Raw genomic sequence first — 63,063 nt, forward strand, 5'->3', positions numbered from 1 at the left:
TACACGACCACCCTCCAAATCAATCGATCGTACGGCGCAGAACCTTTCCTCCTTTGCAACACTCTTTCTTGACACGTATCAAAATCTGGTGTCAACACATGCCCCCCAATTTCGGAGTAGAAATGTCCTTTTTATTTTGAAATTAATCTTTTGTCATGATTATGCTGCCGAACGGTCCTCTCATTTACTACCATCTCGCTTCCCGTGCGGGTGGCGAACGAAAATCTCTTCTTTGCACTTAACCTTTCACCTTCTCGTCCACACAACGGGAATCTGCCGATTCACCTTCCGTCTTTTTACCCATACGCTCCTCAATTAAATCCAAGGGTAAAAATCGTACTGGCGCACGCGACCGATTCATCTCCCCCTCTTCGGGCTATAAATTACCCCATCGGCATTGTAGTCTCTTCATCGGCCATAGCCTTCTTCCTTGCCTTCTTCCTCCTTCAGCCCCTCCAAAAACCCCAGCCTCTCTTTCTTCCTCCGAGCAAATGGCCAGCAACAAGCGCGCCGCCGAGGGCTCTTCCGGTGCTCCTCCGCCGCTCCGTCCCCGTCTTGGGTAAGATACCTCCTTTTTTCTACCAATGCTACACTTCAAATCTGCATCTGACCACTTCTTCTCTGCAGAGACGATGCTGAGCTCCTCGCCAACTTCCAAGACCTGGATGAGGGCACCCAGGGGGCTCATCCGCGACCTCCTCCACCAACGCAATGAGGCCCGCCGCGATCTTGACCGGGCGCAGACGGATCAGGTCGTCATCCGCGGCCAGCTCTCCAACGCCGACACCAAGGTCGCAAGTAAGTCTTTCTGATCATGTCTTCTTTTACGATCATCTCCGAGTTCTTGCTCTAATCTCTTCATCTTCCAGACTTGGAGTCGCAGGTCCAGACCCTCCTAGAGGTCTCCGAGTCGCCATAGACTCGGTGAACGCGAAGGGGAGCACCGTCGCCGCACGCCTCCGAAACGTCCCAGCCCGCGTCAAGGAGGTCGCTCGCTACGGAGCTCACGAGGGCGCCACCAGAGCCATCGCCGTCGTCTCCACCATGTCTGGGGCGGACTACCGGCAGTGGGAGCCGGTCTTTCCCCGAGTAGGGCGCGCGGAGAGATGCCTTCGAGGAGCTCGTCGATGATCTCTACTTCCCTGCTGACGCCATCGTTAGTGACGTTAGTTTGGATGGGGTCGTCGGGAACCTCTTCGGAGCAGAGTCAGACTAAGTTGTAATATGTAACAACCTATCTGGCTCTTTTTTGTAAATATAATAAATGGACGGGCCTCCTCCCTTTTCGTTTCCTGTGTTCGCTTTGTCTTGATTTTCTTTCAATCTTCATGTTGCGATCTACAACCGTCATACTGAATGAATCACACATCTCCACGATCCAAAATTGAAAGACCATCCTCAAATAATTCCGATATCGTAACATAAAATCCAAACCAAACTTGAATCATGCATTTGGATTGTATTTTTGATCTAAAGACGATATATGTCATATCGGCCATGAAAACGCTTGAACGCCTAAGTCACGATCAAGTCCCTTCTTATTTTTGCACTGAAGGCGATATTTTCTCTGTATCGGCTATGTTTGAAACCAACCGATCTTCTAGTACAATCGGCTATGCATCTACCCACACACTTGGGTAATATTTCTTCAGGTACTTGCCATTAAGCACGCTGAAAAATTCTTCTCCTTCTAATGTTTCCAGAATGTACGCGTTTCCAGGAACACATCAGCTGACCTTGTATGGCCCTTCCCATGTTGGAGACCATTTGCCGAATTTAGGATCTTTTGTTCCTATCGGCAAGACTAGTTTCCATACAAGGTCCTCTTGGTCAAAAGATTTGGCTTTGACTTTTTTTTATCATACCATCGGCCCACTCTGGTTTTATTGGCTTTGATGTTTATGAGAGCGTTCAGCCGATATCCAGCTAAATCTTCCAACTCATCTTTCATCAACGCGGAATAATCTTTAGCTGTCAACTGATCCTGAAATGTAACCCGTCTAGAACTAAGCCGAGTTTCTCAAGGAAGCACAGCTTCATGCCCGTAGACTAGCTGATATGGAGACACTTTGATAGCTCTATGGCAAGACATTTTGTAAGCCCATAAAGCTTCATTAAGAGTTGTATGCCACTTCTTTGGTTGCTCTTCGATCTTTCTCTTAATCAACTTAATGATCCCTTTATTGGAAGGTTCTGCCTGACCATTGGCTTGGGCATAATATGGAGAAGAATTTAACAACTTAACTCCCATACTCGCAGCAAATTCTCCAAACTCCTCTGAAATAAACATACTGTCTTGATCGGTTGTAATAGTCTGTGGGGGTTCCAAACCGATAAACAATATGTTCCTTTACGAACTCAATCATCTCTTTGGATGTAACGATTTTCAGAGGAATTGCTTCGACCCATTTTATGAAATAATCTGTTGCCACTAGTATGAATTTGTGATTCTTGTTGGATGGTGGATAAATTTATCCAATTAAATCAATCCCCCATCCCCTGAATGGCCACGGTTTAATAATGAGATTCATAGCCGATGCCGGTGCTCTTTACACATTACCAAATTTCTGACACTCTTAACAACCTTTATAATAAGTGAAGCAATCTTCTAACATGGTTGGCCAAAAGTATCCGTTCCTCCTAATCATCCACTTCATTTTATAATCCGATTGATGCGAACCACAAACACCTTCATGTATTTCTCCCATTAAGACCTTAGCCTCTTCTTTGTCAAGGCATCTGAGCAAAACTCCATCAATCGTCCGGTAATACAACTCCCCCTCAAGCAACATATATTTAGTCGCTTGAAACCTGATTCTTCGGTTTACTTTTTTGGGGGGATCTTCCAAATAATCTACAATCTCTTTCCTCCAATCATCAGCAGGTAATTCCAAAGCCATCACACCCTCCATCGGCCGATAACCAGAAACGTGTTGTGCCAGCCGATTGGCATTACCATTATAAAACTTGGGTACATGTTCTATGGTCATTTTTTAAATTCTTTCAGCAATCGGCAATATTTTTCATGATAAAACCGCAGAATATCATCCTTGCATTCATATATGGCGATCAACTAATTGACCACCAACATGGAATCTCCAAATATTTCTACAACATCGGCTCCAATTTCTTGCAACAGCCGAATTCCTTTAAGCAAAGCCTGGTATTTAGCCTGATTGTTGGTAGCAGTAGCTTCTATTGGAAAAGACAACTCAAATATTGCCCCCCGAGGCGACACCAAGACAATGCCAATACCAGATCCAACTCTACATGATGAACCATCAAAGAACAATGTCCATGGAACTAGATCGACAACTCCCACTTCTGGTCCACAATGTTGAACGACAAAATCGGCCATGACTTGTCCTTTAACTACTTTAGTTGATTCGTATCTCAAATCAAACTCTGATAAGGCCAGAATCTATTTTCCGATTCTCCCATTCAAAATCGGCAACGAGAGCATATACTTAATAACATCATCTTTGCTCGCCACAACACACTCAGCCGATAACAGATAATGCCTAAGCTTGGTACAAGAAAAGTATAAGCAAAGACACAACTTTTCAACAGGAGAACACCTAGTTTTAGCATCCAAGAGTCTTCTACTGACGAAATATATCACACGTTCTTTTCCCTCGAACTCTTGAATAAGGGTCGATCCGATAGCACGCTCGTCAGCCGATAAATATAATTTGAACGACTTGTGCTTTTGTGGCGGAACCAACACAGGAGGCGATGTTAGATATTGCTTGATTTCATCCAACGCCTTTTGCTGTGCTTCTCCCCACACAAATTTCTAATCGGCCTTCAACTTCAACAAAGAACTGAACGGCTGTATTTTTCCGGATAGATTAGCAATAAATCTCCGAATAAAATTAATCTTGTCAATCAATGATTGAAGTTCAACTTTTGTTTCTGGAGCCACTACATAGTTAATGGCTATAATAGTCTTCTGACTAATTTCAATTCCTCTTTCATGAACCATAAACCCAAAGAACTGACCAGCCGACACACCAAATGCACACTTGTTAGGATTCATCTTCAATCCATGTTTTCTTATACATTCCAAAGCTTTGCGCAAGTCGGCTAAATGTTCTTGATACCCCTTGGATTTCACCACAACATCATCTATGTAAATCTCCACAATTTTACCGATGATCTCATGGAAAATATAGTTCATAGCCCTCTGGTATGTTGCTCCAGCGTTCTTCAACCCAAAGGTCATGACAATCCACTCGAACAAATGGACATGTCCTGGACACCTGAATGCAGTTTTATGAACATCTTCCTCAGCCATGAATATCTGATTATATCTGGCATTCCCATCCATGAAACTGATCACCTTGTGTCCTGCAGCAGCAACCACCAACATACCGGCAACTGGCATCGGGTAACCATCCATCGGCGTAGTTTTGCTGAGATCCCTGAAGTCAATGCATACACGCAGCTTCCCATTCTTCTTGTACACAGGAACCACATTGGATATCCATTCAGCATATCTGCATTGCCTAATGAACTTTGCCTCTATTAACTTTGTGATCTCGGCCTTTATATCTAGTAGGATCTTAGGATTGCATCGTCTTGAACCTTGCTGATGTGGCCGATATCCAGATTTAATAAGTAACCAATGCTCAACGATAGACCAATTCAAACCTGGCATCTCATAATATTCCCAAGCCAAACAATCCTTATATTCTTTTAACAGCTTCACTAGTTCTTGTTTATACTAAGAATCCAACTTAGAACTAATAAACGTCGGCCTTGGTCTATCTCCATCTCCAATGTCTACTTCATCCAAAGCATCGGCTGACGTGAACCCATGCCCCAACTTTCCTTCATCCACTAGGAACTCATCCATTAAGAACGGTTTGGAAAACCGACTGCTTGGATCGGTAGAAGCATGGTAGCTATGTTAACAAGTGCAGCCGATGATCCTGATTGCTGCCTATCATCGGCCTTTGGCTTGACACGCCAAACTTCTGTCCTAACTCTTCTCCTGGGGGCCTCTTTTCTTTCTTCTTCCAACTCTTCTGTCTGACGCAACCTTTGAACTCGTCTTTTCTGCGATCTGGTCAAACCTGCTGGACACCACCGAGGCCGATCAACATTGTCATGAACATGCTCTCTTTCTAGATCCCTACGATGTGGGTATTCATCTGAAACTTGAGCTTCAGCAGTCCGTTCAACCCATTCATCGGCAAAAATCCTTCCCCCTGTAGGATCACGCAACATGGTCCTGCCCCCGAGCCGATCATGCACTGAAACCCTGCCCCCCAGCCGATCATGTGCAGAGATGTGTCTATCATCACATCTCTCTCTGATGATCGGCCCTCGAGGCCTCTAGTCGAAACGTGGCTTCTTGTGCAATCGGTCTTTACGGTAGAAACCATTGCACTCTTGACAGTTGTCCACAGTCAGTAGAGTCAAGCCTTCCTCCCAACAGTACACAAAAAAAGGACATCTCCAATGCCCTTCATGTCGTCATGTAGATTCTTCTCTGTACTCTCTCCTTTCTTGGTCACGTTGAAACTTGTTCAGCAACATCTGAGACGTGACCTTCTTCTTTGGTGCCGCTGATTCTTCTTTCTGTTGTAGCCCTTTTTCTTTTGGCTTCATCGGTCGTTATCTGTGCTTTGGGATCAACAGCCCTAAATTCCTTGGTCGATTGTGACATGAGCACCTTCGTCTGTAGTGCATTTGTCTTCTTTCCAACATCTACCATGTTTGCAGGAAACGGATGCCCATCAATCTTCATCGGCTTTTTGGGTGTCTCAAATTTGAGCCTACTCTGTTGTATAGCCGATTGTATTTGCTGACGGAACACCTTGCACTTATTTGTGTCATGAGATCTTGCATTGTGCCATTTGCAGTACTTAATATTCTTCAACTCTCGATCTGTCGGGATCTTATGATATGGCTTCAGCTTAATCTGTCCCTCTGACAGCAACAGATCGAAGATCTTGTCATTTTTGGTAATATCAAACCCATACTTCTCGGGTTCTTTGTTACCAAAAGAACATGAGATCGGCTTTTTATTGTGCTGGACCCATTCAGCTGATCCTACCATCTGGCCATCATCTGAATCAGAGGTATCTGAACAGTCAACGAAATTGACTTTCTTCTGGAAGCTGCCTCTCTTCTGCTCATACGGCTTGACCTCCCCTGTCATCCTATTAGCCATCTGACTGATGTTGTAGAACTCTTGGGAAGCATACTTCTCCTTGATATGAGGCAAGAGTTCTTGGAAGGCAACCTCTGCGAGCTGCTGATCAGATAGAACCAGACTAAAGCACCGATTCTTAACATCCCTGAACCTCTGAATGAAGGCAGCGACTGATTCATCATTCCTTTGTTTTAAGTTGGTCAAATCAGTCAGCTTCAACTCTTCTATACCAGAGTAGAAGAACTGGTGGAACTGTTTCTCCAGATCGGCCCAGAATATGATGAAGTTGGCCGGTAATATCGTGAACCATGTAAAGTCCGATCCAGAGAGAGACATGGAGAACAAACACACCTTCAATGCGTCATTCTAAGCTGCTTCTCCACACTGCATGATGAATCTATTGATGTATTCCACTGTGGAGACTTCCCCCTATCCAGAAAACTTGGTGAAATCTGGAAGCTTGTACTTGTGGGACAACGACAGTTGATCATAAGTAGCTGGATATGGAGTTCTGTACATCAGATTCTGCTGCTTTGGCTTCAAACCAAACCGATCTCTCATTACCTCAGTAATCTTGGATGCCCAGTCAATCTGCTGGCCATCAGTTGATGCTGGCTGCAGTGCTGGTGGAGCTATCGGTAGAGTTGTCGATGCTGATGGTGCACTGGACGTAGTCATAGGCTGAGCAGCCGATGCGGTCTGTGCGACTTGCTGAGTGGCTTGATTGGATGGTGATTGATAGAGCACCATCTCATTACCATGACTATTCTGTGCTGATCTCTGACTAGGTTGCTGCTGTGCCACAGGAGGTATGGTTGGCACATTCACGTGACGCACAAAACCAGTCGCAAGATCATGGAACACCCAGGTGACCCCATTAGCATGAGAAACTCTATTTGCCAGGACCTCTGTAGGAGACTTGAGCTGTATCATCATCGCCAGATTCTATTGTTGAGGTGTCAGCCATGGGGCCGACACGTTGTTTGGACTTGCTGGCAAAGGCACTGATGTAGGCGTAACCGACGGCTGTGAGGCCGGTGTGGCATCTTGAGGCTGGGTCGGCTTTGGAGCCGACGCTTTGACTTGCTGATTCATCGGCTGAGAAGCCGATGTACTTGGCTGCCCTATTGGAGATGGAATCATGCATTCTGGAGGCATATCAAATCCAATTGTAAGATCCCAGCCAACTGGATATCCTGGCATGAAGCTTCCCTACGCATGTGTAGCCATTAGCATGGAACTAGTGTACACAGGAGGAAACTGAGTTGACGCTACAGTACTAATCGGCTGTGCATCTATGATATTCCCATCTGCCTGAGCTTGAGGGTCAATCTGTGATGTCTCAGTAGCCGATTCAGTAGGAGAAAAAATTATTTGACTGGCCTGTTGATAGGCTGGTCCCACGAAACCAAGCATCCCCCTATCTTGCAGCGTCTTGAACACAACATTGTGAACCGGAATTAGCCATGATCGGAGCATTGTGGCAGAACCACCTGAATTATCCCGGCTCAAGTGCGCTGGACATCACCATAAAGGCAATACCGACACAAACGCACTTCAAACGGAACAATTCTTGGTCTGTCGGGTAACGTCCCGATACAACCACCAGTTCTCGGATCGAACAAGCATACCCCGCACGAAGGCGAGTCCAGAGATATTACAACCACATATTTTACAACACAAGCACAGTAGTTATTATAAACCAGTTCAAAGCATTATTACAGAACCAGACTTAGTAAAACAGTTATACAAGCTATAACTTTCAGTTCAGAGTTACCAAGCTACAACACGTCACAAAAGTATACCAAGCTAGCCCAAGCAAGGTATCACTCGTCGGGGTCATTGCCGGCCGAAGACGGATCCCATTCTACGGACCAGGCAGGAGGCAAAGAGCAGGGCCAAGACAAACTAGCGATCTGGTCCTCAAAACGCATACCTGAAAAAGGGTTTCAACAGCAAGCCTGAGTATTCTAATACTCAGCAAGACTTAACCGTCAACGGGTATACGTAGCCCACCTAACTAGACTATGCAGGGTTCTGTGAGGCTCTGGTTTTCCTTTTGCTGAAAAGCAATAAAGAGTAGGTCCTTACTTTCAAATTTTAGCTTCCAAGATTCTAGTTGATTAACCATTCTATGTAAGCAACTACTATTCAACCATGGTAGAACTTTAAGCAAACATCAAAATTGATCATAATAATGTTGCTCTTATTACTCTGTGTGGCAAAGAGATCAAGCAGTCCCAAACCATGAGAAGCAGACAATTCGAATCGAATTTGTTAACCTGGCCAGGCAGACCGAACACACATGTTTGGAACACCGTCGGGTCGTTCCCAAACAATCGTTTACCTTTCTTTCCGACCTGTGGATAGTGCCACTCTCCCCGACTATAGGGCACCAACCTCGTCCCTGTAGCCGCGGTGTTGCGCAACATAAACATAAATAAAAACCTATCTCTAAGAGAGAGTGGAAGGTATATCCACTCACCGGTCCGATCGGCTACTAGGCTTACCGCGTACCATATTTACGGCATGTGGCTAGTACGTTCAAAAACTTAACCAGCACTACCACACACCGCGACCTTAGCAAGTTCATCAACACAGACGGGGTCTCACACAAGGTCATGATATCGAACATGTCCCCGTCCGTCGTCCTTATATTGATAGCAGAAAGTAAGCAAGCAATTCCTATAGAGCTCGCGAGTGACTGGCAATCACTCGACTTTTACCGATCCTATAAGCTTAGCAATTGTTTGAACTCAGGTCTAGTGTTCAGTACATAGGTTCCTAGGATCATGCATCTAGGGTTTCAATTCAAATCCTAAGAACTGTAAATGCACAAGTAAAACAATAAATGATAATAATTTGAAATATAGGTTATGTGCGGGGCTTGCCTTCTCGGTAGTCGCTAGCTAGGTTAGCCTTGGGCTCTTCCGAACTTTGGTCCGGGTCTTCAGTCAGTACAGCGGTGTGCACTTGGGCTTCGTGATCACCTCCTTCGGACTCCGGGATCAGCTCGTACGTCCCGTCCGCTAGAACAGTCGTATCTATATGTGATGCAAGAACAGTATTATCACAACCACATACATTTCACGATAATTTGTAGTCTACAAATAGCAACACAACTTAGTATATGGGCAATCATTTATAGAGTAGATAACTAACATTTCTAACTACACAAGGCATCATGATCAACAGCACAAAAGAAGCTCAATAACTTCATGAACAAGTTGTAGTTGATTCCAATAGCTTGCAATTCATGGTTTGCTAATAAATACCTAACTCAGCACACATTCAGTAGTAAATTCATCAAAAATTACATCAAACAGAAGGTAAATAGAGTAAACTATCCTACAAATTTCATACCAAATCATACAGCCATATATTCAGAACAATTCATTTATTCAGACAACTCCTAGAACAAGTTTGAATTCTTCAGAACAAACTACAATATTTATGAAGCTCAAAATTTTTCATAACATACTTCATATTCTTATGAACACCTCATAAATTAGACAAAAATAAACTACATATGATAAAACTAAGTAGTACAGGTAGTTATTTACTGATTCTGGATTCTAAATTTTACAGACATGGATATTTGACCAAAGTAGAGTTACACAAAAATTCTCGGAATTTTCTAAGCAAGGAAACTATTTATCACAATTAAAGTTCACTTAATAAGCATTAAATCATAGCTATAGCTACAAATGAGAACTGACCACGAAATTTTTATAGTAACTCTAGCATCACATGATTACTATACCATAAAAATTTCACAGCATAACATTGCTTCAAACATCAGTTATGGAAAAGATAAAAACAACTAGTATTTAAGCACTAGTAACACAAATCTATTTTTACAGCAAAAACTCTCAACTAACACCCAACATATTATGATTCTAAAGCATAGAGCTACTCTCAAGTATTCCAAAACACCTAGGCATGCATTTTTCTGATTTTTCTACGAATTTCTATGGAATTTCAAAGTTTGCAACTAAAATAACAAAAAGGTCCCTAGTGTCACCATTCACTTGAGTCTAGGTCTATGCAGATATCCCCCTAGGGTTCTTTGAATTCTAGCAGAGAGGTCCCTGGTCGTGGTCAGAGAGGGGAGCGGGGGTTGACTGGCCAAATCCGGCGACGGCGATCACCGGCGGCGAGGGTGGAGGGGCGTGGAAGCGAGAGGAAGTCAAGGCGCACCTCTGGGTGGCTTGGGAGGTCGAGGGGAGGGTCGGAGCTAGTGCGTCGACGGCGAGCAGCGTCTGTTGGAGCTCGGGACATGGCGGCGCGGTGGCTCCGGTGGAGATTGGGTGAGAAAGAGGCGTCTGCGAGCTGCGCGAGGTCGAGGAGAAGCTAATGGAGGGGTCTTTTGGGGCGGAGCGGGTCTGGAATGGCGGGTTCACGGCGGGCCTGAGCTCGCCGTCGTGCAGACGGACAGCGGCGGCATTCTGGGGTCTGGGGGCGGGGAAATGGCGAAAGGGCGAAGGGAATAGGTCGAGGGGGTTCTTGTAGTGCCGATGCGCGAGAGAGGAGAGAGCGGCGGGCTCTATCCCATGCTGTCCACAGCGGCGACGAGGTGGCGTCCGGCGGGTGGGTCTGGATGCGTGGCAAGGCAGGGGAGGCACAGCGCGAACGCAAAGGGCGGTGGGGAAGGGTCGGCGCGACGCGTGGGCGGCCAGCGCAAGCAGGAGGTGGCCTCCCGGCCGGCCCCGAGCGGCGGCAGCGCTGAACAGCGGCGGCATGAAGGAGAGGAGCAGGCAGGAGGAAGGAGGTGGACTGATTTGCAATTTCAGAAAATTCCAGGGATCAGTCTGTAAAACAAAGATAACTTTTAATCTCGGGCTCAAATGAAAAAGTGTCCAACATGAAAGTTGTTCAATTTTTCAAGATCTACAACTTTGATATTGTGCAAAAATTGATTTGACAAAATATTGAAGAGTTATTTTGAAAACATAAGAAGGATTTTGAATTCAAAGGACTTTTGTCTTTGCCAAGGCAATTTCACATCAAATCTAGGCTGAAATGTAAATTTTGCTACCAAGTAATGATTACACTACATTTTTCAAATAAACCCTCCATAAAAGCTATAATCACACATCCTATTCAAATAAAACTATAAAGTTGACCATGGAACAATTCTTAATTACACAAAGGTCCTTACAATTTTAAAATAGGCCCTTGCTCAAACAATTTCACACATGAAGCACAGGAAATAAATGTAGTTTTATTGTGCAGACACCTAGCGTGTCACAAGCATGATTCACGAAAACTTGTCCGATCGCTTGATTCATCAGATGTATCACCCTGTCCTCCATCTGTGACTCATCATAGGGTGGAAGAGTAGGAAAATCATACTTTTTGATTACCTCTCCACTCCTATTGGTGCTGTAGGATAAAAGACACCGCTGCTCATAAGCGTCAGTGGCCGCCTTGAGTTCTGCTTTTTGCTCTTCCTTCAGTTTATTCAAGTCAATCGGGATCTGGTTCTGCGGAGAAACCTTTTCTTTCTCTTCAGTTGACATATTGATGTTTCTTGTCCCACCAGACGTGCCAAAAGATGTGTTGACACGAAACGATCACACACCAAGCCCGAGAGCCCCGTACGCCAAGCTCGGACTGCACTTGATTCAAACCAAGGCGTCCAGTCAATTTGACATGTAAATTGATAAGGAAACGGCAAACCGTCAAATTCAAGAGTGTATCGGCTGGATTTCCGAATCACTCTTATTTAACGTATCGGTAAGTCTCTGCCGATACAAAAAAACGACAACAGATCGGGTATAAAAAACTTGTATTAAAAGCGATCTACAGGGAATCGGCAATAACCTACCGGTACCAGTAAGCAACTAGACGGCTAGATCTTGAGCCGACACGTGCCAAGTAACAGTGTACAAACCCACGAATGTGTGGATCTGGACAAAGCTAAGTTTGCAACCGATCTAATCCGTTTTACAAGGTTTATCGTAATAAACAAGGAGTTTACAGCCGATTAAATAGATCAATAAGCCGGATAGTTTGTGAATAGATCTAAATGAGAAAACCATATGTCCGAGATCAAAGCTTAGATAAATTCGATAAACTTTGAATAGATCTGAATGAAGCCACAACGATGCGCCCGGAAGCTAAAACTCATATTTACTCGGTAAAACGAAGACTTACCAGCAAACCAAGTCGCTCGAATGTGAGGCGTCCTTGATCAACTTGAAAAAACTCGCGGAAAAGAAAAAAGATGGCGAAGTCGCTAACGAGAAAGTAAATTACAAATAGTAAAATTTGTTTGTTTGGATGTGTATCAATCTTTACAATAGCTGGGGGCTCATATTTATACTCCATACTGACACAATCTTAACCGATCACGGCAAAGCACGATTCTATTCTATAAAATAAAACTAACTCTAAAATAAGATAGCTCTTGCCAAATCGAAGCCAAAATATCTAGTCTCCTTCTTTGGTCAACAAGATTTTCAACGATGATACACGACCACCCCTCCAAATCCATCGATCGTACGGCGCAGAATCTTTCCTTCTTTGCAACACTCTTTCTTAACACGTGCCAAAATTTGGTGTCAACAGTAAGATCATTTTATCATTTTAAATTTCTAAAGTGAATTATTTTTTTTTGACAGGAAGGAGTATACAACAAGAATGCTGCCCACCTGCGAGCGTTATCCAATACCGCTCCGCTCCTTCCGCTGCTCCACAGCGTTTCGGCTTCACGAATTGAGCAACTCCTGATTTGTGTAGCTGCATGCATGCACGCTTATGCAGGGCAACCAATCATTATTCGGTTAGCCTTATCAAATCAGCATATCTATATTTATACTATAAAGGATGAAAGAATTAAATACAATTTTTATCCATTCTCAACCACCCATCCCTCTTATAAAGTATCTCTTTTAGGTCTACATGGAAGATTTTAGTGCTTCACCAAACTTCAAAACACCATAAAAAAAATATTTCTACCTGAAACAAAATATTTTTGTTACCGCGCCTATCTGTTTACCCGCCCGCGCGTACCCACGCGAAAATCACGGCTCCTCGTTTTTCTTTCTCGCTTGACTCCCCTCCCCGTCACTTTCCTCCAGGTCGGGGCTAGGGTTTGGCCGCCGGCACCCCTTGGCGGCGGCAGCGAAGGCTGCCCCCTCCGGCCTCCTACTCCTCCCAGGCGCACGCGTGTCCGGCGGCGGCAGGCTGAGCCCCTTGCTGGCGGCGGCCGGCTGAGCTCCTGGCCGGCGGCCGGCTGAGCCCCTGGCCGGCGGCTCCCTCGTCGCTAGCGTAGGCCCAGGACTGGTGGCGCCTATACCCCGGCATTCTACGCTGGATCCAGGCCGTCCGCCGGCCGGCCCGCGTCTCCCCTGCCCGGATCTGCCGTCCCGGCCGCCGGAGCTCTTTAACGGCCACGCCGGCGCCCTGCCCCTCGAGGACACGAGCCGACATGGGACCGGAGTGGCTCGAGCACGCGCGCATGGCGCGGCTGCGCGCGGGCGGGCCATGGTGCGGCGCGGCGGGGCTGAGCTGCGCACGCGGGTGGAGACCGAGGCGCGTCGTGCGGGAGGAGGAGCGGACGTGGCGCAGGTGCCCCGCGACGCTGACTCCAACGAGCACCGGCCAGGCACACCGCGACGCCGCATCGCCCTCTCCCACGACCAGACACTGCACCTAAGCGGCCTGCGCACCCCTGCCTCGTGACCTCCACCGTCGCTGCCGCCCGAGTGGCCCATCCTCCTCCATCCCAACCCCGGTGCCCATGCCACCCACGTGCCTGGGGTCTACCCGGACGAGCTCATCGAGTCTACCTCATCCGATCAGTGCCGCGGCGATCCTCCCCCTTTGCTCTATCTGTGGTTGATCTGGTCAGGCGAGCAGCGCCGGCGGCAGTGGCAAGGATGTGGATAACACTACTACAGAACAGGCCTTTGTTCCAGGCCATTTGCCCCGGCAGCCTTTGGGCCCGGGACAATAGGTGGCTTTTGTCCCGGGTCCAACGGCTAACCGGGCCAGTGTGGGGACAGGGGCCTTTTGTCCCAGTTGGAGGCATCAACCGGGACAAAACTCCTTGGCCCCCTTATCCCCGTCCCTCCCCCCCCCCCCCCCCCCCCGCCCGAGCCATTCAGCTCACTTGTTCTTGCTGTTCTTGGCTCGGGAGAGAGGAGTTCTTGCTCATTTCTTCACCACATTTGTGAGGCTCTTTTATTCCCCGTCCATCCATCGACGCTAAAGGTTTGGGGCTTGTTTTTCTCTTCTTCCTTGGCTTGTATAGCTCATTTCATGCTTTAGAAATAGAGAAAATGTGTAGCTAGCTCATTTCTTGGACATTTAGATTGCATATGTTGGTGTGATTTTCTTTTAGATTTAGATGAGTACGTGGATAGTAGAAATTTTTAGAATGAGTGTAGACACTTCATGTGATGTACTTGTATATATGACCATATTGTGGATAGTTGATTTTTGTATTCATGAATGAATTAATGAAATGAGCATATTAGAATTTTTTTGTATTATGAATGGATTATTTTGACACTCTAGTGATGTATTTATTCAGGCTCACATTGAAACCATCTAGAAGCTAAAAATATCTTTATTTCGAAACAAGTATACGTCGTTAATCTCCATCCAACGGTGATGGCACTACCTTTCGGGGATACACGATGTGCTATAAGGACATCGCGAATCTCCATCCAACGATTATTTAGAAGTTATAGAGATTTCTTTCAATTAATTAGAGATTTCTTTCAATTAATGATACATTTCATATTTTTTATATGATTTCATTATTATTTGCAAGAGTTATTAATCTGATCATTGTAATTGTAATAGTAAATAATATTTGCATTGTAATGGTAAGAATTTATAATTTTATGGAAAATAAAGGTATTTTCAGTAAAATATGGCTTCAGCAGCTGGAGGGAGTGGCGCCGGTGGGGGTGATCGTTGTCCTTCTGGAGAGAAGGGCACAACTCGAGTAGGTCGTCGGTCCAAAAAACCTAGTGCTTTTCATAGGGCAGCGCTCCGTTATTTGGAAAAAGAATATAGAGAATGCATGGCAAGGGGCGAGTAACCTCCATTTGATCTTGAGGATTTATTGCGGCGTTACGGTTCGTCACCACCAAACTCGGAGGTTTCAGCTCCGCCATCTTCTTCTGCGCCAGTAAGAAATCCGTTAGAGCATTCTGCGTTCCAACGTAAGGACGGTTGAAAACCTATGTGTTGTTGTCCGAATTTTTAAGTTTCATGTATAGTACTCCTTTGTTAAGTTCTGTAATGGATTAAGTACTCCTTTTAATTAATCAAGATGTATGATGGATATTGCAGATCTTTTAATTATTCATGTTATGTTACATTTAGTTTAATTTAGGTTTGATATATTTTATTTATTCGATACGTGTAAAGAATTCAAATCGATTTATTTAAAATGCAGATGGACCGGCAATGGATGTACGATGCTGACCGACGTTCGAAAAAATTCATTGATGGCATGCATTATTTTTTGTCTGTGGCTGAGGCAAACAAGTAGAATGGTTTTATGTGCTGCCCGTGTGTTCATTGCAACAATAATAAGGATTACTCATCTTCAAGAATCCTACACAGCCACATTTTCGCAAATGGTTTCATGGAGAAGTATGTTTGTTGGATGAAGCACGGAGAGCAGGGGTTACCATGGAAGACAATGAAGAAGAAGATTTTGATGACCACTTTCCAGGGAATGCAGGAATCGGTGCATTCGATGACGATATTCCCATGGAAGAGCCCGAAGTAGATGTAGCAGAAAATGATCCCAACGACGATCTGGGGCAGGCATTGCACAATGTGCAGGCAGACTATGAGAGTGAAACGGAGAGGTTGAAGTTCCAGAAGTTGTTAGAGGACCACCGTAAGTTGTTGTACCCAGATTGTCAAAATGGATTGAAGAAACTTGGCACCACCTTGGAGTTGCTGCAATGAAAGGCGACAAATGGTGTATCCGACAAGGGATTTGGTGAATTACTCAAACTTGTTAAAAAAATACTTCCTAAGGACAACGAATTGCCTACCACAACGTATGAAGCCAAACAACTTGTTTGCCCCTTAGGATTGGAAGTACAAAAGATACATGCATGCCCCAATGACTGCATCCTCTACCGAGGCGAGTACGAGAATTTGGATGCATGTCCCGTATGCAGTGCATTGCGTTACAAGATTAGAAAAGATGATCCTGGAGATGTCGAGGGGGAGCCTCCCCGGAAGAGAGTTCCTACGAAGGTCATGTGGTATTCGCCTATAATACCACGTTTGAAGCGTCTGTTTAGAAATAAAGATAATGCTAAGTTGATGCGATGGCACAAAGAGGAACGCAAGAAAGACTCGATGTTGAGACACTCCGCTGATGTGTCGCAGTGGAGAAAAATAGATAGAACGTACCCTGAATTTGATTTGGATGCGAGAAACATAAGGTTCGGTTTGAGTACGGATGGCATGAATCCTTTTGGTGAGATGAGCAGTGGTCATAGCACTTGGCATATGACTCTTTGTATGTACAATCTTCCACCATGGCTCTGCATGAAACGAAAGTTCATCATGATGCCAGTGCTTATCCCGGGTCCAAAGCAGCCCGGAAATGACATTGATGTGTACCTAAGACCATTGGTCGAAGAACTCTTATTGCTCTGGGGCGATGAAGGTGTACGGATGTGGGATGAATACAAACAGGAAAACTTCAACCTACGAGCATTGCTGTTCGTAACGATCAATGACTGGCCAGCTCTTAGTAACCATTCAGGACATTTGAACAAGGGATACAAAGCATGCACACACTGTTTAGATGATACCGATAATATATGGTTGGCTCACTGTAAGGAGGTTGTATACATGGGTCATCGTCGGTTTCTTCCCATCAGGCATGCGGTACGAAAGAAGGGCAAGCATTTCAAAGGCCAAGCGGACCACCGAACAAAACCGATGCACCGTAGTGGTAAAGACGTCTTCAACATGGTACAAGATCTAGAAGTTATTTTTGGAATGGGATCTGGTAGCCAACCTGTTCCGAACGAAAACGGAATGGCGCCCATGTGGAAGAAGAAATCTATATTTTGGGAGCTACCATATTGGGAAGTCTTAGATGTTCGTCATGCAATTGATGTGATGCACCTCACGAAGAATTTTTGCGTCAACCTGATAGCATTCTTGGGAGTGTACGGAAAGACAAAAGATACAGTAGAAGCACGTCAAGAATTGCAACGTATGGAAGAACGAGATGTCCTACATCCACAACATCGAGATAATGGACGACAATACTTAAGTCCTGCCAGCTATACTCTTAGCAAGGAAGAGAAAGAAACCATGTTTCACTGCTTGAGCAGTATAAAGGTTCCATCTGGATACTCATCCAATATAAAAGGAATCTTAAATTTGGCAGAGAAGAAATTTACAAATCTCAAGTCCCATGACTGCCATGTGCTTATGACCGAACTTCTTCCGGTTGTGCTGCGGGGATTCTGCCTGATAACGTCCGGTTAACCATCGTGAAGCTATGTGCCTTCCTCAACGCAGTTTCTTAGAAGATAATTGACCCGAAGAATTTGATAAAGCTGCAAAACGATGTGGTGCAATGCCTTGTTGGCTTTGAGCTGATATTTCCACCATCTTTCTTCAACATCATGACACATCTTCTAGTACACCTTGTGAAAGAGATTGATATCCTCGGACCAGTATTTCTACACAACATGTTCCCATTCGAAAGGTTCATGGGGGTACTAAAGAAATGTGTTCGTAATCGAGCTCGTCCAGAAGGAAGCATCGCCAGTGCCTACGGAACTGAGGAGGTCATTGACTTTTGTGTTGAATTTATTGATGACCTTAAACCGATTGGAGTCCCTGAATCGCGATATGAGGGGAGACTAACTTGAATCATTTTATATTATTGTATAAAAACGTAATCACAATTCGAATATTTTTATTATATATGTACTGTACAATTATACTTTATGTATTATATATATCTTTTTTTATATATTTCAATTAATTACCAGACTCAATTATAATTTTCATTTAATAATGGATTACTCAACTAATTTTATTTATTTCATGAAATTACATTCACATTAACACACTATACTCTCTCACTAAAACACACACTATCTCTCAAACTCACACACTACTCATTAATATCATGAAATTGCTTAATTTTATGTAAAATTCAATTTTTAAACGTTAATATCGTGATAGAATCCACTTTCTGTCGAAAAGCAACAGTTTAAAAAAATTTGTTCACCTAATATTTTTTTGCATGGTCAAAATAACAAATATGATTTCAAAAAGTTAGATATTTCGTTGACCCAATCACTTGAATGAAAATTAATTATTTTTGTTGCGTGTATCAAGTTTATATAGAGATAAGAAATTTTATTCCATAATTTTTGGAATCAAAATTTATTAACTGAATTAACAAATAAAAACCTATTTTAAAAGAGAAGTAAAAAAGAAACAAAAACAAACATAAGATTTGGCGGGAATGAGAGAAAACGAGCCCCTTTTGTCCCGGGTGGTAGATCCACCCGGGACTAAAGGTGGGCCGCGGGCTGGGAATTTTCCCGGCCCGCCCAAAAACACATTTTTATACTGTCAGTTCTTGATCTGCGCCCTTTGCCGCTGCCGTCCCCTGCTCCCACCGCCTCCTGCTCGCCGCCGTCGTCGTCCTCGAGCGCCGCCTACCTCCGCCGCAAGAAGACACGCCGCCCGAGCTCCGCTGCCCCACCGCGCGGCGTCGTCCCCGAGCGCCGTCGTCCCCATTTGAGCTCCTCCCCGCGAGCGCCGTCGTCCGCCATCGCCGGCCCCCGCCCGCGAGCCCCGTGCCCTCCCCGAGCGTGCCATCGTCCTCCTCCTCCCCATCCCGACGCCGCGCGCCGCCACGTCGTCCTCCTCCTCCCAGACCTCCGCCTCTGGCCGGGCTGCTTGTCCCGCGCCTCGGCCGTCGCCTGTGCGCCTCCGGGTCGCCCCGCCGTCGCATGTGCGCACTCTCGCTGTACGTGCGCCGCGCGACGCCCTGGCCTTGTTGGCAGCCCGGCCGTGCGCTGCCGGCCGGCGCCCCGCTCCCTAACCCTAATGTCTATTTTTAAGTGAAATTTGAAAATATGGATTACATGAGTTCTAATTTGTTTACAAATTATGTTGCAACATATTGATTATTTGTGAATTTATTTAATTGTGATGACAATTAGAGTGAAATCATAATTGTTTAAAATATAGATTATTTGTTAACTTGTTAATTACTTTTGAAATTATATTATTTAGAGTGACATCATATTTTGTTGTGTAAATTTGAAAACATATTGGTGTATGAATGTGAATGTGAGTTCATATTATTTAGAATGAAATCAAAATTTGTATATTTAATTTTTAAATGTATGAATGTGTATGTATGTTTGTATATGTGCGTAAAGTGTATTTAAATTTATGTAGGCACGGACGTCCGATCGATCATTACCAAGCACTAAACCATCCGCCCCCCTTCTCGACCTCGTTCATCGACCTTCAACCCTCGCCGACATCTAAATGTAACATATATTTGATAGAACATTACTTAGTGAAATTAATGATAGAATTTCATGTATTTCCTGGACTGTGAAATTTTGTGTCCATATATTTGAATTACTTATTGAAATGTCTCTAATATTTCATGTATACTTTTTGAACATTGTTACTCATTGAATATTGTGACTTATACATTTCATATATATTACTTAGGGATTACAAAATATTTCATGTATATTTCTTGAATTACTTTGAGAATATTTCTCGACCTCGTCCATCTATAGGCAATTAGTGATTTTTCTTATATGTTTTAGTCAAGATGGACCCGCGAATTCCGATCAAATGCTCGCAAATATGTGGATTATTTAGAGAATTTTTTAAGGGTTTTATTTGTATTCATATTTTAGTTACGATGGACCCGCGACACACAGACGCGGAAGACGAATAGTTCCTGTTGAATATGATTGCCGAAGGTCATGGAGATGTCCCTGAACAAGCTGATGATGGCAGCAATACTTACATATATTTGAATATGTCCGGTGATGGAATTGAGCCACCATCTATTCAGGATGACGATGCTGGTGAACAAAGTGCTAATGTACATATCACAACTATACTTATTTGTAGTGAAAATCATATTTTCATCTGAATCTATATGAATACTATGAATGTTTTTTTATAGCCGTCTGGATCATCGTCGCGGCAGAAAAAGACGAAGCGAGGCCCGACAAAAAAACTGGAAGGGCGGTTCATTATAACGGAAGTTGGTCCAGATGGCGAACCGATCGCTCCAGAAGCTGCCGCCAAAAAATTCATAAGACAATCCAGATGTATTGTCAGGGACCACATCCCGATCAGCTTCAGGCTCTGGAAAGCTTCCAATCCAAGCGAGGAACAGGATGCGGTACCCGAAAGAGAAAAAGAATGGTGCTGGCAGGAGCTTAAGAAAAACTTCATGGTTCCAGCTGAATCCGAAGAGATATGCAAGCGCTGGACCCTGAGTAAGATGGCCGAACAGCTGCAATCATTCAAGAAAATTTTGACGAAGAAATATATCAAGACTGGGACCACACCCGTATTTACCAGCGAGCTCGAAAAGCTCAGGGGTCACTGGGATGCATTTGTGGAATACAATTCTTCAGAGCTTGGGCTTCAGAAGGTGCAGAAGGCCAAAGACAATGCCTCGAAGAAAGTGTACCATCACACTCTAGGCCAAGGAGGCTACAAGCTTGCAATACCCAAATGGGAGAAGATGGAGCAGGATCTGCTTGACACAGGCATCCAACATGCGACCATGAACTGGCCTGAAAGGTCAAGGACCTGGTTTTATGATCACGGGGGAAGCTTGGACCCATTGACTGGGGACTGCATCTATGGGCCAAAGATCCAGCTAGCAGCCCAGAGACTACAGGAGGCCATACAAGCAGCGGCCGAGGGAATATTCCAGCCGGATAGAGAGAGGGACGAGCTGACTTACGCCCTTGGGAATCCAGAGCATCCGGGCCGCACAAGAGGCAAAGGCGTGGTTCCGTGGAAGTATGGGTTCATGGATTACATTGAATCATATAGAAGCCAGCAAAGAAGAAAGAATGATGAGCGGGAACACTTGCGAAGGCTAGAGGAACGGCTCATGTCACACGATCAAAGACTGGAGGAAGAGGTTCAACGCCAAGTGGCCATAGCAATGAGCCAGCAACAGCAAGCGCAAACGGTGCTTCCAGAGCCTAATGTCGCAGCCGATCATATGCCTCAGCGGAAAAGCAGCTGTGCTTCCACAGACGTCGCTGTCGAGCCAATGGGGATCCAGGCCGCAGTTGAAGCGATGGCCCCACAGCGATTTACAGTGGATGAGATCACCCAGCGGACACCTTGTGACCTGCAGACTGCCATTAAGAACTTAATGTTCACTATTGCGTACGGTACCGCCATGCTAACCCAACCAGGCGACGTGTACCACGGGCAGCAAATTCTGGCAGGATATACAAGAGTTGGCGTGGAGCAGGTGTGCCAGGGTTGGGAGACACTCGAGCTTGATATTCCTGGAGGCGATGGGAAGAGGACACTAGCTGAAGCCATTCATGGCCACATCCTATGGGATAAGTGCTACATTGTCCTAAATTAGGATAATCGAACACCAAGACCGGCATCTCAGCATGCCTCTCCAAGTCCATCATCTCCGCAAAACCCCCCAAGGGCAGCACTGTCTCAGCAAGGTTCACCGACACATTCTCCATCACCATCATCTCATGCGCCGATGAACACTCAAGCGTCACCGTCGCCTCCATGGTCACTCCCTCCGCCGCCGGCAAAGAAGCGAAAACAGCCGCCGGCAAAGAAGGTAGCTGCACCGGCTAAGGAGCCTCCAAAGAAGAAGGAAAAGAAGAAGAAAACCAAGGAGGCTCCTATTAAACCCTGGGACATGAGCCTTGAAGAATGCGATCGGATAACTCAAGAAAGAGTTAAAGAGCACTTCAAGCCGAAGCCGGAGCCAGAGCCCGAGAAAGTGATAAATCCGGTAGATTTGAAATTTTTTAAGGGAATGTGCGAAGCAAATAAGAGAAAATTCATTCCGAGAGATCACCCTTCAGACTACGAACGCACAATTATCAAAACTACTGGGAAAAAGAAGAGACAATCAAAGTCGTCGTCGTCCGACGTTCCACAGCTCAGAGTCCAAAAGAAACAATCAATAGAGCCTCTCAGAGTGGGACAGACGACGCAACAACAAGACTTTGTTACATTTTTGAAAGAATCAAACCTGACGGCGGCTCAGATTGCAGGGGGAGAAGATATTCCAAAGGCCGATGTGGTCATCAAATGGATGTATGAGCTGGGCAAATCTCTTGTACCCCCCGAAGTAGTGTCCGTGCTTCCAACACAAATGTATAAGCTGCACCAGCACTACATGCGTGTGATGGCCGATTGCATCTTCATGCAGGGCGCAAAGATTAAAGATCACGATTTCTTACGGGGGGAGGACATTATATGGATAAACTGAGAAGAAATTTACCAACTATTCCATCAGGAGGACCTCGACATCTCTATGGTCGCCTTGTGGGTTCTGCAAGTATTTTACTCTCCTTACGTATTATTTTGCATGATCTCAACATGCTGATCCCTTGATTTATTCGGCATCACGTAGAATGGAGATACAAACTTGCAGGAGAAAGGGATACTCTCACCTTGGCTTCATCGACCCAATTACTTGTAATTGGAGGATTCTACGCGACACTTCCGATGAGCTATTCCAAAACTTGTTCAAGTACATAAGCGTTCATCACAACAAGCAAATGATATTGTTTCCTTACAACTTTGCGTGAGTGATTCCTTCCGTCTAACTCTTTCTATTCTGTAATCGAATTGTTTAAACCTTAACTACCAAGAACTGCCTCCGTATAATCTTGTAGTGAACACTGGGTCCTAATTGTCATAATTCCCGAGAAGAGCCTACTCGTGGTTATGGACTCATTGAGGAGAAATGCAGAACAATACGAAAATCTTCTTAACATGATGAAAAAGTAATTCTACCACTACTCCGTCGATGACCGATAATTTGAATCACTTTATTACTTGAGTATAATTGTTCTAATCATGCACAGGATTTGGAAACAATTCGCTAAAAATCATTCAGGCAAATTTGACAAGGAATTGAAGATCAAGACATATTTTGCGGTACGCACTTGGATGATTCGTTGCACGATTCATTAGTTTTATTATATATTCATGTAAATACCTAATAATTTCTTCTCTCTTAAAGTGTATAAGGCAGAAACAAGGCACTAATTTATGTGCATACTATGTATGCGAGAACATCCATGGTCTGGTAGGTCCTCCAAGGGCCTGGACAGATTGGGAGTAGGGAGTAAGTAAAAAACTTGTTAATATTTGAACTCGTATTTTAATTAGTCAAAATTAATTAACCCCTTTTTTCCATAGGTCGAGGAGATGCGCGATAAACTCATACCGGAGGAAAAGATTATGGCGATTCAAGAACAATTGTCCGGATTTATTGTTAATCAAGTCCTCGATCCAAAAGGCGAATTCTACTATGATGGACTATCTAATATTTACAATCGCAGCAAATATGATAATATACGCGTATATATGTAATTAAGGACGAATATACCTATGTAAATATATATGTGTGTATGTATTAAATTTCTATTTATGAGTATGTATATATTATATATATATAAGCACTCCAATAATATATATATATATAATATTGGTCCTAGACATTTTCATATGTAAAGAAATTCACATGTATATATATATAAGTGAATTAATTTATATATGAAAACTATCTAGGACAAATATTATATAAGTAAATATATATATATATATATTAGTGGAGATCATACACACTGAATTCCAATACATAAGTTTAATTAAAATGCAAAGGTATAATTGAAATAGAAAAAAAATTGAGAAAAGGAAAACAGAAAAAAGAAAGGGACCTTTTGTTCTGGTTGGTAACACCAACCGGGACAAAAGGGTGTGCCAGCCACGTGGCGCTGTCAGCACCTTTTGTTCCGATTACCAGACCCGGGACAAAAGGACCCACTTTTATCCCGGTCTGGCATTCTCGGTTGGGAAACCGGGACAATAAGAGTTTCCCAACCGAGACAAATTAACATTTCTGTAGTAGTGGAAGGTCGGGGAGCGCCTCCAGGACGTGGGGATCTGGAACGGCCCTCGCTCTATCTGTGGTTGATCTGGTCAGCCGAGCAGCGCCGGCGGCAGGGGCAAGGCTGTGGAGAAGGTCGGGGAGCGCCTCCAGGACGTGGGGATCTGGAACGGCCCCACCAGCAGCGCTACAGGTTGTGTAATCTGCTGCCCGTCTTGCGTTGTTAGTTCCTGGAGATGTGAGCCTCTCGAAGGTTGAATAATTGATCTCTAATCTACGTGTGCTGCTTTGTTGTTCCAGGGGATGCTTCTGCATTAGTCGGAAGAGGTGAGATGCCTGCCTGGTGGTAAGTTCAAGAAAAAGGTTTTGCCTGCTAAATCTATTGTTAAACGATAGTTTGAGGTTCAGAAATTTGAGTTCTGTTTTGCGAGAGTGTACCTCACGGAAGTGTCCAAATACCCTTCTATTCAGTGCTGAATATACTGTTGCTTTAGCTCATGTACATTTTTTTCAGTGCTATTATACTACTGTTTTGCTGGTTTTAAGCCACCTGAGGTATCCGTTGCCAATGTCTTCAAGAAAAAAGGTTGGTTCTCCCACGAGGTTTCCATATTTTTCAGTTGGTTAGGATTGAACCACTGCCGTCTGCATTTAAGCCATCGCAACGTACAATTCTAAATTAGCATGTGTCGGTGTCCTGACCAGGCGGTCCGGACCCAACCAGTGATGATGCTTGCGTGTTCCTCGTCCCAGATGTTGATGAAAGAGGCAATACAGTAACGCACGGGTTTATCCTGGTTCCGGCTGCGGGGCCGTACGTCCAGCAAAGGGGTGTGCGAGAGCACTGTACTATCTTGCACCGGGGGTGCCTGTAGTAGAGAGTACAAGCGAGTCGAGAGAGAGAGGGAAGCTCCCAGGTCTCTGCTAGAGGAGTAGTTGATTGAGGTGAGTGCCAATATCGGGCTCGGAGGAGCGTATGTGCTCTGCAAGTGGTGCGAAGCGTTGTGTCCTACCGAATGGGCCGACCCCTTAAGGGAAAGCCCGCCTCCTCTTTTTATAGACACAAGGAGGGACGGTGTACATGCACAAGGGATCGTGGAAGTCGTCGTCTTCTCCCCGAATCACGGGGGTGCAGTGGTCGAGCACTGTGGGAAGTACACTGTGGGGTATGGTGCCGGGCGTGGCAGTCGTCCTGAGCATTGTCCTTGGTCTTGCGAAGATCGCGCCGGCGTCCTGGCGGCTCCAGCGGGCGGCATGGCGGCGTTCCGAAGGTCCTACAGGCCAGGGTCTTGTCCTGGTCAAGGCCGGAGCCGCTTCCGAGGGTCGTGCTCATGCCGTTCGAGGGCTCCGCGGAAGGGTAAGTACGAAGGAGGTATGGGGAGTTGGCAGTATAGTAGCTGGAGCAGTGACGAACACGTCTTGCACGGCGTCGCAGGTTCCCACAGTGTCGCCACAGCGCCGGGGAGCAGTGACCGGAGTTGGCGGACGGGGCTCCGGGTGCTGTTGCTGTGCGGAGAGATGGTCTGACGCCATCTGACCTGGATGCTACAGAGGAGTGGTTGAAATTCAATGCCTCCGTACGGCGGGTGGTGGGCGGAAGCACTGTTTGTCCTTTTCTATCGAGGGGTGGCCCTGCCCAGTGGCAGAAGAGCACGTCTCAACCACTCGCATTTAATACGGGTGGGTGAGGGAGCTTCCAGCGGAAAGCTTGTGCCCGTGCTCGCGTCCGCGTGACACGTGGCGATTCCGGACCCCTCCCGAGCAGCTAGCTGACCCGAGAGCTCACGGGGGTCCGGATAGGCACGTGGAGGTCTCGGACCCATTTGCGGTAATTCGGATGGCATGTGGAGATCCCAGACCCATCTGCGGGGGTCCGGGTGGCATGTGGAGGTCCCGGACCCATCTGCGGGGGTCCGGGTCCGTGGCCATAGGTGCTGAGCATTTCCACTTCTGGGACTCGTGGTGACACCGGACCCGTCCTCGAGCGGGAAGCGGGCCCGGGACCATTGGTACGGTGAGATGGAGTCGGACCCCAGGGGTCTGGATGCTCAGCTCCTTAGGGCGTAGACTATCCGCTTTCTCGAGGGCAGTCTCGCTTCCCTCGAGCGAGGCGGAAACGATCCGCCTTCTCGAGGGCAGGCTCGCTACCGTCGAGCGAGGCGGAGGCGCAGGGCGCGGTCGAGGGCTTCAGCGAGGAGCCCTCGAGCGAGGCGGAGATCACCCCGCGGGTTCGAGGGGGGTGCGGACGGGCCGCACTGAGTACGAGGGCCGCATGTTGGGCTTCTTTGAGTCCCTTTCTTTCTTCCAGCTTGGAAGGAGGCTGTAGGGCTTCTGGGCCCGGTTGCCCAGCATGTGTTTGTGTTTTTATGGTGATTTTAGTCCCCTGATTAGGGTGCCCCTAATCATGGTACCCGACAGTAGCCCCCGAGCCTTTGGTCGAGTCAGGGGATTCGGCCAAAGGGTATTTCGCCAAATTTACCCCTTGATGTGATCGATCGGTGCTGCGCTCCCGCCAGACGCATCCAGATGCTGGCCTGGTGGATGCGACAACTCGTCGGTCGGGGCAGTGCACCTGGAAAAAGCGCTCCGAGGCTATTGCAGGCCAGAGCCATGATGGCGCCTGCTGCTCTGCAGCTGGTGCTATTGCCGCCCTGTCCCGCGTTCAGGGTCTCAGCCCTGCTTTCCCTGGTCAACTTATGACGCACCGTTCGAGGGCAGTCGACCAGCGCCAATGCTGGGCTGCTCAGCATCCAGGGGCTCGGCTTTGTGTTGTTTGGTCACGTCTCGGCGGTATCCGAGGGCATCTTTTGCTCGTGGGGTGCCGCACCATCACGGGCGGTCCAAGCCTTCCCCTTGCGACAGGCTTAAAGCTGGGCGCCCGATGCGGCTATAAATAGGGATCGTGGGACTCCCTTTTCTCTCCAACTTCCCTGCTCTTACTTCTAGCATCGCCTAAGTCTAGTAATGTTTCCCTTCTCCTTTCACGATCGTCCCCCGGACGGGGTGGCTTGGCTTATTTAGGCTTTGATGCTAGAAGAATGCTTGTGAGCGGCGAGGGAAAGCTGGAGAGGGCATGCTCACCATCCCTCGGCTTCAGTGGGATTAGCAGAAGAACATTGGGCCCGAGGGGTCCTGCCTCTGCGATGTCCCTCAGCCTGAAGGGGTGTTGAGACGCCTGACCATGGCGTCGGCGCCAGGTTTGGTGGTTGTTCTTCGCATCGTCCCTCTTGGCGACAACGTCGCTCTCGGGGAGATTGGGCAGAGGGTGCTGTCCGCCAGCTTGACCCCCCACAAGGTCTTCGGTGGAGGAGACGCTAGAAGAAAGCTTGCGAGGAGGGCATCCCGCCGGACCCGTGCGGTCTGGGGGCTGCTCCTCGCAATCCCGAGCAGCCTGGTCGCGATGTCGGCCAAGGACTCGGTGCTCTTCATCGGCGCTCGTTCCTCCCCAAGACAGGGAAAATTGCCACGCAGGTGGCAACGTGTTTGTACTTTTCGACGGCTTCGAGACGGTAACCCTTTGTAATATTTGTTTGCAAAGAGCAATGAAGTCTCCTTCTCCTTCACGGAGAGGACGATCGAAGGTGTATGGGTGGGCATCACCCCTGCAGGGGATTTTGGTCCTCGAATGTGTGATGTTTCCTCCGTGGGGCCGCGTCAGCGCACCCACGGGTGTATCCCCCGAGGCCTTGGAGGAGTGTTTGCACTCGTCCAAGGGCTATAAATGTCGCCCTACTTGGTTGCTTTACTGAGGTGGCCGTCCAGCATCTTTTTCAGCCGGCATCGGCACTCCTTTCAGCCGGCCTCGGTGTTTTTCGTGCTGGTACAGCAACCCAGAGCCCTGCTGAACCATCTGGCAGGCGCGCGTTAAGAGTGGGGGTTTTGGTTGAATATGTGGAACATCGTAATCGACGGTTACCGACCCATTCGAGGGTGCGGCCTGAGCCGCGGTGTGCGAGGAGCCCCCGAGCCCCGGCCTTCGTGAAGGCGTTCAGGGGACCCTCGACTTTTATTACGACCCTCGTCGCCCTTCCGCATGGAGGAGGGGTGAAGCGCACCATGCTACCCATGCCCGGGCCGCGAACTATGGCTGCTTCGGTGAGCTGTTATCGGGTGGTTCAAGTGGACGTCTGTGCCCCATTCGATAAGGGTCGGCTCATGGTCCGTGGACACATCACATAAAGCACTCGCAAAGGTTCACTAGGCGGGGCTCGGACCCGTTCGATAGGGTCTGAGGGCTTGATGCTCTCCCTCGATGGGATCCCCCTGCTAGGCACCCTCGAGTGGCCTTGAACACTGCGTAGGATGTCTCAAACTCCGCGTTGGAGGGTAGCTTGTACGGCACATCCATGCAGTCCTCGACTCCGGTGATCTGGGGCGCCTGTCGAACCCTCGACGGGCCAGGCTTCGAACCCTTGATCAGTAAGGACTCGGAATAAGATTCCTTCGAGGGTGAAGAGCCCCTGAAAGGAATATTCCGTCACGGTTCGCATACGGCGCGGAGCCGCAGGTCGTGCGCGCGGGTCTTCTGCTGGTAGTGGGCAACGTGGCCCGGTACATGCAGTGCGGTGCGGGTGCGCCTTTTCAGGCGGCTGCCTCGGGTAGACGAAGAGGCGTGGGCGGCGGCTGACGGATGGAACAGTGCTACAGTTGTGCTGCGCCCGTCAGTTACCGCGCCGTAATTATTGCCAAGTGCGCACGTGGGGGACTCCGCGGTCGTGGGGCCCAACCGTCAGCGACAGCAAAATCTACCGCATTGAATGCGGTAGATTCGGGCCACGGCGGCGAATCTGCCCATCTTGGTGGATAAAAACGGGGAAGAGGGGATTGTTTGGGCTCAACTGGCTACTTTGCCTTTGTCTCCCCTGCCTTCTCCGCCTCCCCTGCATCCTGAGCCCAGAGCCGAGAGCGAGAGGAGGAAGAAGGAGAGAGCGAGAGCGCACCTTAGCCACCGTAAAGCTTGCCTTCCCGCACCCCCAGTGGTTCGAAGCGATGTCGGATGTCCAGGAACCGTTATCGTGGGGGAAGTCCACCGCCACCGAGGCGGTTTTGGAGCAGCTGGTCGCCGACAGGCTGCTGCCGGTGAACACCAACTCGAAGCGGATCCACCAACGACGCCCACCGCCTGGCGTGGCCGACGCCGCCGCTGAGGAGTTTGCCGCTGTCCGGGCCGCGAAGCTGGAAGCCGACATCCCCCCCCATAGCCGAATTCGATGCCGCTGAAGACCCGCAAGGGGGGATGATAACCTGTAGGAAGTTTGGGCCTCGGAGCCCATGTAATAAGTTAGTACTCATTGTAATAGTACTTCTGGATTAAGTAATTCGTACTTATGAATCGACAGTGTAGCCCATCAAGGCCTTGTGCGTTTGAGACCTCATTTTCTCTACTCTATTTCCGTGTTCTCATATGCGACTTTGGTAAACTTCTGCGAGGAATTTCGCGTTCATAAGCGACTTAGGCGTGAGGTGGTGAGGGGGGGTGCCGTATCCCGGAGGCGTAGGCGGCCCCACGACTCGGCCGGCCCCATACCGTAGTTGCTTATGCCTCGCGTCCATTTTTTCCAAGTATACGAGAAACTTAGATACGGAAATTTTTCGAAAAAACATTGGCGATTTTTTGGGGATGTTCGGGGGTTGCCCCGTAGTAGCCCCAGAGGGAGGCGTGGCTTTACCGAGGGTAAAGCCAGGCATACCTCAGTGTTCGTGCGCATCCGAACCCCCGAGGGTTCGGAAGGTTCCCAAAAAATAAACAAGTAAAGCGTACTCCTTTATTGTTTCAGGAAATCGTAAATGCGAGTACAAATGATGTACAAATAGCTTGGAACTCTAAGGATAGAAGCGACGTAGCTGATGTATGTTCCAAGCATTGGTGAGGAATTCGCCGTTTTCATTCGCCAGCTTTTACGTGCCGATGAAGCACTCCTGAGTGGGATCGTAATCCCCCTCGCAGGAGTCCTTGGAGCAGGTGAGGCAGTAAGCCGCCCCGAGCTGGAACGAGCGGAAAGCGTCAGGGTCGACCCCAGAGTAGTCCTCGGCCTCCTCGGCCGTGAAGTTGTCCATGAAGAAGCTGATGTCGTCGGCGATCGAGCTCGCCGTCTCGGGGTAGGAGTCGTCAGGAGATTATGCGACGAGGTTGCGGATCGACAGGAGGTGATGACCCAGCAGATCCTCGTACTCGGCAAGCCGGTGCTGGACGAAGAGGCGTAGATGGCAGCGTTGCGCATCCCGAAGGGAAAGGGCGATGGCTGTAGCGTCGAGATGGCAGACTAGAGGGGGGTGAATAGTCCTTTCTAAAACTAATTGCGCCGGCTAACCGAAACTTATGCGGAATTGAAACTATTCGCTTAGCCAAGACTTCACCCCTCTAACTATGACTCTAAGGCACCTCCAAAAAGATCCTACACAAAGAAAATGGAGTGCGAAGCTAGTAAGAGCTCTCCTAACAATTCTAATGCCAAGTCATACAAGCCTAAGCACTAGTACTTCACAAACCGGGGGAGCTCCTACACAATTCTAATGAGCAAAAGCACAAAGCCAAACCTAAGCTCACTAGATGCTCAAGGACAAGGATACACAATCCAAATCCAAGAGCTCAACTTGCTTAGCTACACAATCTAAGCAAGAGCAACTAATTAAGCTACACAAGCTAACTAGTTACACTAGGAACTCTACTTCTAGCTACACAAGCAAAAAGATGATAACCAAGCTACACAAGCTAACTAATCACTAGAGAGTAACTACACAAGCACAAGATATACATGAATGTAAATGCAATGCTTGTGATTTGGAGAATGCAAACCACCGAGAAGAGTAGACAAAATTGACACGGTGATTTTTATCCTGAGGTTCACTTGGTTGCCACCAAGCTAATCCCCGTTGAGACAAGCTCCAAGGTTGCCGCCGATCCTCTTGCTAGTGGTGACTCTCAAGTCACACTCTCCCACGTGGAGTGCTCACACCGAGCTCTAGCACATGATCCGGTCGAACCACTTGTTGCTCTTCATGTCTCGCTCAACTAGAGTTGCTCTTCGCGGCTCCCGCGGGGTGAGCACAATACCCCTCACAATCTCTTCTCCGGAGCACCGCACAATCTTCTTGCGGGCTTCAACGGAGCCTCTTGCCACCAAGCCGTCTAGGAGGTGGCAACCTCCAAGAGTAACAAGCACACCGGCTTGCAACACGATCACCTAGTGCCACTTGATGCAATCTCTCAAAGCAATTGCACTAGAATCGCTCTCTCACTCGATCGGATGATTACTATCAAGTTAGAGTGAGTAGAGGGCTCTCAAGCACTCTCACACATGGACACCAAGTCCCCAAGGTGCTCAGCCCCCACAAATGGCCGGCCACACCCTCTATTTATAGAGGGAGGCCTCAAACTAGCCGTTACCTCACAACCCCGTCGAAACAGAGCACTCGCGGACTGTCCGCTTTACAAAAAACCGGATTGTCCGCCATTCAAACCCAACGGCTAGATCTGTAATGATAATGTGTCAGAGTCGACCATTAAAGCCCTTCGCGGACTGTCCGCGCCATACTTGCGGACCGTCCGCCGTTCAGATACTCCGAGCACTCAGAGAGACAGCGTCTCTGGACAAACTTAAAGTTTGAGGGGCGGACCGTCCGCACCCCTTGAGCGGACTGTCCGCCCTTCACAATGTGCAACCCACCAGAAGCAAAAACGTCTCTGGTCATTTTCTCAACTGACCGGCGGACTGTCCGCTCCCCAATGGCGGACCGTCCGCCCTTCACTCTTAAATCCCACCAGGGACCCAACACGTCTCTGGTCAAAATGTTAAGTGACCTGCGGACCGTCCGCGCCCATGGGCCGGACCGTCCGCAGTCCAACCTTTCAGCCCAAGCCAGAGAAACAACCTCTCTGGACAAAAAGAATTAAACTAGCGGACCGTCCGCACAACAGGGCCGGACCGTCCGCCCGTCAATTCTTTTTCCCTCAAGTTGAACAACCACATCTCCAACACTTTCTCCTCTGCATATGTGCCAACAACACCATGTGAACAACACCATGTGCATGTGTGTTAGCATTTCACAAACATTTTCAAAGGATTTTCACTTGATCTCACCACGCCACTCGATCCTAGCAACATCGCAATGTTAGATCGCTCATGTGGCACTAGATGACCGATATGCAAACAAGTTTGCCCCTCTTGATAGTACGGCCATCTATCCTAAATCCAGTCATGCACTTCTCTACACAACCTTTGACTGGTGAAATGAAATGCCCTACAAGTCATACATTTGCCTTGCACATTCCATTTCATCTTCCCAAATGTTGATGCCACACAAGCACCAAACTCCATCAAGCCCTTTGATCATCATCATGAGTCAACACTTGGCTTAATCTTTCTTGAATGATATGATCCACTCCATATTATCACATGACCTCTTTGGTTCATCGATCTTGACCTTGCTCGCTTTTCACCGTTGCCTCGGTCCATCGGCGCCAAATCTTGCCCAAGCTTCACCGCCTCGCGGTCCCTCGCTTCAAAGCCTTGACTTGCCCTTCTCTATTGCAACCGGTCCATCAAGCCAAGCCTTGTCTTGATCTTCTCCACTTTGGTCACATAACTCCATGTCATGTCTCATATGCAATGAGCTCCTCGATCACACTATATGAGCATAGCATCAACCCTTAGCCATTTCTCCTCCATGGCATATGTTGCTCATACTAGTGTCTTTGTGTGGACTAATCTCCTGTGTATCTCAACATAAACACTTATTAGTCCACCTAAGTTGTCACTCAATTACCAAAACCAAACAAGGGCCTTTTAATCTCCCCCTTTTTGGTAATTGATGACAACTCTACAAAGATATGGAAATTCGGCATATTCCAAGCTAGCACTTCACACACGTGCAAATAGCTAACTTGGTTTGGATTTTATGTTTCTTATCCACCATTAAGACCACTTGTAAAAGATTGGATAAGCACCATAAAAATCCAACTTGGTAATGATAAATCCCCCTACATGTGTGCTCAAGAGATTTGGTTTTAAACTCACACACATGCATAAATATGAAATTTGTGGGATTGTTATCACTACTAAGTGATGCTAAGGTATATAGAATAAACCTTTGAAGCGTGCTACCAATTTGAGTTGCATCCTTGAAGTTCATTCCTTAGCATCAATGAGTAACTAGACAATCATCAAAAACTCAAGATACCTCATGAGATCAACAATATTAGCAAGGCTCTTGATTCACTTGTAAAAAATGTCTAGCTACAATCTATGCATGCTAGTTATCAAATCATCAATCAAGTTCTATGACTAGCATACATCACATACAAGCAATGCATATATAAATTTTTAAAACTTATGCAAATGCAAGTAAGCACATGAATATGCACATATCAAATGCAAACAACTAAGTTCATGAGCTTGTTCCCCCTACTTGTGTGCTCCTCTTGTCCAAGAATATTGATCCTCCTCAATATTGCTCCTCTTGATCCATGTCCATGATCGCACTCTCATCTCATTTCCCCCTTTGTCATCCAAGGATAATTCATATCTTTGTTCATTTCTCTCCCCTTTGTCATCAATGACCATAAAAAGGGCCGAGACCACATGAAATTTGCCATGTGAAGATCAATGGTTACCACTTGAAGTTGTACCTCTTGTACTTGTAGGGTTACCACTTGAAGTTGTACCTCTTGTACTTGTAGGGTTACCACTTGAATACCCCTTGTAGGCAATCATATGAAGCGTTTGTGGTTTGATACAAAGAGTTGGACTTGGGTAAATGGTTGAGTCTTGAATCTTCATTTTTGATGGACACTTTCAATTTGATTGGAATTGACACCACTTGTAACAACAACATGTGGAAGCATGAAGACCACCTTGAAATGCCACATGTAGGACACTAGTAGGATTCTTGATCTTGATACTTTGTAGTGGGGCTCCTCCCCCTATGTCAAAGTGTTTGTCAATCTACTTGAATCTTGAGCTCTTCTTGATGAGGGTAGCTTTCTTGATTTGAATTGATCACTTAAAGTTGAGGATCACTTGTGGAACCACCATTGTTGCACTAGATCTACTTGAATAAATACCACTTGTATGACCATGTATATCACTTGTATTACCATGTATATCACTTGTAGAGATACAATGATATACCTTTTGTTGAATCTAGTATCACTTGTAAAATCATGATGGATCACTTTGTTGAATTTGACATTGATAATCAATTCTTGAACTAGATTGTTTCCATGACTCTAGATTACCACTTCCATGTCGGCCTTCCAAGCACCTTGCTTGTCCATCCCACTCTTGGGCGGCCCGACCCCTCTCCAGGGAGAAGTGATTTCTCCAAGAACCATTCTTGACACTCACTTGAATGACTTTGATTGATTGATCAAACTATGGACTTGTCATGATGAAAAATCTTCACATCTTTCCTTAAGTCCTTTTCTTTCTTCTTGAGCATGGTCTTGACCTTTCAATTAAGTGCCAAATGTGTGACCCAATACTCGTCATGCTTCTAGATCATTTCAAAACCAAACCTAGGTTCCTCAACCATTTGTAAAGATGATTCCAACTTGAGGACCTTTCAATTTAAGTGACTCAAGATCAATCCAATATTTGTCACTTTTCTGGCAGATTTTGTACTTCTCAAAGAATATATCATATCTCTTGGATTGCCATAAAATTTTGTGGAGATGTGTGACACTAAGTCATATAGCAGTCATAAGAATTTGAACTTCCAAATATTTCTAGATTGCTACCAGATTTTGATAGAGTTAAGATTGTTCTGGGCAGATTCAACTTATCTTGGGCGGACCGTCCACGGATACTTGGCGGACCGTCCGCGCTTGCTTAGTGGACACACCATCGGTGTAACCGAAGGTTACCGGTGCATCTGGCGGACCGTCCGCGGTTCATTGGCGGACTGTCCGCGCTATAATTTTCTGCTGATCAGCGCCTCTGGTGAAAAACTTCATGAAGGGCGGACCGTCCGCCTCTTACCCGCGGACCGTCCGCGCTACCAAATTTCAGATAGCCCAGAATTTTTCCAACTTTCACAATTTCAACTTTGAATTGGGATCATTGCTCAACTAAAATTCCAAAAATCTCAAAACTAGCATGAACACCATCCAAAGACTCATATGAGTGAGTAAGAATGAGAAATCAAAAAAAATTGAGTAAAAACAAGGAAACTCATAAATAGCGCATAAATGCCTCAAAAATTCAGAATTTTGAACCAAGGGATGCACAAAAGAACCAAATGTCATAAGAACTAGTTTTCAAGCCACATTTGAGACGTAAATGACATTTAGTTCATTTTTCAATTTGCAAAAAGATTGTTCATCCAAAAGCAAGGTTTAACACAAATAAGTTAGCAAGCCAATAAATATTTCCAATGAATCACCCACAATATGATAATTGCACTTGTATGTTGAAAGCACTTTGGACTTCATAAGCTTGTCATGGCATTGGGTTGTATATATGCAAAAAGCTTCAATTCCTTGATTCAAACATAAGATCAAAACTATGAATTTTATTTGAATCAAGCCTCCAATGCCTTTGGTACTTACACACATTCATCCGCGTTTTGATGGTACCCAAACTAGGTTGGGTCCTCTCAAGTTAGGAGCAACATACTTTGGCAATGCCTTAGTATGAATAGCAGGATATTTTGCAATAGTAACAAATGAGGTACCATTACCATCCTTTCTAAGCATAATATTTGCATTAATTGAAATAGGCTTAGAATTGTTACCTAAGGGACATGAATAAGCCATGTGTCCCCTTTCCCGGCATAAGTAGCATCTTCTCTTTTGTTGAGCCTTTTCTTCCTTACTCATTTGATGCTTCTCATTGCCTTGCTTCTCATTGTTTGCTTGAGCCTTCTTCTCAAGCTTGTTTGGGCAACCCGAAGCTATGTGACCCAATATTGCACAACTATGGCACTTGATGTGAGCATGTGGATTCTTCTCTTGGATCTTATTCTTGCTCAACATCTTGGCATCTTGAATGTGAGTTGGATGCCTTGCTCTTGCCTTGCCACCCCTTCTTGTTCTCTTTTTCATCATCTTCAAGTCATCAACTTGATCATCATGGTTGATCTTGACTTGAGGTTGGGGTACCTTCTCTTGCTCAACTTGTGGCTTTGGTTGAGGTTCTTGTTGCTTCACCAATTGCTTGGTTGGGCACATTGAGGTGAGGTGACCCCAAGTGCGGCACTTGAAGCATTTGACATGTTTAAGCTTCTCTTCTTCCTTCTTCAACTTGAGCTTTTCTTTGTTGGGGCAACCATTAGCAAAGTGTCCCATCTCATGGCATTGAAAGCACATGAAATGAGATAACTTTATTTCTTCTTGCTTCTTCATCTTCTTATTATATTTATTCTTGCCCCATTTCTTGCCTTTGACTTTACTCTTGTTGGAACCAATGCCACTCATGTCACCGAAGCTTCTTTGGTTTTTTATTATGCTTTCAAGGGTGACTTTTAATTTTGTCCATCTCTCTATCTTGTTGCTCAAATACTTCACTTGACTTTGGAGCTCTTTGTTTTCTTCTACAAGGTTAGTCTCATATTGCATAGTAGAAGAAGAACAAGCATCTATATTTGAAGTACATGGCATAGACAATAAATCATCACATGAGGTGGATACATGTTTCTTTCCTACATCACAAGGGTTAACAACATTTTGCAATTGATCCTTTGATCCATGTGATGAGCTCTCACTAGTTTTAATTACTTTACTAGAAAGCTTGTTAGTGAGTAAAGCATGGCCTAGTACCAAATTTTCATGAGCAACACTAAGCTCCTCATGAGTTAGTTTTAGCTCCTCATGTGAACAACTTATGACATAAAGTAGATGCTTTTGTTGTTCGCATGTGTCTTTGAGAAAAGAGTTTTCTTTTTCAAATTTGATTGTTTTGGCTAACACTTCCTCAAATAATTTGGTCAAGCTAGCATATCTACTCAAGAGCTCATCATATGAATTAGGATCAATCATATTGCAATTTGATACCTTTGTGTCACCTTGTGACATGAAGCAATGTGGCGATGGAGATGAGCTTGACGTAGCAATATCATCCGTGCATGAGCCAACTTGATCATCAAGTGTGCTTGGAGTAGAATCATAATTTGCAACACTTGAATCATCATCATCAATCATGTCAAGTGAACTTATTGTAGATTGATTATCATCATCATCACATGACCATGAGGTGGAGCAATCTTCCACAACCACCATGTCATGGATGTGCTCATCATCCTCATACACTTCCTCCTTGGTCTTATAATCATCATGATCATCGGAGGGCGCCCCATATTTCTCATTTAGATAACTCCAAATCTCACCAAGAATGCAATTATGCAAAGATCTAAACAAGATGTTAGTAGCTTGGATGTCTATATCTAGGCATTTCTCTTGTGTTGGAGTTAGATTTTCTTCATCTAACACATGAGAAAAACCTACATCCACCATCCACCACATTTGAGGGCAAATAAATTTAAAATTGCATATCATCCAATTTTTCCACCGTGCAAAGTGTGTGCCATCAAAAATATGTGGACACTCAACATCTAGCCCATAAGTCGCCATCCTCTAGGGTCGGTAAGGACCACAAATGAGAGACCTCGGCTCTGATACCACTTGTAGGGTCGAGATGACAGACTAGGGGGGTGAATAGTCCTTTCTAAAACTAATTGCGCCGGCTAACCGAAACTTATGCAGAATTGAAACTATTCGCTTAGCCAAGACTTCACCCCTCTAACTATGACTCTAAGGCACCTCCAAAAAGATCCTACACAAAGAAAATGGAGTGCGAAGCTAGTAAGAGCTCTCCTAACAATTCTAATGCCAAGTCATACAAGCCTAAGTACTAGTACTTCACAAACCGGGGGAGCTCCTACACAATTCTAATGAGCAAAAGCACAAAGCCAAACCTAAGCTCACTAGATGCTCAAGGACAAGGATACACAATCCAAATCCAAGAGCTCAACTTGCTTAGCTACACAATCTAAGCAAGAGCAACTAATTAAGCTACACAAGCTAACTAGTTACACTAGGAACTCTACTTCTAGCTACACAAGCAAAAAGATGATAACCAAGCTACACAAGCTAACTAATCACTAGAGAGTAACTACACAAGCACAAGATATACATGAATGTAAATGCAATGCTTGTGATTTGGAGAATGCAAACCACCGAGAAGAGTAGACAAAATTGACACGGTGATTTTTATCCTGAGGTTCACTTGGTTGCCACCAAGCTAATCCCCGTTGAGACAAGCTCCAAGGTTGCCGCCGATCCTCTTGCTAGTGGTGACCCTCAAGTCACACTCTCCCACGTGGAGTGCTCACACCGAGCTCTAGCACATGATCCGGTCGAACCACTTGTTGCTCTTCATGTCTCGCTCAACTAGAGTTGCTCTTCGCGGCTCCCGCGGGGTGAGCACAATACCCCTCACAATCTCTTCTCCGGAGCACCGCACAATCTTCTTGCGGGCTTCAACGGAGCCTCTTGCCACCAAGCCGTCTAGGAGGTGGCAACCTCCAAGAGTAACAAGCACACCGGCTTGCAACACGATCACCTAGTGCCACTTGATGCAATCTCTCAAAGCAATTGCACTAGAATCGCTCTCTCACTCGATCGGATGATTACTATCAAGTTAGAGTGAGTAGAGGGCTCTCAAGCACTCTCACACATGGACACCAAGTCCCCAAGGTGCTCAGCCCCCACAAATGGCCAGCCACACCCTCTATTTATAGAGGGAGGCCCCAAACTAGTTGTTACCTCACAACCCCGTCGAAACAGAGCACTCGCGGACTGTCCGCTTTACAAAAAACCGGACTGTCCGCCATTCAAACCCAACGGCTAGATCTGTAATGATAATGTGTCAGAGTCGACAGTTAAAGCCCTTCGCGGACTGTCCGCGCCATACTTGCGGACCGTCCGCCGTTCAGATACTCCGAGCACTCAGAGAGACAGCGTCTCTGGACAAACTTAAAGTTTGAGGGGCGGACCGTCCGCACCCCTTGAGCGGACCGTCCGCCCTTCACAACGTGCAACCCACCAGAAGCAAAAACGTCTCTGGTCATTTTCTCAACTGACCGGCGGACCGTCCGCTCCCCAATGGCGGACCGTCCGCCCTTCACTCTTAAATCCCACCAGGGACCCAACACGTCTCTGGTCAAAATGTTAAGTGACCTGCGGACCGTCCGCGCCCATGGGCCGGACCGTCCGCAGTCCAACCTTTCAGCCCAAGCCAGAGAAATAACCTCTCTGGACAAAAAGAATTAAACTAGCGGACCGTCCGCACAACAGGGCCGGACCGTCCGCCCGTCAATTCTTTTTCCCTCAAGTTGAACAACCACATCTCCAACACTTTCTCCTCTGCATATGTGCCAACAACACCACGTGAACAACACCATGTGCATGTGTGTTAGCATTTCACAAACATTTTCAAAGGATTTTCACTTGATCTCACCACGCCACTCGATCCTAGCAACATCGCAATGTTAGATCGCTCAAGTGGCACTAGATGACCGATATGCAAACAAGTTTGCCCCTCTTGATAGTACGGCCATCTATCCTAAATCCGGTCATGCACTTCTCTACACAACCTTTGACCGGTGAAATGAAATGCCCTACAAGTCATACCTTTGCCTTGCGCATTCCATTTCATCTTCCCAAATGTTGATGCCACACAAGCACCAAACTCCATCAAGCCCTTTGATCATCATCATGAGTCAACACTTGGCTTAATCTTTCTTGAATGATATGATCCACTCCATATTATCACATGACCTCTTTGGTTCATCGATCTTGACCTTGCTCGCTCTTCACCGTTGCCTCGGTCCATCGGCGCCAAATCTTGCCCAAGCTTCACCGCCTCGCGGTCCCTCGCTTCAAAGTCTTGACTTGCCCTTCTCTATTGCAACCGGTCCATCAAGCCAAGCCTTGTCTTGATCTTCTCCACTTTGGTCACATAACTCCATGTCATGTCTCATATGCAATGAGCTCCTCGATCACACTATATGAGCATAGCATCAACCCTTAGCCATTTCTCCTCCATGGCACATGTTGCTCATACTAGTATGTTTGTGTGGACTAATCTCCTGTGTATCTCAACATAAACACTTATTAGTCCACCCAAGTTGTCACTCAATTACCAAAACCAAACAAGGGCCTTTCAACGGCGCAGTCGCACCCCCCTAGGAGGCACTGGGGCCAGTGGCGGAGCTTGATCTCCGATTTCAGAAAAATGAGGGGGGCCACCCTTTTACTACAGTAATGAATAGTGTCAAAATCATTGTTCATTACGTGTAAAATTTGCACACCCAGGGGGGCCATGGGCCCCTTTGGCCCGCATGAAGCTCCGCCCTTGACTGGGGCTGCAGTCGATGATGGTGCCGGCGTACATGACGCCGAGGCACGTGATGACGAAGCGGTGGCTCCGTCGGCCGCGACGTTGAGCTGCGGCATGGCAACCTCAACCCCCGTAGGGGAGCTGAGGCGTGCCGCCCGGCGCCGCTCCATGTGCGCTTGTCGCGAGTGCTGGCCCGAGCGCTTGTTGCGCCGGGCTGGTGAAGTCGGAGTGTTAGGGTTGCGTCTGGGTGAGAGGAGCTCCATGACATAACCGTTGCCGGTTGCTCTGAACTCAAGACTCCCGAACCAGATCACGTATCCCGCTGGGAGCAGATCCGAGACGCCCATGGGGAATGGGTTGGATCTGCTCACCAACCCTGGAGGTCAAATGGGAACAAAAGAGAAAGTGTCACGCAGCGCTTCCCCTACCTGGCGCGCCAACTGTCGGTGTCCTGACCCGGCGGTCCGGACCCAACCAGTGATGATGCTGCGTGTTCCTCGTCCCAGATGTTGATGCAAGAGGCAATATAGTAACGCACGGGTTTATTCTAGTTCCGGCCGCGGGGCCGTACGTCCAGCAAAGGGGTGTGCGAGAGCACTATACTATCTTGCACCGGGGGTGCCTGTAGTAGGGGGTACAAGCGAGGCGAGAGAGGGAGGGAAGCTCCCAGGTCTCTGCTAGAGGAGGAGTTGATTGAGGCGAGTGCCAATATCGGGGCTTGGAGGAGCGTATGTGCTCTGCAAGTGGTGCGAAGCGTTGTGTCCTACTGAATGGGCCAACCCCCTTAAGGGAAAGCTCGCCTCCTCCTTTTATAGACACAAGGAGGGACGGTGTACATGCACAGGGGATCGTGGAAGTCGTCGTCTTCTCCCCGAATCGCGGGGGTGCAGTGGTCGAGCACTGTGGGAAGTACACTGTGGGGTATGGCGCCGGGCGTGGTAGTCATCCTGGGCATCGTCCTTGGTCTTGCGGAGATCGCGCCGGCGTCCTGGCGGCTCCAGCGGGCGGCGTGGCGGCGTTCCGAAGGTCTTGCAGGCCAGGGTCCTGTCCTGGTCAAGGCCGGAGCCGCTTCCGAGGGTCGTGCCCATGCCGTTCGAGGGCTCCGCGGAAGGGTAAGTACGAAGGAGATATGGGGAGTTGGCAGTATAGTAGCTGGAGCAGTGCCGAGCACGTCTTGCACGGCGTCGCAGGTTCCCACAGTGTTGCCACAGCACCTGGGAGCAGTGACCGGAGTTGGCGGATGGGGCTCCGGGTGCTGTTGCTGTGCGGAGAGATGGCCTGACGCCGTCTGACCCGGATGCTGCAGAGGAGTGGTTGAAATTCAATGCCTCCGTACGGCGGGCGGTGGGCGGAAGGACTGTTTGTCCTTTCTGTCGAGGGGTGGCCCTGCCCAGCGGCAGAAGAGCACGCCTCAACCACTCGCACTTAATACGGGTGGGTGAGGGAGCTTCCAGCGGAAGGCTTGTGCCCGCGCCCGCGTCCGCGTGACACATGGCGGTTCCGGACCCCTCCCGAGCAGCTAGCTGAGCCGAGAGCTCACGGGGGTCCGGATAGGCACGTGGAGGTCCCGGACCCATCTGCGGGAATTCGGATGGCATGTGGAGGTCCCGGACCCATCTGCGGGGTCCGGGTGGCATGTGGAGGTCCCGGACCCATCTGCGGGGGTCCGGGTCCGTGGCCATAGGTACTGAGCATTTCCACCTCTGGGACTCGTCGTGACACCGGACCCGTCCCCGAGCGAGAAGCGGGTCCGGGACCGTTGGTCCGGTGAGATGGAGTCGGACCTCAGGGGTCCGGCTGCTCAGCTCCTTAGGGCGTAGACGATCCGCTTTCTCGAGGGCAGGCTCGCTACCCTCGAGCGAGGCGGAGATCACCCCGCGGGTTCGAGGGGAGTGCGGACGGGCCGCACTGAGTACGTGGGCCGCGTGTTGGGCTTCTTTGAGTCCTTTCCTTTCTTCCAGCTTGGAAGGAGATTGTAGGGCTTTGTGGGCCCGGTTGCCCAGCATGTGTTTGCGTTTTTAGGGCGATTTTAGTCCCCTGATTAGGGTGCCCCTAATCATGGTACCCGACAGCATGAAATCCAGATGTTACAAGCTCTACACCTGCGCCTCCGATCAGCCACGCATAGAGCTTCCTGCCTGATCAGATCGCCACCCTGTTGAGTTCCCATCGGCTCTCTCTCTGACATTGATTCTTTTGTTTCAGTAACCTTGTTCTCATTTTTTGGGTAGAAGCTTATGACATTCAAAGATCCATCTGACTGTGAAGGTTATTGTGCATTATCTGTCAAGTTGAATGACCTAGGTATGCCTTCTCATTTGCATATCAGTAGAAAAATTGATCAAAACTCACCATGCTGAAACAAATGGAAGAGAATGAGTTCACAATGTCAAAAGTGAAAAATTATGGTATGATGGGGACAAGTACATACTGAAAAAAAAGCTAAAAGTTAGAGTTCAGGGAATGGATGTAGGTCTGCTAAGTAATCAGGTTAACGTCTGTGTGCCTTTCAACGTTGAATGTGGTATTGTACTACAATTTTCTTAAGAAATATATTAGCACCGTTTGCCAATAATAATATCTGATATATATCATGATTTTTTGATGTCGTGTCATTGGTTATGAGTAAAACATTAACCAGTTCTAGAATTTACGCGTGTAAACTGTAATGAATGTTTGCCAAGGAACTGAGTCACAAAAGAAAGATGCTGCTGTTGAGATCTTGAAAGGTAACTGATTGGTCCATCATACGTGAACAATATGTGGAATTTCCCTGTGTATTTCAGTGATCATGTTTTGCACTAAAGATTACGACAGAAGATTTTGAATTCTAATTTTCTGTAGTCTATCATCGTTTTTATAGAAAACCATATTGCTCTGTGTGGGTAGTGTCATAATTATGATAGCCTCAGGGGCTATGATAGTTTTTAGTTCTTCTCAAATGTGTGCAGTCAAATATGCAATCCTCAGTGTGGTTAACTCATCTGTGACTATTGGTATGTTATATTTGATTTCTTATCTATCATGTAAATATTATTGCTTTCAACAGCCTGCCACTTGAGTCCTGCGTTTCTCACATTTATTGTATTTTCTATTTGGTACAAAGTCACATGGAGTTCTTTTTTAATTATGTGATATACTGCCCTTGTCTTGTTATCTATATATACCTCTTTGATTATCTGGGTCTTATATTTGAGTGCTTTGATTATCTGGGTCTTATATTTGAGTGGTTTTTCTTCCATGCATATGTGTGCATACAAATTCTTGAGATGATTAAATATAACTTGTCTGTCCTGCGCTCTTCTTTTGTCTTACAGAGATGAAAGATGACATGGTACTATCCAAGAAAGCATAGATTGATCTTTCCTCTGCTGCTGAGCCTGTGAAACCGTTCCACAAACCTGCAGCCAGAGCTCCCGAGGATAAGCCTCCTGGAAATGTTTTATCTGCAGAGAAGAGTCAAATTCCGAGGAACAAGCCGGCATTTTGAAGGTCTGGCCACATAGGTCAGCGCCTACTTTGAATCGTCTAATTGCTATGTCAGTTAAAAAGTATCGCTATATTCATCTGGCCACCCCCACTGAACTAATCATGTTCATTGTTCATGACTTGCAGCTATGAATTTCATCTGAGAGTTGCACTTAGTCCAAGGGGAGATCTTATTCTTACATCTCGAATTAAAATTTCAGCTCAGATGGCAAGCTATTCCAATTTACATTTGCATATCATACTTACTTTTCATCTGATATCAGGTACATTGCAAAATGACATTTTTTGCCCTATGTTTCCACTAAGCTATTTTCAGCATCTCTTATGTCCCTTTGTAGAAGAACTGATAGCTGATAGGAAATTTGCTTCAATACTGATTAACGTTGAATTTCGAATACGAGTGATGTTGAATTAACCACCTTCCGATTCCGGCTCCATGTTTATTATTATTTTGTGAGGAAATCCAAGTCCTTTTCTTTTGGAAAACAAAGAGATTGTACATGAGGAACTTCTTACCTTACTGTAGCATCTGCTTATCAATAGGTCATATCATTTCTGCAAATAGATTGTGCAAATCACCAGATAGATTTACATGTACCGTTGGCTACTTCCTGTTTTCCATGCCCTGAAACATGCTTTCACATTCCAGTGAAGGTAGAAGGTTTGGAGACCTTGGACTATCTTGACAACTTGCAATCCAAGAATCGTTGTACTGAACAAGGAGATGCAGTTGTATTTGAGTCGGAGTAAGGTTGTGTTCTGCTAAATTTCATGGTTCGACGCCATTTAAGTGCCAATAAAACTCTAATTATGTTCATTTATGCATCATTTTGAAAAACATCACATATCGTTTCACTTGACAGAAGCATTGAATTGCATTTTCCTATTTCTGCTTTATGTGAGCTGGGAGGCAAAGGCAATGCTGCTGCAGAAGTGTTTGGTACAAAAATTTTGCTATTCAGTCTCAGCTTGTAAAGTGTCAGAATGCTTTTGATTAGGGATCCAGCATTGGTAACACTTGCGTCATGCTATGGTGGCATTGTCAGTTGTCACTTCTTGGCAACCTATATAATTCAAGACAATTAACAGCTCAATCATGTCACTAATTGAAGTCCTGCAAGAACTTGATTGGTTCTGGACCATCCAGGTTGAACTCCACCAGCCAAAATCGAAGCTTTGACACTTATTCCCATCTCACGAGGAAGACAGGAGAAGGAATGGGGAAATATCTTCATGGACCAGTAGCAGTTGGAAGAGTTAAAAAGCTTCTTGAGCAGAATGGCCTCAGCTGCTGGTAGAGAGTGGATGGAGATGGAGTAGCGTCGAAGCCCGGCAAGAGGAGGAAGACGAAAAGGGATGGTTGGTGTTGGAGGCGTAGCGATGGCAATCAGAGGATGGATGGACATGGACAAGGGACACGGATAATTTTCTATAATCATGTTTAATAACATGCATTTATGCACTCATATAGTTGTGTGTTATTGTGCTCCTTCTAATCACATATATTTTTCCTCTAGGTCAAGTGCTTGAAGATTGTGAGTGCTTATGGCATATCGAAATGTTTTCAAATGCAAGAATTCATAATGACTGAATATATATATGTATGGTATATCGGAATGTTTTCATATGCTAGAATTCATAATGATCGAATATATGTACGGTGTATATGTCTAACCATACTTGCATTGGTGTGCTTTCATTTATAAAGTATCTATTGCTAGATTTGTAAATTTTTTATTTGGCTATATATGGTACGTTTGTAAAGAAGTTTTACGATGTATCACATTTGGATTCAAATGTAATGCAAGTCTGCAATGAAATACGACGAGTATACATATGATAAATAGCAAGAGCATTTCCAAAATACCAAAGTCCGGAACTTCATATGAGCCCATGTATTAGTTTATATTAGATTGGAGTGGATTGCCACGATATTAATAAATAATACTTATTTTTAGCAGTTATTTGATGAAATTCAATTATTTTTAAATATAATTCTTCTTTAAACACGTGCTTGTGGCACGTGCATCTCTACTAGTAACGTCATAAAAGTCCAACCAAAAAGATGTTTTCCATTCCAATGTAAGTATGTAACAGATGGCACTGCATGCAATTGACTGCATTAACGTTATCGTCACAATTACTGACCCAAACACTACCCAATTACATCCAAAAGTGAGACACTTTATCAAGGGATATGTTGTTCTTTATGATACTTTACATTTTTAAACGGTTCAGTAGTAGTGTTGACCTCCTGCTACGTAACAATGTGTGGACTGATTTCCTTTTAGCAAGAGGGATGAAGCTGGAACTCTTTCTATTATTTTTATTTTTTAAAAAAAGAAATGTGGTTCTTTTTGAGTTGGGCATTAAGATTTACTAGTTTGGTGGGTCTTCAAACAATCATTAATTTCACTCCATCTGTTCTAAAACTAGATAACTTTATGTTTGTCATAAGTCAAACTATTTTAGATTTACTAGTATACAAGAAAAATAATATTGATATCTACAACGCAAAATGAATACATTAAAAAAGATTCATGTTTGATTTGATTGTACTAGTTTGGTGTTGTACATCTCGATGTATTTTTATATAAATTTGGCCGGAACTAGATAGTTTGGCTGAGAGCAAATCTAAAACAACTATTGAGACAAAGGAGTATTGTTTGTTTTATTTTTCAATTTTCAATAACTTATGTGCTCTTCTCTCTCTCTCTCTCTCAAACTGAGATGTAAAGCCCATGCCAGACGGCCCAAACATATCTTTGCTAAGGCCCACTTTTCCTACGTTCACCTCAGAGTTGGCCAGTGCACTAACAAATTTCTCTCTTTTTCTGCCCGGAAGCAGAAAGGCATCAACCATGTCATCCCGGTACTCCATATATAAGCCGTATCCTTCTGGAAATAAGTAGTAGGAGCACATGCACATGCACATGCACGGCTAGGAGGGAGGAAGAAAGAAAGCAAAAGCTTCCGTTACGTTCCGGCCGGGCAGTACGGTACCGGTACGGGGCCCACGTTGACGCGGGCACAGTTGCTGCAGCCTCTGGTGCGCGCGCGTGCGGAAGTGTGGAGGGCTCGCTCGCTCGCTCCTTCGGCTCAAAACGGGCCACACCCACAGGCCACAGCACACTGCATCTGCATGGGCCGCTCCGCAGCCGTCACTGATAGTACGGCAGGCACAGACGGTATCCGTACGCTTACATGTCAAGTTGCGACGGGATACCCACCACCCTTACCCAAATTCATACCCGTTGTATTTGGGTAGGGTATTTATTATCCATCTCAAATTGCATATGAGTAGGGTATATATGGATAATACCCGTTTTATCTACATACCCGTTAGTTAGTTCTTTTCTATTCTCTTATATTTCGTAGCTCCGCTCTTTGACGTGGGGCCCACGTATATGTGTAGCTACACTGCTTTGCACAGAGTTGCTACCGGTTACACTGAGTCATCTACAATAAATTTCAGTCAATTTTGATAAAATTTTATAGTGTGAACGCGAGGTTTTATTTTCAGGGTACGGCTCTTAATGTGGGGCCCATGTGTAGGTCTAGCCACACTGCTTTGCACAGAGTAGCTACCGATCATACTGAGTCATCTTCAACAAATTTCAATCAATTTTGATAAAATTTTATAGTGTGAACGCGAGATTTTATTTTTAGGGTCCGGCTCTTGACGTGGGGCCCACGTGTAGGTCTAGCCACACTGCTTTGCACAGAGTAGCTGTCGATCATACTGAGTCATTTCCAACAAATTTCAGTCAATTTTGATAAAAAAAATTATAGTGTGAACGCGAGGTTTTATTTTCAGGGTCCGACTCTTGACGTGGGGCCCACGTATAAGTCTAGTCACACTGCTTTGTACAGAGTAGCTACCGATCATACTGAGTCATCTCCAACAAATTTCAGTCAATTTGATAAAATTTTATAGTGTGAATGCGATGTTTTATTTTTAGGATCCGGCTCTTGATGTGGGATGCATTTCATCCAACTTCACTTGCAGGTCTATTGGCTACCCATTGAATTATCTATATCCGTTGGGTAATTATCCACTCATTTGGATATGGATTAATTAGGGATGGGTAATGTATGGGTATGCGCGTGGATAATCCACCCCCTCCCCAATGGCAACGCTACTTACATGCTCGCTGCGGTAGTGTGTTACTAGGTGTTGCTCCGCTTGTTTGGTCGTCGTCGCTGGCCGGCCAACACTAAAAAAATTTGTTGATCTATGACGATTTTCTCATGATGTTTTCAAATAACGTTACAATGGTGCACCATCTATGATGATCATCTGTTTTTCGTCATGAATTCACATGTGTGGATATGAAGCCCAGGATACTACGACGATTTATCGATTTCGTCATAATCCTGTCCAAAACACTGTGACATTTCAGTAAAATCGTCACGGACAAAATCGTCATGCTAAGTATATAAAAAAAAGAATCAGCAACAAATATCAAAAAATAGAAAAAAAACATGGGCCAGCCAGGAATAGAACCTGCGTCACCCAGGTCAAAAATCACTTTAGTTACCATTGGGCTATCACATGGTTTTATTTTTTTTTGGATATTTAGGCTCTTTTATAGTTTCATCTACTCGCTGGAAATTTAACAAAAATACCTGTGAGGGTTAGTGGAAACGGGGTTCGAACACCCGACCTCACAAATTTAACCAAAAATAGTAAACGTTTTTTTATTTTGTACCTTATTGACCAAATATTTCAGTCAAAATACATGAGATTGCTCCCAGACTCCTAGTCACCATTCCCCCGGACCCCAGCCTCGCCACCGCCCAGATCCCGTTCGCCCAGCCATGACGCCGCCGTACGCCCTGTCGAGCAAGGTGGAGGATCCGGTCCGGGTGGAGCCGCGCTCACCGCCGAGCTCCGTGAGATTGCTTCGAGTCGCATCTGCGCATCGCCGTTCACCCAGCCTCTCCGCTGCCCAGCATCCCGTTCGCCCAGCCTTGTCTCCGCCCATCATCCCGCCGCCCAGCCTCGCCCCCGCCGTGCGCCCCGTCAGCGAGGTGGAGGATCCTGTCCAGCCTCGCCGCCGCCTTGCGCCCCAACTCTGCAATTGAAGTTGTAGCTGATGTGCTTGACAAGAATACAAAAAACAGTCACTTCCTTCAGAATGTGGGCGTCAAGATTAGGAACTGTCGTTCCAGCCTACAGAATGTTCAAGCACAACTGGAAGCGGAGAGGAGGACAAATGTTGAGCTTCAATCAATTGTCAACAACCAGCGTGAAGTAATGAATGATTTGTCAAAGCAAATGCAGGAGACAGAACAAGCAAGGATCAAAGACCAAGAGGAGAATCGGAAGAAGCAAACTGTGTTGGAGGCGAAACTTGAGCTTCTGCTAGGCCAAAATAGACAAAGCTAAGCAACAAGATGGTATGTTAGCTTCTAGAACTTCAAACTTTTGCAGGAACACAACTATGCTGGTAGTTGTTTCTAGAGGAACCTTTGGTTAATGGTTGATGGACATTTTTTGTTCTGGTCCTAGAATGTTGTTTCTGGTGATGTTGGAGCTTGATGTTGTTTCAGTAGGATGTATGATGGGCTGGATGGAGAAACTGTATGTGATTTTGATGTAACCTGGTTAGTGTGATGTAAGGCTGGGTTGGATGGAGAAATTATATGTGATTTTGATGTATGTTGGGCTGGAATTGCAGCCGTGACTTTTATATGGGCTGTGTTTTCTTGAATGATTTTGTTACCTAGTAATAAATGGTGGGCTGAATCTGACCCATTTTAGTGGGCGGGGTTGTACACAAATGGGCTATGGCGTCATTGCCACATCATTGCCACATCATCACTAAGTCATTTGCCACATCATTACCATGTTAGCTGCCACGTCATTGCTATGTCAGCCGCCACATCATCGCCATGTTAACGGCTATGTCATTTATGAGTGACATGGCAATTAAATTTGTGACGTTTATTTTCGTCATAAATGATGGGCCTAGGCTGAGATGGGTGGGCTTGGACTATTTTATGATGGTTTTAAATCATCACGGATTGAGTAATCTATGACGCTCAATACATGACGAATTTTGAGATCGTCACAAATACTATTTTATGACGTTTTTTTGGTGATCCATGACGAAATTGCAGTGTCATGGATCTACATATTTCTTGTAATTTCTTGTAATGCAAACTCGCGGTGCGCGCGGGCCGGCCGGGCAAGCTGGACAGTCCGCATCTATATATATGACTGATCAACAACATGACTGATCAACAATGACAGATTTGCCTGCGACGACCAAGACTTAGGTGGACGAGGACTTTCTCGTGTAGATGCATATGCGTCGAGTGGCCTGCTGGCTGGCTGGAGGACACACGAGTAGTCAACAGTCAACGCTCAACAGACGTGTCGAATGAATCCGCTACGACTGATCAACGAGAGATGAGTGATCGATCGAGGCACAGGCACCTATCAGCGGATACAATAATCGGCTTATAACCAATGCAAGCTACTAGTATTTGGATACTAGCAGTAGTACCCCCCACCCCACACACACGTCGATAGTCTAGTTCGTCACAAAGCTCCTTCTGCCACGCGCGTGGCGATCGAGCAGCAAGCAGACGCCGCAACGGTCCTCGCGCGGCATTTCCAACAAAAGGTGTGACAGAACCGCCAAATTAAAACTCTAATTAAGTGTAATGGCCGTCATTTGAACACATCAGACTCATTAGCTTAACGGTTTAATTTGGCGATCCTTTCGCAACCCACGTCCCGATCGAAAAATCACCGAAAGACCCACACGAAGGTGGGCGCAGATGGTACAAGCACGACACATATTTGAAAATACAACAAATATACATGAGACTTTACCTTAAGTTTTACAAACCAAGTTCGAATCCTACATAATTTACAAACTATGCATTACTGAAATCCGGGTTCATCTAGAGGAAAGGGCCTACAACTACCAAAAGCGTGCCCTAGGGAGATCCCCAACTAATCATCTGGCTCCACAACCTCCCAACCCTCAGCGTCCCGGCGGATGAACCTGGCGCAGCAAGTGCAGAAGTCTATGTCTGCGTGTCCTGAAATAATGTTGGCAACAAACCCTGAGTATTCTAATACTCAGTAAGGCTTACCCGACCAGTGGGTATAACTTAGCCCACATAGCTAGACATGCAAGGCTTTTGGCTGGTGGTTAATTTTTACAGAAAAAGCATCTAGGGATGAATCCTTACTTTCAATATTTTAGCCACAAATTTTATATGGAAAGACCCTCATCTAATGTTGGCATATCTACTCAATCATGTTGGAGCAATACAATAATGGTTCAAAATAGTTCCATCATTTATCACTAACACTCCTAAATCATTTCTACGAGGTGACAAAGAGATCAAGGCCCTCATAACCGCGAGACACGGTGAATCGATTCGATTTAACCTTGCAAGGTGGACCTAACCAACACGGCACGTATAAGCCCCGTCGGACCACACGCACCAACCCTTCCCCTCCCCGCCTCGAACTACAGGACCGCCCCACCATCATATGGTCAGCCGAGCTCAACAGGAGACCACCAAAAGTAATACATGCAACCTCATTTCTCTGCGACTACTCGACTACCCCAGGAGGTGAGATGAAGTCCTGTACTTTCGAAACAAGGCAGTACTAGGCTTACCGGTTTCGACTACCTCCTACTCCCGGCATGCGGTTAGTACAATTCAATCCCCGATCAACACTGCCACAACGACCGGTCCTTAAACGACACAGACGGGGCTAAGGCACCCAGAAACCCTGTCCTGCTGCCATCCCTAAACATTCTCATCATTCCCCGTCCGGTCTAAATTTTCCATATCAACATCAATAACTCATGTCCTGGAATATGAATATATATATATACATATACATATATATATCTCGCGAGTAACCGGAAATTACTCGACTCCTAACATACTACATCTCGCGAGCGCAGGAGACCACTCGTCTTCTACCGGAATCATTAAGCATAGCACTTCTATCGTCCTATACATACTAGTACAATTCAGGGAATCCTATGGATCATGCAACTAGGGTTCCAAACAATTCCTGAACTTAATGCACAAGTAGTAGAAATATACATAGGGGTCATAATTTAAAATACTAGGATGTGCAACGGGGCTTGCCTTGCGCCTGCTGCTCAACACGGGGGTCAGACGGGCCTTGGGCCGGGTGCTCACACCTCTCTTCTTGGGCTTGCGTCGTCTGCTCTTGTGGTGCCGCGATCACCTCAAAGATGGCGCCCTCAGAAGCGGATGCTACACGTATGCATATGAAATAAATGAGTGCAGCCCAAAAATGTAACTAGTTTACTTTAACTGAAATACCCTGCGGACTGTCCGCGCCCAAGTGGCGGACTGTCCGCCGTACTATCCTACCAACCCGTCAGAGGCAACAACGTCTCTGGAACTCTTTCCCATTCTACCTGCGGACTGTCCGGCCACCCCTGGCGGACCGTCCGCAGTTCAAGTACTCAATCCACCATAGACGAAAACGTCTCTGGACAATTTCCTAGACTCTACTGCGGACTGTCCGCGCCCAAGTGGCGGACCGTCCGCAGTTCACCCCTGCGAACCTCCAGAGACGACATCGTCTCTGGAACAAATTCAAGCCTCAACGGTGGACCGTCCGCTCCCCTATAGCGGACTGTCCGCAATAAATCCTGCAAAAACAACCAGAGGCAACATCGTCTCTGGACAAAAACTAACCTGACCGGCGGACCGTCCGCGCCTCCCAGGCGGACCGTCCGCGATACCTAACCTCTGACCCTCGCCCCAGGCGGCAGCAAGGGCGGCGGCGACAGCGGCAGCCGTGCTCCGGCGCCGGCGACGCGCCATGAAAGGGGAAAAAGACTGGGAAGCACAAGGAACTCACCACGAATTCATTCCCACGGTCGGTTCGAGCGGAGGACGACCGGAGAGGCGGATTGGCGGTGGAACTAAGCTTCAACACCTCCAATGGCGTCCGGCGGTGGTGGGAAGGATTCCGGCCATGAGGAGTCGGTCTGGAGGTTTGGGAAAGTGGAGGAGGGGCTAGGGAAGGTACTCACGCAAGGAATCGAGTTAGGATGGCCGGAGGAGGGAGATCGAGGGGAGGGGGCGACGTCGAGGCGAGCAGTCGAGCTTCGCTCGGCTCTGGACGAAATGAGAAGGAAGACAGAACTGACCAGCGGGTCCCACATCCATCCAGATAAATATCTGGCGATGCCTCGCGGACTGTCCGCCAGCCTCGAGCGGACTGTCCGCGAGTCAGGTGTTACAATCCTACCCCCTAAAAGAAATCTCGCCCCGAGATTTAATGAATGGCAAAAAGGAAGGTTTAAAAACTTGCGTGTACCTCGATAGGCTTGTAGCAATTCCGGGCACTTGGATTGAACAAACTCGTCCGTTTCCCAAGTGGCTTCCCGCTCGGAGTGATTACTCCATTGCACCTTATAGAAGTCACTGATTTGATTCCGAGTGACCCTGGTCTTGTGATCAACAATTTTGGTTAGATGCTCTGGATAAACAAGATCGGGCTCCAGTTGCAATTTTTCTATGTTAATCACCTTTTCTGTAACACGGAGGCATTTCCGGAGCTGGGAGACATGGAATATGTTATGGACCGCGGATAAGTGGGCAGGAAGTTCCAAACGATATGCCACTGGCCCACATTGCTCAATAATAAGAAAAGGCCCAACATAGCGAGGTGCGAGCTTTCCCCTCACCCTGAACCGTTGAACCCCTTTCATTGGAGACACCCGCAAGTAGACATGATCCCCTGCTTGAAACAGGACAGATTGACGCTTCTTGTCCGCATAACTCTTTTGTCGGGATTGGGCAATCTTCAAATTTTCCTGAATGACCCAAACCTGCTCTTCTGCTTCATTCACCATATCGGGCCCGAAGAAAGTTCTCTCCCCCGCTTCTGACCAATTCAAAGGCATTCTACATTTCCGTCCATATAAGGCCTCAAATGGAGCCATCTTGATGCTTTCTTGATAACTGTTGTTATAAGCAAACTCGGCCAATGGCAAGCACTCATCCCATTTCTGGCTGTATGTGAGCACGCAAGCTCTAAGCATGTCCTCTAATATTTGATTTATTCTCTCCGTCTGACCGTCAGTCTGGGGATGATAAGCCGAGCTGCGGAGGAGCCGAGTGCCGAGGGCGGCATGAAAGTGCTCCCAAAACCGGGCAATGAACTGAGCACCCCGGTCCGAAATGATTGTTTTTGGAATTCCATGAAGACTCACTATGCGATCTATATATAGCTGAGCGTATTGCTTCGCCGTATGTGTGGTCTTTACCGGTAGAAAATGGGCCGACTTGGTGAGACGATCTACAATAACCCATATCGAGTCATACCCCTTGGAAGTTTCGGGTAGACCGATAATGAAATCCATACTAATGTCTTCCCATTTCCAGGATGAAATACTCAGGGGTTGCAAAGGGCCGGTTGGTCTCAAGTGGCTCGCCTTAACCCTTCGACAAGTGTCACATTCTGACACATATCTGGCAATTTCCCGCTTCATTCTGGTCCACCAGAACCGCTGCTTCAAATCTTGGTATATTTTATTACTGCCTAGATGGATTGAATACCTCGAGAGATGAGCTTCCTCCAGAATCTGCTTCCGTAGCTCCAAATCATTGGGCACCACCAGGCGATTGTTAAACCGTAACACACCCTCACCATCCTGGTGAAAACATGCAGCCCTAGGATCATTTTCCATAAGCCTCTGCCTAATCTTCCCCATACCCGTATTATTTTTCTGAGCCTCCACAATTCGATCCCGAAGGGTGGGTGTGAGAGTAATATTAGCAAGTGTGCCTTCAGATACAATGGCCAGATTTAATTTCTCCATTTCTTGACATAAGGTGGCATGCACCGCTGTGGCTGAGATACAACTGCAACTGTCTTTGTGACTCAACGCATCGGCCACAACATTAGCCTTGCCCGGATGATAATGAATCTCCAGGTCATAATCCTTGATGAGTTCTAACCACCGTCTCTGGCGCAAATTCAGCTCGCTCTGGGTGAAAATATACTTAAGACTCTTGTGGTCTGAGTATATGTGAACCGGATTACCCAGAAGATAGTGGCGCCAGATCTTTAATGCATGCACGACCGCTGCTAGCTCCAGATCATGTGTACCATAATTCTCTTCGTGCCGTCTGAGGGCTCTGGAGGCATAAGCAATCACTCACTGATCCTGCATAAGGACGCAGCCTAGGCCCGTACCTGATGCATCACAGTACACATCAAACGGCCGGGTAATATCTGGTTGAGCGAGGACAGGGGCAGACGTCAGAAGTCTTCTCAAAGTCTGAAAAGCCTGCTCACAATTGTTGTCCCAACTAAATCTCACTCCTTTCTTGAGTAATTCAGTCATGGGCCTATCAATTTTTTAGAACTCCGGTACAAACCGGCGATAATATCCTGCTAGCACAAGAAAACTTCGAATCTCAGGAACAGAGGTAGGAGCCTGCCAATCCAGGACATCCTGAATCTTGCTAGGATCAACAGAAATCCCTTTGTCCGAGATGATGTTGCCCAAGAACTGGACTTCCTTGAGCCAAAAATCGCATTTGCTAAATTTGGCATACAGCTTGTGCTCCCGCAGACGCTGAAGTACAATGCGGAGATGCTCTGCGTGTTCTTCTTCATTTTTAGAAAATATAAGAATGTTGTCGATGAAAACCACGACAAATTTATCGAGCTCAGGCATAAACACTGAGTTCATGAGATACATGAAGTGAGCAGGTGCATTGGTTAGCCCGAAAGACATGACCAGATATTCAAAAAGTCCGTATCTGGTGGAAAAAGCCGTCTTGGGAATATCCTCAGCTCTAATCTTTATCTGATAATAGCCAGAGCGGAGATCAATCTTGGAAAATACTTTCGCCCCGAATAGCTGATCAAACAGAATATCAATCCGGGGAAGGGGATATTTATTCTTGATTGTGACGGCATTTAGAAGTCTGTAGTCCACACACAACCTGAGGCTTTCATCCTTCTTTTTCACAAAGAGTGCAGGACAGCCCCAGGGTGACTTGCTAGGACAGATGTAGCCCTTATCAAGCAATTCCTGCAATTGTTTCTTTAGCTCTGCTAGCTCATTGGGTGGCATCCGGTAAGGTCTCCTAGATATCGGTGCCGTACCCGGTTGCAATTCAATGGCAAATTCCACATCACGGTCCGGTGGCATCCCAGGTAGATCCTCTAGAAAAATATCCGGGTACTCACGCACCACTGGTATGTCAGCCAAAACCTTGCCCTCAGTGTGATTCACAGTGGAAGTCGTTGACTCAATGTTCTTTAAAGACAAGGTCATAGACTCTTGGTCAGATAATTTTATGTGCACCGAATGTGCATTAGTGTCCAAAAGAACTCCTTGTTCCTTCATCCAGTTCATGCCAAGTATAATATCCACTCTTTGAGTTGGGAGTACTATAAGATGTGCTATAAATCCTTTTCCTTGTAACTGGAGAGGTACTCGCCTGACAACTTGGTTAGTAATTAATTGACCCCCGGGCGAATGAATATTGTATAGATTTGGCATGTTCTCTATTTTCAATCCCAGCCTAATGGCGCACTCCTTGCTAATGAACGTATGAGATGCACCAGAGTCAAACAATATAGTGACAGAATGATCGTTTACAGAAAACGTACCCGCCATCACCGAAGCTCCTTCAGGAATACCCTCGAGGGTGGTGTAGTGCACTTGCCCAGGCTTGAAGTGGGCCACACTCTGCTTTTGACCCTGCTGACTCGATTGCTGGCCTTGCTTGGTTGGCATTGGACAGTTCCGTGCAAAATGACCTAGCTGTCCGCAGTTGTAACACGGAAACAGGTTGGGGCGCAACCCCGGCTGCTGCACCCAGACCTTCTGCTCATTCTGCTGAGGAGCAGGAGGCCTGACCGTCCCTTGTGGCTGAGTGTACTGAGGGGGCCTGTATCCCCACTGTTGCTGTGGCTGGTGCTGAAAAGGGGCTCGCTGTGGGCCCGACTGCACCAAGCGAAACCTCTGAGGGGCACTGCTAGAAGATCCCACTGCCGGCGCCTTTCTCTTCTTTTCTGCCTTGTGAGTTAGGTGGGCGTCCTCCTGTATGATAGCCCCATTGACTAGCTCACTGAAACTGTCGAACCTGACCATCGCCAAGCGATCCTGTAGCTTGGTACTGAGCCCCTGCCTGAAACAGGCCTACTTCTTCTCATCAGTGTCCACATGGTACCCAGCATACTGTGAGAGAGTGTTGAATGCTTGGGAGTACTGTAGTACACTGTTATTGCCCTGCTTCAGGGCCAAGAACTCGGTGAGCTTCCTGCGAATAACCCCTGCGGGAATATGATGCGCTCTGAAGGCTTCCTTGAACTGTACCCAAGTGAAACGGGTGTCCGCGGGGAACATTGCCACATGATTGTCCCACCATGTACGTGCTGGGCCCCTAAGCTGCTGAGCAGCAAATCCTGCCTTGTCCCCATCATTGTACTGGTGCAGGGTGAATTTGGACTCGATAGTCCGAAGCCAGCTGTCTGCCTCCAGCGGTTCATCCGCCTTATAGAAGAGCGGTGGTTGAGTAGCCAGAAACTCTGGATATCCAGGAGCAGGCGGCTGGTGGTGATGTCCAGGCTGCGGCACTCTGCCCTGCGCCACAAGCTCACGGAGGAGTGCCGTCTGCTCATCGCGCCCAGTGAGCATGGCCGCAATGGCCTGGGCCAACTCAGGAGGGTTCGGTGGTTCTCCCATTCTGCATTCAACCATGACGAGGTTAGTTCCATCATCCAGATAAATTAAGACAAAACCGATAGCAACTAATCCTTGCTAGTCATGGCACAATGCAGAATGCAGGGCTTCAAAACAATTCTGAATGGTGCTTGTAGGCGGGGCCAGGCGATCGATCGGCGCCACCAATTGGTCTGACCGAGCTGCCCTGGTCCAGCCGAAAATGGTACGGCGGACCGTCCGCAGCACATGGGCGGGCCGTCCGCTTTACCAAAATCCTAGCTGACCGGACTATCCGCGGAGAGTCTGCGGACCGTCCGCCGTGCGCACTGTCAACCAGATTCAGTTCCACCCGGCTCTGGTAAATTTTTCTCAATGTCCGGCGGACCGTCCGCGGGTCCTAACCGGACTGTCCGCTGAACATGCCTCCAACTACGCGACAGTGCCTCCGGTCCGGCCGACGACACTCTCGCAACCTTTCACGCCCCCCTACTAACCCTCTCGATCCGTACATCATCTACAAAGGTCCTTAGGATCGTAGACTCACACCCCCATCAACTCCTACGGAAAAACCCAAAAACACTACAAAAATGAGATGCATGCTCGCCATTTTTATATTTTCAGAAAAACTTGAAATTAGTCATGCCTGTACCACCCTCAGTGCGTTTCGGCTCTGATACCAGCTGTGACAGAACCGCCAAATTAAAACTCTAATTAAGCGTAATGGCCGTCATTTGAACACATCAGGCTCATTAGCTTAACGGCTTAATTTGGCGATCCTTTCGCAACCCGCGTCCCGATCGAAACATCACCGAAAGGCCCACACGAAGGTGGGCGCAGATGGTACAAGCACGACACATATTTGAAAATACAACAAATATACATGAGACTTTATCTTAAGTTTTACAAACCAAGTTCGAATCCTACATAATTTACAAACTATGCATTACTGAAATCCGGGTTCATCTAGAGGAAAGGGCCTACAACTACCAAAAGCGTGCCCTAGGGAGATCCCCAACTAATCATCTGGCTCCACAACCTCCCAACCCTCAGCGTCCCGGCGGATGAACCTGGCGCAGCAAGGGCAGAAGTCTATGTCTGCGTGTCCTGAAATAATGTTGGCAACAAACCCTGAGTATTCTAATACTCAGCAAGGCTTACCCGACCAGTGGGTATAACTTAGCCCACATAGCTAGACATGCAAGGCTTTTGGCTGGTGGTTAATTTTTGCAGAAAAAGCATCTAGGGATGAATCCTTACTTTCAATATTTTAGCCACAAGTTTTATATGGAAAGACCCTCATCTAATGTTGGCATATCTACTCAATCATGTTGGAGCAATACAATAATGGTTCAAAATAGTTCCATCATTTATCACTAACACTCCTAAATCATTTCTACGAGGTGACAATGAGATCAAGGCCCTCATAACCGCGAGACACGGCGAATCGATTCGATTTAACCTTGCAAGGTGGACCTAACCAACACGGCACGTATAAGCCCCGTCGGACCACACGCACCAACCCTTCCCCTCCCCGCCTCGAACTACAGGACCGCCCCACCATCATATGGTCAGCCGAGCTCAACAGGAGACCACCAAAAGTAATACATGCAACCTCATTTCTCTGCGACTACTCGACTACCCCAGGAGGTGAGATGGAGTCCTGTACTTTCGAAACAAGGCAGTACTAGGCTTACCGGTTTCGACTACCTCCTACTCCCGGCATGCGGTTAGTACAATTCAATCCCCGATCAACACTGCCACAACGACCGGTCCTTAAACGACACAGACGGGGCTAAGGCACCCAGAAACCCTGTCCTGCTGCCATCCCTAAACATTCTCATCATTCCCCGTCCGGTCTAAATTTTCCATATCAACATCAATAACTCATGTACTGGAATATGAATATATATATATATATACATATACATATATATATCTCGCGAGTAACCGGAAATTACTCGACTCCTAACATACTACATCTCGCGAGCGCAGGAGACCACTCGTCTTCTACCGGAATCATTAAGCATAGCACTTCTATCGTCCTATACATACTAGTACAATTCAGGGAATCCTATGGATCATGCAACTAGGGTTCCAAACAATTCCTGAACTTAATGCACAAGTAGTAGAAATATACATAGGGGTCATAATTTAAAATACTAGGATGTGCAACGGGGCTTGCCTTGCGCCTGCTGCTCAACACGGGGGTCAGACGGGCCTTGGGCCGGGTGCTCACACCTCTCTTCTTGGGCTTGCGTCGTCTGCTCTTGTGGTGCCGCGATCACCTCAAAGATGGCGCCCTCAGAAGCGGATGCTACACGTATGCATATGAAATAAATGAGTGCAGCCCAAAAATGTAACTAGTTTACTTTAACTGAAATACCCTGCGGACTGTCCGCGCCCAAGTGGCGGACTGTCCGCCGTACTATCCTACCAACCCGTCAGAGGCAACAACGTCTCTAGAACTCTTTCCCATTCTACCTGCGGACTGTCCGGCCACCCCTGGCGGACCGTCCGCAGTTCAAGTACTCAATCCACCAGAGACGAAAACGTCTCTGGACAATTTCCTAGACTCTACTGCGGACTGTCCGCGCCCAAGTGGCGGACCGTCCGCAGTTCACCCCTGCGAACCTCCAGAGACGACATCGTCTCTGGAACAAATTCAAGCCTCAACGGCGGACCGTCCGCTCCCCTATAGCGGACTGTCCGCAATAAATCCTGCAAAAACAACCAGAGGCAACATCGTCTCTGGACAAAAACTAACCTGACCGGCGGACCGTCCGCGCCTCCCAGGCGGACCGTCCGCGATACCTAACCTCTGACCCTCGCCCCAGGCGGCAGCAAGGGCGGCGGCGACAGCGGCGGCCATGCTCCGGCGCCGGCGACGCGCCATGAAAGGGGAAAAAGACTGGGAAGCACAAGGAACTCACCACGAATTCATTCCCACGGTCGGTTCGAGCGGAGGACGACCGGAGAGGCGGATTGGCGGTGGAACTAAGCTTCAACACCTCCAATGGCGTCCGGCTGTGGTGGGAAGGATTCCGGTCGTGAGGAGTCGGTCTGGAGGTTTGGGAAAGTGGAGGAGGGGCTAGGGAAGGTACTCACGCAAGGAATCGAGTTAGGATGGCCGGAGGAGGGAGATCGAGGGGAGGGGGCGACGTCGAGGCGAGCGGTCGAGCTTCGCTCGGCTCTAGACGAAATGAGAAGGAAGAGAGAACTGACCAGCGGGTCCCACATCCGCCCAGATAAATATCTGGCGATGCCTCGCGGACTGTCCGCCAGCCTCGAGCGGACTGTCCGCGAGTCAGGTGTTATAAAAGGAGCCGGTCAAATCTCACTCGCCGTACATGCCGCGGTACACTATACTGGCGTGACTGTCCGGTACGTACGGAAAGCGAAATCAGGAAAGCATAGATGTGCTCGGAACCAAATGCCCGAGGAGGCGAGGTGGTTTCTCTCAAAAAAAAAAAGATTGCCGAGGAGGTTTAACTAAGAGCAGGGCTAATAAGCCCGCCGACTGCCGGCTACAAGGTGGGAAGGGTGGTGGCGGGCCCACTGTTTTTTATTGCCCAGCAACAAGTGGCTACCAATAGAAGCTGCTCAAATGCGTACTCGCCCGCTGTCAGTCGCCGTCTCGCGAGTCGCTCGTTCCCACTTTCTCTCTCTCTCCACGTAGGATTCTACGCCGGCTCTCCGCCTCCCACTATACTTGCTCTAATGGGGCTTTTAGCATGGTGTATCATTGTGCATAAAGCAACAATTGCACGCGTGTAATTCTTTCTGAATCCAAGTGGGCAATCAGAAGTCCTTGCATTCATTGGTTCGTGCACGGAGGAGGCGTAATCCAAGCAAGACACATCTTTGCTTTCGATTTAACATATTTTATTTGAGATTTTGAGATAACCTTGTTTAATTAAGAACGCATGGCCGGTCACGCGAAAGCGAAACTTTCCACGACGGGGCTTGACGAATGAAAGAAAAAGTGAACCGGTCCAAGACCAAGCACCGACTTGAAAAAAGCAGGAGAGCCTGCACTGCACGGCGGTGGTTCTCGTAGGTTTGGCCACGGCGCACGCTTGCATGGAAGGCCGTGCTGCCCGAGCGGAAAACTGCTCGAAGCTCAAAGCGGAGGGTACTCGACCGTGATCCCGGACAGTACGGTATGGGCCCGGCTGGAGTTGGGCACTGCTGCTGGATGCTGTGGTGGCAGAGACTGGCAGTCTGTCCACCCCATCGTAGGGCCACGTCTTCTGACTTCGCATCCACGTGGGACCTCCAACTTGTCTAGTAATCGAGGGGTACTTATATATCACCTCTTTATTTACGTTTACGTGTCGTATAAATTTAACTATATTAGACTAAATCTGTTAAAAATATAGCAACAATTATAATATTTACGCATCATTCTATATATTTCGTAGTAGATTCAACAAAACAAATTTGATAATATAAAAAACCATTATATGGAGACGCACTTACCTACGTAAGGGTACCGGCCAGGCAGCGACTCGCGGCACGCGGCCGGGGGCCAGCAATGAATGAGCATGAATGCGCCGGCCGCGACGGTGATCCACTGGCGATCCGCGCTGGCTAGCTAGCACGGACGCGCTAACTCCAGCTCGACGTCCACGCGCGCACGTACTACGTGAACAGTGCCCGGATCGGATGCGCGTACGGATCGGCCCGGGGTAGCCGTACGGTACGGCGGCAGCGGTCGATACGATCGATATGGTCGGGCCGCCCGCCAGATCGAAGAAAGATCGCGTGTGCGGTGCGGGCTGGGCCCCGCGTGTCGGGGGCGCGAGACTGGGTCGTCACGCCGTGCAACAACGGGCCTGCCGGCCTCGTGGCTGGATAGGCCACCCGAGCAGTATACGTAGCAGGCCTGCACGGATAATGTACGGACGTACACCTAACGTACCCAGGTAACTAGTGTAGCATGCACGGCAGGTGGGCAGGAGAGCATCGGGCTTCCTTTCCTCGTCTGAAATTACGCGCTGCAGGCTGCAGCTTCGTACGCGGCACGCGGCACGCAGCACGCGAGTTGTTTTTTTTTTGCCGGTACATCACGAGCTCTTAGCCTGACTACTTAGGCCAGCTCATTCACGTACGTGTGTGAGGTTGATTGCTAAACTCTCGCACCTATTAGCACTTATACATTTGCTAATATTTTTAAATTCAAGTTAAAGTTTGTTCACCCTATTAATTAGCACTTCTGTTTGGATA

The 63,063-nt window shown here is 47.0% G+C and overlaps 1 long non-coding RNA gene across 9 annotated transcripts; it reads left to right on the forward strand.

Annotated features, from left to right (window-relative positions):
• The first annotated feature begins 24,325 nt into the window (after positions 1-24,325).
• Positions 24,326-45,852, forward strand: LOC120654749. Of its 9 annotated transcripts, none has more exons than XR_005667173.1 (6): positions 24,326-24,489; positions 24,597-24,659; positions 42,839-44,139; positions 44,249-44,385; positions 44,772-44,873; positions 44,986-45,852. It is a non-coding gene; the product is annotated as an uncharacterized LOC120654749 (long non-coding RNA). The 9 variants fall into 9 exon arrangements; XR_005667170.1 differs by having other exon boundaries at positions 42,839-42,937; positions 43,951-44,139; positions 44,772-45,852; XR_005667171.1 differs by having other exon boundaries at positions 24,597-24,642; positions 42,839-42,937; positions 43,951-44,139; positions 44,772-45,852.
• The last annotated feature ends 17,211 nt before the right edge of the window (positions 45,853-63,063 follow it).

Source organism: Panicum virgatum, chromosome 1N, assembly GCF_016808335.1.
Source record: "Panicum virgatum strain AP13 chromosome 1N, P.virgatum_v5, whole genome shotgun sequence".
Taxonomy (NCBI): Eukaryota; Viridiplantae; Streptophyta; class Magnoliopsida; order Poales; family Poaceae; genus Panicum; species Panicum virgatum.